Source organism: Papaver somniferum, chromosome 11 (genome assembly GCF_003573695.1).
Source record: "Papaver somniferum cultivar HN1 chromosome 11, ASM357369v1, whole genome shotgun sequence".
Classification (NCBI taxonomy): domain Eukaryota; kingdom Viridiplantae; phylum Streptophyta; class Magnoliopsida; order Ranunculales; family Papaveraceae; genus Papaver; species Papaver somniferum.
In genome coordinates this window covers 18,181,990-18,254,078 of record NC_039368.1, presented here as the reverse complement: position 1 = coordinate 18,254,078, position 72,089 = coordinate 18,181,990, and the positions used below count along the sequence as shown (strand labels likewise).

At 36.9% G+C, this 72,089-nt stretch overlaps 3 protein-coding genes, 1 long non-coding RNA gene and 3 pseudogenes across 5 annotated transcripts; 5 read left to right on the top strand and 2 right to left on the bottom strand.

Annotated features, from left to right (window-relative positions):
* The first annotated feature begins 15,744 nt into the window (after window positions 1-15,744).
* Window positions 15,745-17,019, top strand: LOC113324190 (uncharacterized mitochondrial protein AtMg00810-like). The gene has a single exon (XM_026572513.1). It carries the CDS (start codon window positions 15,745-15,747, stop codon window positions 17,017-17,019), a length of 1,275 nt encoding a protein of 424 aa, XP_026428298.1.
* Window positions 17,020-18,720: 1,701 nt separating this feature from the next.
* LOC113320529 lies at window positions 18,721-20,960 on the top strand (annotated as a pseudogene).
* Window positions 20,961-21,970: 1,010 nt separating this feature from the next.
* LOC113324189 lies at window positions 21,971-23,835 on the top strand (annotated as a pseudogene).
* A 424-nt stretch (window positions 23,836-24,259) lies between these two features.
* Window positions 24,260-26,205, top strand: LOC113321283 (polyphenol oxidase, chloroplastic-like). Its single transcript, XM_026569180.1, has 2 exons — window positions 24,260-25,525; window positions 25,638-26,205. Exons 1-2 carry the CDS (start codon window positions 24,323-24,325, stop codon window positions 26,184-26,186), a joined length of 1,752 nt encoding a protein of 583 aa, XP_026424965.1. The 5' UTR covers window positions 24,260-24,322; the 3' UTR covers window positions 26,187-26,205.
* A 56-nt stretch (window positions 26,206-26,261) lies between these two features.
* Window positions 26,262-28,418, top strand: LOC113321284 (annotated as a pseudogene).
* A 231-nt stretch (window positions 28,419-28,649) lies between these two features.
* Window positions 28,650-32,072, bottom strand: LOC113321285 (protein FATTY ACID EXPORT 3, chloroplastic-like). Of its 2 annotated transcripts, none has more exons than XM_026569182.1 (6): window positions 31,136-32,072; window positions 30,347-30,740; window positions 30,048-30,215; window positions 29,570-29,616; window positions 29,438-29,475; window positions 28,650-29,137 (listed from the first exon to the last, which is right to left on the bottom strand). In XM_026569182.1, exons 1-6 carry the CDS (start codon window positions 31,331-31,333, stop codon window positions 29,044-29,046), a joined length of 939 nt encoding a protein of 312 aa, XP_026424967.1. In that variant the 5' UTR covers window positions 31,334-32,072; the 3' UTR covers window positions 28,650-29,043. The 2 variants fall into 2 exon arrangements, with proteins under 2 accessions (XP_026424967.1, XP_026424968.1); XM_026569183.1 differs by having other exon boundaries at window positions 30,347-30,737.
* Window positions 32,073-47,236: 15,164 nt separating this feature from the next.
* Window positions 47,237-48,379, bottom strand: LOC113320169. The gene is made up of 2 exons (XR_003345940.1): window positions 47,960-48,379; window positions 47,237-47,862 (listed from the first exon to the last, which is right to left on the bottom strand). It is a non-coding gene; the product is annotated as an uncharacterized LOC113320169 (long non-coding RNA).
* Window positions 48,380-72,089: the final 23,710 nt, after the last annotated feature.

The window sequence follows — 72,089 nt, the reverse complement described above, 5'->3', positions numbered from 1 at the left end:
GTAATTTTTGGACTTTTTATTTGGACTTTATTCTGGACTTTTGGACATTTTTTTTATTTTTATTTTTTTAACCCTACGGAAGGGTCTTATTATTAATAAAAAAAATATATTATTAAATTGTGTGCAGAGAAGGATGGTGATTACAATATCACCTCGGCCCCTCGGGTTCGCACACGGCATATGAGTCGTGGCCCGAGTCGACGACAACGGTTCATCCCCCGTCTGGTACGGGAGGTAAGTCCAATCGAAACACTCGTGAATCCCCTGCAAGCGAGTTACTGTACTCCTTAAGGTGCTAATTGTTTGAGGACGAACCAGACTGTCTTTATTTTCCTAGTAAAGGGCAAGGCCTGGCCTAAACAAGATAAGGGTTCGGATTTCATCACCATTCCCTTCTTGCCCATTTTAGGAAAACAAAACCTAACGCGAACCCAAGCTTTAAAATCTGATTAGAAAGAGACCTATAGGGTATCGAGCTTGTTAGGAAACTTTTTCGAAGGATATTGGTTACCTTTTAAGCAATTTCAAAGTTCATGATGACTTCTGGGAGTTGAAACAAGCCGCCTTGTAACGCCGGTGAGTCCTTGGGTATCAAAGCTCCATTGAGCTTCCCTCGCCTCAGTTTCATCTCACATTAGCTCGGATTGATCTAGAGGGGTTGCTCAAACTGTAACGAATTCCCCTTCGAGAGATAGAAGCTAGTCTAGAAACAATCTAAGGGAGTCATCATGATTTTTGTTTGGTCGATTCAGCCTTCTTTGTGCTTGTTTAGAATTCCCTTGCAGTTAAAATGTCCAACTGGTATTATAATAGCCATCAGAATGAATATAATTATCCAACTGAACAATATGGACATTATTATGACCATAGTGTGAATAGTGGTTGGGAACGCCAACCTTTTGAAGGTTATGGGTCATACCATGGTGAGCCCAATTACTATCCACACGTGCATCAGTCATACGAGCAAGAAGATTATAGTACTAGTTCTTCGTCTCTAGAGGATACAATCAAACTATTGAAAAGTAGTCCTTATTATGATCCTTCAGTTCCTATTCCTTTTCTAGAAGAGACTCTCAGGAATTTAGCTGAGTCATCACGTCAGTTAGCTGAATCGACGTATAAATTAGATGAGGTGAATAACGTAGTTATGGACGAAAGAACTGCAACAACAACTGAATCTGTAGAAGATATCCTCAATAGATTAACTCAAAACTTAGATCCTACACTAAGGGAACTTTCTTTGGAAGAGACCCTTGAGAGGATAGCTGAGTCGACACGTAGACTTGAGTTAGAGACGAACGAAAGTATTGCTCAAAATAACTTGAATTGCCAATATAGTGTATCCAATAATACCCTTGAGAATGAAGATAGTTTTTCACATAATCAAGATAACGAGGTTATAATTGGTAACACTACTTATTTAGATAAGTTTCAATCATCTTCGTACTATTATGATGATGAGGATAGTAGTGATGAAGAATCTGAAATATGTAGGCATAGTGATCAGGAATCTAGTAATCCAATTGAGCTTTATAGTAATTATATTATTTCTACTTCAAATCCAAATAATTTTTATTATTCACCTATTCAAGAGGACGAGGATTTGATTAGGAATACCACCGTTTTAGACGATGTAGTATTTCCTCTTGATTACGAAGCCGATAGTGGTTTAGAGGAACGAGTTTATTCCGAAAATGCTGTTTTAGAGTCTAGCGACTTAGAAACAATAGTATTAGATGAAGAAGATATACCCGTAGAGATGAGTAAAGATACACTACCTGATAATAAATTAGAAGAATCAATTGACCATTTTCAAGAATCTGATGATCTAGAAATTAGGGAGATTATGACTAGTCTATCTAGAGACACTGAAAACTCTAAGTTTGGGGGTGATTATCACCTTCCTAGTGCCTTACCTTTAACTCTCAGAAAGTCCCTTCACTTAGGACTTGATATCTCTTCCTCGACAATTTTACAAGATTACCTTCATACTCGTTTTCCCGAACCTAATGATGTCCAGGAAGAAGTTCAGTCGTTAGAAACCCATCCTCTGGTTGATGTGGTTTTCCCAGGCTATGATCCCCAGATTGACTTTGTTTTCCCACCAAATAGTTTTCTTCCAACTGTGGGAACATTTATATTCCAAATGTGTCGAATATTAAGTTGTGAGACTAAACCTAAATGCTTTAGGAAATTAGAATCGACACATTTGCTTAAGAATGACCACTACTCTCATTATGGTCAATTACGTAAGTAAAATCTTATTGACTTAGAGGATCCTCAGTTATTTAGGTTATTATTGTGCGCTTCTAAGATCATATTTGAGTTTTTCCAGACTCTAGGACCTAATGATTCGGATCCCACCTATGAAGAAACGCAGCCAATGAAAATTTTCTATGTAGACCCTTTCATAGAACCTGAACCTCAACAACAATTAGATATAAATTTCTTAATCAGGAAACTAGGTAAGGGCATGCTATTCTTGTTCATTTTCTTGGTTTACTGCGGTTTCCTTTGGTCAGCTCTATTTGGTTTTGAAGACCCACAGTTATTTTGGCTACTGTTATACGGTTCGAGTTGACTAATCCTTTCCAATGTCTGGCTGAGGACTTTAAACTTAGCACTTCTTGGGAGGTAACCCAATCTCATGCAACACGGTAATATCTTTCCTTAACTCTTTTGCTTCAAATGGTAACAGTTTCTCCTTGTTCATGCTTTTAATTTTATCTTTAGAACATTGAGGACAATGTTAGATTTAAGTTTGGGGGTATGGGAGAAACTTTTTAGTTGCAGTATGAATAAATAAACTCCAGAACCTAGAAATTTATGCCTATTGAGGATTGCACTAACTAATCTAAGTGGATGGAAGCATTTTGGTTGTAGGAGTTGAGGAACCAATCTGATTAGATGGCAACATCTAAAGAGTCTATTCATAAAAGCACAGAGCTCAGTTGTTAGGAATAACATGATAGTTTCACCATATCTCGTTGAGTCCTTTTCACTTCTTTTTTGATGTTGTTTTCTTTTTAAATATGTTTCTAAGTGATTTGGTGGGGCTCACGATTCAAGTTGTTACCAATGCTAGGGTGAATTAGAGTGATTGAGATACCATGAAAAAAAATTGAAAAAAAAAAAGAAAAGAAATTGAGACCAGACCATTTGACCAAAAGGAATAAATTCAATAAAGTCGACCACTGGTACCCTTGTATATGCCAGTTGTGTTGACCTAGAGTTAGGTTATCGACCACTGGTACCCTTGTATATGCCAGTGTGTTGATATTAGTCAGACTAGTACCTCAATCCATTAGGATAGGTTCATTTTGGCGGAGGCCTTCAGACAGATATGGGAAACACCGTTCACTTAGTAAACATCAAAACCATCTATGTTTTTCTATATCCATCTTCTCGATCTATCCATGTGATTAGTTTTGACTCCGAATATTGATGTCCATAGTGCGAGTATCTTAGTAGAGCTCTGTCACTTTATATGAATTTTAGTATGCTTGAGTGAAAACTCGTGTACAACAATTTGAATTTCGCATCAGGGTACTTCTTCCTGTAGTCAATAAGTATGCCAACCAAGGATATTCTTTAGTGCCTTCCAAGGTTCTGCGTAGATAGCTAAGGTCTGGAGTACAGGTTTTGTAGGTATATCTCTAGTAAGCCCTCCCGAGACTATAAATCGGCCACTAGGGACACCTAGGGGTTTAAAGGCTTATTGCATACGCTAAATGCAATCGACGATGACTGCGACAGTGAGTTAGGATTTTATTTTGTAGTTTTGATTTGCTCGGGACTAGCAAATAATAAGTTTGGGGGTATAGACGCATTTATGTGTCTAATATATCTTAATTGTATATATTGTTAGTGCTCGAATTATTACTTATTTGGTTATTTTATTTATTTGTAGGTGTTTTTGGAAAAATAAGGCTTTGCGGCAAAATTGGCTAAAAATACGGCATTTGGACCTCCGTAGATAACATCCCGAAAGCGCCCCAGAAGTGTACCGGAAGCACCCCAGAAATACCCCGGAGGAACCCCGAAAAAGTGTTGAAAACATCCCTGAGAAAGCGATTTTAGCACCCGTGTTTTGGATAAGGGCCATTCCAGGGCACCCAAGTCAGATGCTAAAGGCACCCATACTCTGGATAGGGGCGCCCCCTTTCTTCTTCACATTTCAAACTTAGAATTTTGGCGGGAAAAAATGAAGTTTCACTGGCAGATTTAGAGTTCGATTCTTTGGGGACTTTAGGGAGATTAAAACGCTGGAAACCATTGGGCTGGATTTCTCATGACTAAACAGGCCTAGTACAATCTATTGGACGCAAACAATTAGGCTGGAATGCCGGAAAAATTGAATCGAAGTTCAACAGGACACGTGCGCTGCCGATTGAGTTCAAATATTTTGTGAGGAATTTCTTGGAGATTTTCACGCTAACTATACTTGCACTTGGTCTTCTTCAAGTCATTGGAGAGTTTTGTGGCAAGGGAATAGCTTAGTAGACGCGTAAAAAGAAGAAAGAGAGGAAATATACGTAACTTTCTGTGGAGAGAAAAGGAGAATTTTGGGGAAGATTTAGTGGACCTGTTTAAGTATATATAGATTGTTTCGAGTCATATAGGGGTTATCAAGAGTTTGGGGAAGGTTTGGGACGCAGAGGAGCGAAGAAGAAGGATTAACAGCAATTCCCACCTGCTGCTGCTGCCATTAGAGGACCTTGAAGAACACGAAGAACAGACTGCGCACAACAGTCTTATTTTTCGCAGCGTCAACAGCAGCAGCGGAGTGTCGTTACTTTACTGCAGTTCCCTGGTATCGTTTCTTTCTGGACGTATTTTGTGGGTCACAGAACCACTGTTTTATAACTTTTGACTCTTTTGATCACACTTTGATCTTTGAATTAATATTTTGAGTGTATGATTAATATGAATAGCTAAACCCCAATACTGGGATGATGGAAGAAACCATTCTTTATGCATGAGTAATTTTTATTTAATTCTTTTATGACTATTTGCACTACTATGAATGGAATTATGATTTTTATTGATTATTTGTGATTTTGTCTGATGATATATGCTTAATCCATGAGATTCTTGATGCATCATGCTTATGATTTACATATAATACTTTACAAAATCTATTTTTGGAAAAGTAAGAGTCGATATTTGTTATCAATATAAGCTTTAATTGTCTAGAATTAATAGTTGATTCGCATGAGTATAAAGAATTGGTGGAACCCTGAGTCATAATATCTCTTGATCCTGTGACAAATTTTGTATATATTTTTGTTTTAAAAATCTTTTCAAGTCCGAGCAACGAATCCTTATTTACCGCAATAGAAATACTACAACACCTAGGCAATAAGTGGCTTGAGTTTTAAGTAATTAGCAGTGGTCATTCACTATAAAAGAGGTTTCATGCAACTACACAAACCATCCCTTGGAAAATTGTGTGTGTGTTACATAAGGTTGTTTTCCACATAATTGTTCTTCCCGAACAAGAGTGGCTTTTGAATACTTTACTTGGGTATCGTAAAGCAATGATTAAATTTTTTCTTTGTTGGTAGATACGAAACTTGTATCTAGGTGATTACAATAATTCTTTCATCCTCTTCTGCTATAAGGCCATTCCAGGATTATATATCATAAACCCTAGATTTGATAGATCAAGATATCTCTAGCTTATTTCTAGTTAATCGTGTAAGGTAAAATCAATTAGGGTATAGTACGTGTAAATCCTTATTGTTAAGGAGCATCTTTTGAAGAAAATTGACGTTCTGCTAGAAGATTTAGGCGAGCATATTCTAAAGAGAACTAGCATTCCGCTAGAAGATTTACAAGAGCAATTCATAAAGAGAATCGGTATTCTTCTAGGAGTTTTACAGGTGCATGTATACAACTAAAGAAGGTATTACATCTAGTACAAAATATGGTAGTAGGTAATTGGTATAACAACTTAAAATATTGTGTGTTCAATCTGTTTTAGGTCTGAGAGATTTTCTAGAAAATTGTAGTTTCCTCGTTAACAAAAATATAATGTATCTGTTATTTATTTTCGCATTATATTGTTAATCGAAATATCACAAGTAGTATGTTATTCAACTTAAATAGTCTTATCTCAATTGCAAAGAACCTACAAAGTTTATTCTTGTGACTTTGTATCTTGAAAAATAGATTACAATACTAGTTTTTGTTGGATTCCAGTTCTTGTATAGTTTAGGTACATACTAGGCCGAAGTTGATATACCAAGGATCTTATTTTAGAGATCAATGCGTATGGGTTGTACAAAGAATTGTTCATATAGGTTGATGACTGAAAAAGTTGGTGGTGCACTAGGTACCCTCTCATTTTCAATAAGTAATTGTCATAAGAAGCAAAACCAATCCAAACCACAGTATAGTTTTTAAAAGTCAGGCTCGCCGGGTTGCTCAAATGGTTGATAATCATATATTTTTAGAGTGTGCATAAAAGGATTATTAGAACCTGATATTTCTGGTGAAAGGTTAAATTAAAAGATCATGGGGAAACTATTTGCTATTATGTTATGACTCTTATGAGGAACTATTGAAACGGTTTATTGAGGAATTGAATATTCAGTAGAATTGAAATACAACGTTAAAAAGAAATAAGAGATCCCGTTAGGTTTCCAGCAGTTGGTTCGCAATAGGTCACACCATTACATTTCTCTCTCTAAAACCAGAGAAAAAACCCTTAGTGAAAAATCCGAGAAAATCTTCCGCCGCTCCCTCACCTTACTCATATTTAGTCCATTACGGACTAGGTCTGAGTAGGGATCCATTCATAGCGTTTATTTCCTACATTTATAGCTTAAAATTTTTAGTTTACTCTGGATTTTGGTGATTTCCCCTTTCCGTAAAACCCCAAACCTAATTCAAATAATCATGATCCTTCTTGGCTAGATCTCCGTCTCCACCGGCCCCTCGGATGCAATTAGGATTTGTTTGACAGATTGTTGTGATACCCAACCTTTATTGATGGGATTTCTGCTCTAATAATCGATGGTTCCTGCTGTTGTGTTTGTTTTTCAATGGAGGATGTTTCAGCAATATGCTTCGCCTTGAATAATTCTGGCCCTTGTTCACGCACATCTCCGATCATTTCACCAATACGTCCAGTAACTATTCCTTTCCCTGCTTGTTTTTCTTTCAAGCACCTCATCCATGGGTTTAATTCTTAAATTGTTGTTGTTTGAATTCTGGTTGTATGCGTCTATTCCTATTCGGTTGCGTATGTTGACCTTATTTATCTCAAGTCTGAACCTATATCAAAGCAGATTTTACCCGCAATTGTCTTCTATTGAACCTTTCATCCCCTGTTTATTGTGCAATCCCCTTCAAATTTCATGATCAATACCTCAAGCATATTTTGTTTTATCTCTTTAAATGCCTTTTCCTAGTTATATGATTCCTCATTTTTTTTCAGTTCTTGTGTCTTCCAAATCCTTTTCGTTCGTTATTGCTCTGGGTACGAACAATTTGTCTTTCTACATAGTTTGCTTTCTCCGTATCCATTGGTTGGTCAGTTTTATACCACAACGTTTGGTGTTTGATTTTTGTTCGTCTTTGTTTTGCTGGCGATGGTTTTTGGTTCAAAAATCATGTGATTTGGTACTTAGTGTTTTGGTTCGGGTTGGTTTTTTTGTCAGCCTTGTTAGTTTCTCTTCTGTTATGAAGGCTGGTTTTCTTCCTAGTTTGGGTTTGAAGGAAAAGACTTGTGTGTCTTTGGAGTTGTGTTTTTGTTAAAACATTTTACTTTGGGGTTGTGTTTTTGTTAAAAATTTAAGAGCAATATGGGGATTTGTATTTCAGTTAAAAGCAATATGAGGATTTGTATAACTATATTTACCCTTGGCAAGCTTGAGATGAAAATTCAGGGACCATTCAGTTTCATTCATAGAGACGTAACGATGAGGGATTCAATCTGATGATGATACCGGGGCAATTTCCTCAACAAAGCTAAGATTTATGTCATCTCACATAGAATATAAGCTCCCCTGAGGCTACAACCATGTTTTGAAGGTTTATCAACTTCAAATCCAGGATTGTTTGCTGGTTTCTTCCATGACTCAGCGACTAACCTAAAGAAGCAACAATTTTATTTTTTCCTCCTCACCTTTGGTTTTGTTCGGGCCTTTTGGATCCATCTATCAAGATTAAAATCATGACCAAGATAACTCACAGCCGGCAACAAATATTTTAGCTTCCCGTTTATCACAAGAACTGAAGGAATCAATGGAGCTGCATAAGACTCTTCTGAAGTTCTCAATATTACAACATAATGCATCAAGTTCTAAATGTTTTCTATCTGGGTCGGTGGAGCATCCACTCTCATCTACCTATTTTCCTAGAAAACATTAGCTTCAAGTTTGGTGTCTAATAGTTTCGCAGTAGTTTTCTTGTTTTAGAAAATTTATTTTCTTTTAATTAGGTTAGCTTAATCAAGTTTGCGTCTGTAATTTTTTTTTTGGTTCTCTATTTCAGTCCCTAGTATCATATTAGTAACATTAGTAGTAGTAATAATCTCTAGTAGTGACATTATTAGTATTATTCTTGAGTTGTATTTTGCTTGCACCAAAACCTTCGAGGACATTGATCGGACATCAGAGACTTCTTCGAGCAACAATCGGAGCTACAACCACATTTAGAAGATATGGATGAAGCCGAAAAAACAAGAGATAGATATCATTCGGGCAGTACTCAGCATATGGATGCAAATGCCAGATTAGCGCCTTTATTCAATTGCCTCGAACCCTTCTACCATCAACTGAGTTCCTATGAACTCTGTCTTTCCATCAAAAATACAGCTTTTCTTTTGGAAAGCATTAACCGAAGACCTTTCGACTTCGACTCCAACATCCTCCCCCGATGCAACTCCGATACGAAGACTGCTATTTACATTTTGCTCCAACATGATGTTGTACTTGATGAATCTCGGGGTATTTTTTACCCTTATGTAATAGGCCTGTAGTAGTTTAATATATTTTATTCTTCAAAAATAAAACACAAGATAAATCTACTTCAAGGAAATTATATAGAATCCCTCATGTGCTTCCTCTTAGTGAGAATTAATTAGATTTTTTATGCTCAACCTCTTGTAGATAAATTTAGATTGCGACTCCAACTGACAAAATATATATATCCAAACATTATTAAAGTTGGGGCTGATAGATTGATTCTATATGTGAACCTTCATGTTGAAGGTGACGGTGACCAGAATCATTAAGGGGATAAATGGCTACATTATTAAGGAAATAAGGAAAATCATGATTACTAGTGAGAGCAAGAAAAGAAAAGAAACAACTAGTTGAAAGAGGAGATGGTGATAACACAACTAAAGAGAGAATTGTTGAAAGAAAAGATAATTTTTATGAATTTATTATTCGGGAGTTTCTAATTAACAATTAAAAAGAAAAATGAACTGAAAAAACATCTTTGGTACCATTGTTAAGAAAAAAAAGTTCTTGATTTCAATTTAAAACATGGTAAAAAAAAAATCTCAAACCAATAAAAATTAGAATCACCGTGTTTTGCCTTTTTGGTTTCTCCGGTACTTCATAGGATCATGTTAGTTTGTATAGGCATCTGGCTTGTCCAATTTTTTTTTTGTGTGGTTGAGGCCTTGGTTCTTTCCCTACTCATTTGTTGCAGAAGTTCGTGTTCCAATTTCCTTTTTTATGTTCCTCTTTTTTGTGTTCCCTAATCATCTTTGAACAAAATCTTAACTTTGAGCCTTCAAAAAAAAAAAAAAAAACCTTATAAGGAAACAAATGACCTAACAATCTACAATGATAACCCAAACTTACAAATTTAAACTAAAATCACTCTTGACATAAAAAAAAATTCGGTGATCAAAAATTTATTGTGAGATATAAAATTTGCATAATAATTAGTTGATAGTTGTTACGTAGTCTAGTAACCGCATTTTTATTTGTAACCCGAAATTTATTGCATGATTGAAGATATATATTATGACCTAAAATATGCTTTTATACATGATGTGATATCACAGGCACAACAAATAAAATCACTTATTCTACTCCGCTAATAAGCAGTACAATAGTAGTATGGATCGTTCCCACGAGGAGTAAGGAGTTTTCAGTTGTCAAATATCAAATAGGGGAGTTTTGTTTAAAGCAAAATAAATAATTAAGAAAGTAAAGATGTAATCCAGGTTGATAATTATGATCGAGAAATCTTCCTCACCGTTAAACAATCATCGGAGTAATGTATTTATCAATTACAAAGTACTACCAACCTTAGGATAGCATCTAGTGCAGTGTCATCACAAAAATTTCCTAAGTTTTTGTATACCGAAGCGCTCGAATACCATATTTTATTTGTAAATTATCTAGAAATAGCGGACTCTAAATGTAACTTGTTCTAATGCTTTTAATTTTATGAATTCAGGTCAATCCTAGTAGTTGAACTCTTAGCGCAAGGTTCACTTTTTGGTGTTATCTCTACAAGATATTGCAGCACAAAATCCTTCTGCAAAGTCATATAATTTATACTTGTATAACGAGTTATTCAACAATTACAGGTATCCTAATTCTTTAATATCAGATTTTATCAAGAATCCTATTTAGTTTTCCACCTAAAATAATCAATCAGTTAATCATAGACATCCACCTCAGTAAAAACATTCGATAATCATGTGGGGACCTCAAAATAGATTCATATATTGAATCAAATCATGTTTCAAACGATAATCATGTAAATATTTTCGAAATTCATCATGCATGTGACCCAAAATATAAAACGTGAACTATATGCTCCGTAATTTAAATTTAGCTCGTGACTCAAGATCTACACTTTGTGGACTAAATTATATTGTTATAACTGAAATTTTATCTCATGGCCTAAATTTATTTAGTAACAGAAACTCTACATCATGGTCTACCACCTGTAATTGCGGACCAATATTTTTCCGAAGGAATCAATTATATTGGTGGCCTAAACTTTACTTCGTCGCCAAATTTCTTTTCTTATTTTGCATGTGTCCCAATTCTAACTGAGACCATAATTGTTTCACAAAAGATTACCTCATATTCCAAGAACTTTGTATTTATAATAAAATCTATACTGCAACCAAATTTTCGCTTTAGTTTTGAAGTTTCTTGATGACCAAAACTTATCTTCTGACCAAAAATATGACATCGTAACATGAACACAAATGGTAATTAAGCACCACCTTAAGTGCACTATAATTATCTCATGATCTAATTTGACCTGTTAGAATCTGTCATTGTCACCCGAAATCTGTTTTGTTACCCAAAATAAATCTCCACTATGTATATCCCAAAATGTGCCACATGAATAACATCAGGCCGGGCCTGATAGGGAAGCTGACAAAGCCCCACTTGCAGGCAACAAAGGACCAGGAACAACAAAAATCCTTGTTTTCAAGGGGGTTTTCATTAAATAAAATAGAAAAATGGACTGGATTATTATTATGTAAAATTGAAGAGATGGAAAAGACTTATACAAGTAGTTTGACTTTAATAAAAATGTTTTTTGTTTTTTTCTCCGTCTTTTTTTTTTCCTCTTCTCCCATCCCGGCTCCTCCATTTCTTCCCCATCTCGGACCACCATATGCTAATTTACTAATTACAACGCCAGTAAACTATTTAAAACAAATAAAAGCAAAAGAAATTTTCTTATTCCTACGATTATCTTCCATACAAATTATAAAAATTTATTGATCACTTTTGATTATCGATTTCTTTTAATTTTAATATTTAGTTGTCTATTTTTCTTTTAGCAGTATTCTATTTGTGAATCAGAATTACACATTAATTGTGCGATTTGTTCGAAAAAATTCGTCGCAGCCTCCGACCGCCTCGCATATTAGTGTTATTCTATCCCTATCAAAGAAAAAAAAAACATCTTTGGTATCTCTGCACAGGAGCAAAGATTTTAGTTCATTTCGGGACAAATTCTTTTCAGGAACGGCCCTGAATAACATGGCTCAAAATTTATCTCATATGCATCGTGCTTAAATAATTTTTAGTTACAAGACAACTACAATGACTAAGAAACCTTATGCTCATGCAAAATCTTGCTAAAGTCATCTTGACCGAATCAACTAATGTGACCTAGGATATGCCTTTCGACTCATGTTAATCTAATGATATAAAATTTGTTTAACCTAAAATATGCCATATTGACCCAAAATTTGCTAAGTGACTTCAAATTATGTGACTTAAAATTTTAACATTTTCTAAATGCTCAAAATATCCATTATACCCCAAAAAATCTATATCGTGGCCCGAAATCTTCCAACTCGATTTACCATTTGCTTCAAGCTGCAATACACCCCATATATTAAGTATAGCATTCAGTCAAGTCAAATCTTGTCAAGTCAAAATTGTGTTGACCTTACAGACAAGTCAGTCATGTAATGATAAAACAAATAAATACTCTCAGACAGCCTGTATTGTTTTTAATTTTTCATTCAATAACAAAAATACTTTTTCTGCTTCTTATCTTCTCTGATATTTCTCATGGTATCAGATGGGTTGAGATCCAAACCCTAAATTTTTTACAAACCAGCTCAATATCTTTTACAATAATCTTTTACAGCTGATTAAGATCTAAATCTTTCACAGATTAATCATTCATATACAGTTTTTCATAACAAGTTTTACATCAAGATCTTCAATATTCTAATTCTTTAATCAGGGAGTTGTAATTTTATGGTTAGAAGAAGCAATCGTATCAATCCAGTACCAGAAGTTTCAATTGTATCAATGTCTTCCGCTGCATCAACGTCTGATAATGGTAATTTTACACTTCCTTTCACCAACATCACTAACTTTGTTTCTCTTAAGTTAGATAACACAAATTTTATTCTATGTCGCGACCAATTTGAGTCTATCTTGATTACAACTGATTTGTATGGTCATGTTAATGGAGAGATTCCAATGCCAGAGGAGAAAATTATGATTAATGGTGTTCTTAGTTTAAACCCAAAATGGGTTCAATGGAGAAAGATGGATCCATTTTTTTTTAGTTGTCTAAAAGATACATTCACATCTACAATTTTTGGGGATGTTCTTGGTCTAACTACATCAAGAGAAATATGGGAATTTCTTGAGTCCTGTTTTCAAACTCAATATAGAGCAAGAAATAATATGTTGAGAGCACAACTGTTTGGAATCAGAAGAGGAAATTTAAACACTCTAGTGTATTTACAGAAAATTAAGTCCATAACAGATTCCCTAGCTGTCATTGGAGAGAAAGTTAGTGATTCTGATCTTATAATGCATGTTTTGAATGGTTTGGGTAGGGAGTATGATACTTTTGTTATCTCAGCTCAAAATAGAGATAATCCTTATACTTTTAGTGAGTTGAAAGCAAGACTACTTACCTTGAGCAATGGTTATTTGATCAAGACCGTGATACTACTGGAGTTTATGATAGTCAACATAATTCCGGCTTATATGCAAGAAATGGTAATTCTAATTCAGGGAGTAGTTATAATGCTAATGGTGGCAAGAATAAGAATGGTTCAAATTTTCCTTATGGAAGAGGTAATGGGAATATAAGTGGACAGTATGGAAGTAGTTCTTCTAATATTCAAGAAAATTATGATCCAGGAAGTAGTTCTACATCAACTGGTGGATCTAGGAGGTTTGATTTATCACAAGTTGATTGCCAAATTTGCAGAAAGAAAGGGCATTATGCAAGCAGGTGCCATTTTCGATATTATCCTCCATCAAATTCTGGTTTTGTTAGTGTTTTTGAGCCTTCACAATCAGCAATTGGGAATTCTACTTCTACTACACCACAAGATTTTTCAAGTCAACATACTAATTCAATTCATATTAATGATGATCCTTCAAGATCTAATTTATGGCTATCAGACTCTGGGGCTTCAGCTCACATGACAGGTGATGCTTCATTGTTGCATAATACTTCCTCCTACAAGGGAAAGGACTCAGTTAAAATTGGCAATGGTAAGTCATTACCTATTTCTCTGACTGGTAATTCTAGTTTTCATACTTCATGCTAGTTTTCAGTTACAGAATGTTCTCCGTGTTCCTGAGATGAAACATAACTTGTTGTCAGTGGGTCAGTTTACATCAGATAACAAGTGTTACTTTAGGCTAGACCCTACATGATATGAAATAAGAGACTTGTCCACTAATGCACTCTTAGCAAAAGGTAGAATGGTTAACAATTTATATCCTATTTCTTCTCAAAACTTTCATCATGCTTTGTCTGCATTACATGGTTCTCCAGAACTTTGGCATTGTAGATTAGGTCATCCTTCTGATAATATTGTTAAACAACTTCATTCATCTAAACACATTATTGTTAATTCTTCAAAATCCCCTCCATCTTTATGCCATTCTTGTCAAATTGCCAAAAGTAAAAGGTTACCTTTTCATTTATATCATTCTCATGCTCTTACTCCTTTATCATTGATTCATTGTGATGAATGGGGACCCTCACCAGTTCCTTCTTTACAAGGTTTTAAATACTACATATCATTCATTGATGATTATAGTAGGTTTCATTGGATATATCCAATGGAACTGAAAACTGATGTTTTAAAGTGTTTTATCCATTTCAAAAACTTAACTGAAAATTTGTTTTCTACAAAGATACAATCTTTTCAAACAGATGGTGCTAGTGAACTTGTAAAAGGTGCTTTGGGTACTTTTCTTACTTAAAAGGGCATTAACATCAGAATTTCTTGTCCCAATACTCCTCAGCAAAATGGTCTTGCTGAGAGAAAGCATCGACATATAACTGAAATGGGCAATATTTTACTTTTTAATTCTTTCTGTCCTAAACATTTTTGGTATGATGCTTTCTTAACTGCAACATATCTAATTAACAGAACACCAACTCCAATTCTTCACAATAAATCTCCTTTTGAAGTTCTTCATTCTGTTTTACCTGATTATAGTTTTCTTAAGGTTTTTGGCACTGTATGTTATCCTTTTTTGGGTCATTCAAGATCAGATAAACTTTCTCCTAAGTCAGTCAAATGTGTGTTTATAGGTTACAATCCCTTACACAAAGGGTATAAGTATTATGATCCAATTTCAAGAAAACTGCATATTTCAACAAATGTAATCTTTTTCAGAACAAGAATTTTATTATTCATCTGATTCTTGTCATTCTAGTTCTTCTTCATCTACAATTCCTGAAATTTCTGATTTGTCTTCATCTCCTATTATTACTGATTTACCTTCTCCTTCTGCTCCTTCTAGTTCCATTGTCACAAGATCTATGAGAGGTGTTGTAAAACTAAAAACTTTTCCAGATCATGTCATGCATTGTACTGTTAAACATCCTCTTCCAGTTGCTTTTTCATCTTTGTTAGATATTCCATCTAAACCAAAAACCTTTAAGAGTGCAATCAAGATTCCTCAGGGGCAAGTCTCAATGAAAGAGGAGCATACTGCTTTAAAGGATAATGACACTTGAGAATTAGTTAAACCAGAACCTCACATGAACATTTTAGGTTGCAAATGGGTCTATAGGATTAAGCTTAAAGCAGATGGCAAAGTTGATAGATTCAAACCCAGATTCGTGGATTTATGTTATAATCAACAAGATGGTGTTGATTATGGAGAAACCTTTAGTCTTGTAGTTAAATCTACTACAGTGAGAATTGTATTGGTTTTAGCTGTTTCACAAAACTGAAAAATAAAACAGTTAGATGTATCAAATGCGTTTTTGCATGGATACTTAAATGAAGATGTTTACATGGATCAACCACAAGGTTTTGTGGATCCTGAATTTCCAGATTTTGTTTGTCACTTAAAGAAAAGTTTATATGGTCTCAAACAAGCACCAAGAGCTTGGTTTGAGAGGTTTAGTAGTTTTTTGGTTAAATTTGGTTTTACAAGATCAGTGTGTGATTATTCAATGTTCATCTATACTTCTTCCTCTGAAATGATGATACTTCTTTTATATGTTGATGACATTATTCTTACTGGGAATTCTGATGTTGCTATGGATAAGCTAGTTCAAGCTTTAAGTGTTGAGTTTGCTATGAGACAATTAGGGGATCTGAGTTATTTTTTGGGTATTGAAGCTCACAGAAATGAAAATTCTTTGGCTCTTACACAAAAGAAATATAATTTAGAATTACTTAAAAAGACAAATATGCTTGACTGCAAACCTTGTTCTACACCTGTAGTTAAAGAATCCAGAGCTTCTATCCATGATGGTGTTTTGTTGGAAAATGCAGCTGAATATAGGACAATAGTAGGTAGTCTTCAGTATTTAACAAATACTATACCAGATATTTCTTTTGGAGTTAACTATGTGTCACAATTCATGCATGCACCAACTGATGTTCATTATCATTTAGTTAAAAGAATTTTGAGATATTTGAAGGGTACTGTTGGAGTTGGAATTACTCTACACAAAGGGGATATCTCCACAGTAAGAGCTTATACAGATTCTGATTGGGATGGATGCCCAGATACAAGAAGGTCTACATCTGGTTATGCTATATTTCTGGGAAGTTCTCTCATTTCATGGTCTAGTAAGAAACAACCCACTGTTTCCAGGTCTTCTGCTGAAGCAGAATATAAATGTTTATCCGTTATTGCATCTGAGTTAGAATGGCTATCTAATGTGTTTAAGGAATTGCAAATCTCAGTTCAACTTCCAATGCAAATGTTATGTGATAACACTTCAGCTATTTTCTTGGCTTCTAATCCTGTTTTTCATTCCAGGGCCAAGCATATAGAAGTTCAGTATCATGTAGTAAGGGATTTGGTTGATAAAGGTTTTGTGAAGATTCAACATGTTCCTTATGAAAGTCAGATTGCAGACTTATTCACAAAAGGGTTGTGCTCACCTACTTTTACTTCTTTACTTCAACAACTGTTGGGAGATACTTCAAGTGCTGCTGTTGATGTATCTGAGTGTCAAAACTCTTCATGTACTGCTGATGAAGAAGAACTCTCCTCTGACAATGAAGCTGCTTTGTTTTCTGGACTTGCTCTTCATTCTTTTGTTATGTTTTAAATTTTCAGTTGTTGTTATTTTTTGATTGAGTCTGTCAAGTTGAATTCTGTGGATGCCAGTATCAACTTGAGGGGGCTGTTAAGTACAACATTCAGTCAAGTCAAATCTTATCAAGTCAAAGTTATGTTGACCTTACAGACAAGTCAGTCCTGTAATGATAAAACAAATACATACTCTCAGACAGTCTGTATTGTTTTTAATTTTTCATTCAATAACAAAAATACTTTTTCTGCTTCTTATCTTCTCTGATATTTCTCACCATAGCATAAAATGTGCATCGTGAAACCGAAGTCTATCTTTGTAATCAAAATATGCCATGTGACCCAATATTTATGATGTACTAAAATTTGTCACGTAAATTTATCTAGTAAAGATAGTAATAAGTCGACGACCTCAGTTCCATAACAAGTGAAAGTAAAAAGCCAAAGCAAAAGTAACAGTGACGGGTTATCGGCTAACATACGCCTCTACATGATCCACTAATGACTAAATTAGCTAACCACACTACTCTTAACAAACCTCAACGATTTGTCAATATCAAATCAAATTAAGCAGGAGAATGTACATACGCTATTACTTTGAATCTATTCATTGGAAAGTAGTTCTATTGAAATCCATCCATAAGTTGTTGTCTAAATAATAAGTAATCACTTAATTAGTTAAAAGCGGTTGCAATTTATATTATAGTCCACCAAAAGAAGGAACTGGCAACAATTTCGAGTGAATTGCAACCGTCCACCAAAAGAAGGAACTGGCAACAACCATTGGGGTTCACATTCATGTTGCCAATCTAGTTAATAAATAATTTCAGAAGGTCATTTTAATCGGTCGTTGTAGTTTAACTAAAAGCATGCAAAAATAATCTGCAGACTCCACCGTTGGCTTGAACCTATAACTAGAACAAGATATGTAAAGTGAATTTGCCTTAATTTGCTTGGTAGGTACCATGTACCAACCGTGGCACTATTAGGTGGTTAAGGCTTGGGAAGAGACGGAAAAATATAGATTAATAGGGTGTTTGGATGTACACTAACAAGTTGCTTTTCAATTTTTGGAAATCGAAAAGTCAGAAATGTTTGTCAATGATTTTTCAAAACGATTTTTGGAAGCAGAAAAGTTGAATTTTTGTGAAGCAATATAATTTCTGTTTCTGGCTTCTACTTCTGGGAAGATGAAATCGGTAAAAAGTAAATCAAAAGTCAGTAAAAAGTAAAACAAAAGGCCGAAAAAAGTAATCCACCGCTCCAATATCAGAGGTTAATTCAAAGGAAAAGTAAACAAATTGGCATATATCGCCTATTTGGCTACAAGTGTTGAAAAGGTGAAGAGCCCAAAAATGAAAAGCTGGGCAAAATATAGATAAAAAAAAAACAAATTTAGGGGGTCTGTGTGCAGCCGTAGGAGTCTGCATGGAAATGTGCATAAGTTACTCTAGGCTAGTTATTCTTCTTTGCGTCAACATGTATTTACGTACACTTTGGCCCGCTCCCATTGTTATACCAACTGATTGATGTGAATGAGGATATACCATAACTATGCCAAGTATCAAGTTTACTATAAATTAATGCAGGATAAGACCACACTGTAGAAAACAAGTTTTTATTTTTGTAGAGTACCATGAAAATAAAGTATTACCTGCGAGAAAATAAAGTATTACCTACGAATTAAAGTTCGTTGTACCGGCACGCAACGTGAATAAATGGTAGCTAGAGTCATAGAAACTTTTTGGAATTAAAAGGAAAAGAAAATAGAAAAATTCCTACCAAGTCCCGCTTATAATTTTATCTATAAAATGCTTCAAAGATCATAAACTTTGTTCAATATCCAAACCACAGCAAAGCCATGGCTTCTCTTTCTTCCCTTCACTCCATTTCCACTACTTCTTCAAAGTCCCTCTCTGCATGCCCTAGCTCATCTCAAAAGCCGTCACAGATTTCTGCAATTAGGAAACAAAAATATAACCATCATAAGATTATCCAGTGCAGAACTAACAAAAACCATAATGAAGATGACCGTGTAAACGAAACTAGCAGCAGTTCCATTGATAGAAGAAACATGCTTCTTGGTCTAGGAGGTTTATATGGTGCAACATCAGCTCGGTTTGGTGCAGACGGCCGTATGGCTGTTGCAGCTCCCATACCTCCACCTGATTTATCAGATTGTGGTCCAGCAAATCTTCCGCCTGGTGCGCCATCAATAAATTGTTGTCCACCAAACACAAACATCATCGATTTTGAGCCACCATCTCGTCATTCTCCTCTAAGGGTTCGTCCAGCTGCTCATTTAGTTGACAAGGCTTATGTCGCTAAAATTAACAAAGCCTATGAACTTATGAGAGCTCTGCCCGATGATGATCCACGTAGTTTTTACCAGCAAGCTAATGTCCACTGCGCTTACTGTGATGCTGCTTACAGTCAAATTTTAGCTGGTTACCCAAATTTGGAAATACAAGTTCACAGATGCTGGCTTTTCTTTCCGTTCCATAGATATTATCTCTACTTCCATGAGAAAATCTTGGGTAGTTTAATTGGTGATCCAACTTTTGCTTTACCATACTGGAACTGGGATTCTCCTGCTGGTATGCAAATGCCTTCTTTCTATACAAATCCGCGTTCTGCTCTTTACGATCCACTTCGTGACCCTCGACATCAACCACCAGCTTTACTTGATCTTAATTATAACGGCGTCGACGAAACTAATCTCCCTCCAGAACAACTGATTTATAACAACCTTACTACTATGTACCGGCAAGTGGTGTCTGGTGGAAAGACACCCACACTTTTCTTAGGATCTCCATATCGAGCCGGTGATCCTCCAGCTCCTGGTGCAGGAACGATTGACAATGTCCCCCATGGTCCGGTTCACCGTTGGACTGGAGATCCAAGACAACCTAACAGGGAAGATATGGGTAACTTCTATTCTGCAGCGAGAGATCCAATCTTTTTTCGCTCACCATTCGAATGTTGACCGTCTGTGGACTATATGGAAGAGTTTAGGAGGAAGACGACGGGATTTCACCGATCCTGATTTCTTGAATTCAAGTTTTATTTTCTTTGATGAGAATAAACAAGCCGTGAGAGTGACGGTACGTTAAACTCTCTAGTTCCATCTCTGCTCGACTTGTTAATCGTTCTACGAGAACTATAATCATGTTCCAGGACATTGCGCTTAAATATATACAACAAACAGCTATATTGCTAATAATGAATCTATCGATCATTTGCAGGTTAGAGATTCCTTGGAGCAAGAGAATTTAAGGTACAAGTATCAGGACGTGAAAATTCCATGGCTTCAAACAAAGCCCAGAGCTCCTACAACAAACAAGGTCGACAAAAATGCTGTGCGCCCGACAACATTCCCTGTAACAGTCGACAGGACGGTGCAAGTTTTGGTTAAGAGGCCAATTACAAAGAAACGAAGTAAGAAAGAAAAAGAAGAGAAAGAGGAAATGTTGGTTCTAAACGGTGTTGAGTTTTACAGAGGTGCTCCAGTTAAGTTTGATGTATTCATCAATTACGATGGTGATGCTGGTATGGATTCAACTGCATGCGCAGGTAGTTTGGCTAATGTACCACATGCACATGGAGAAGAGGTCAATTATGAGGTAATCAAGACTCCTTTGAAGTTAGCATTGAACGATGTGCTTGAAGATTTAGAGGCTGAAGATGATGAGGATATTGTTGTTACTATGGTACCAAGAGAGTCAGAAAATGGGATGGAGGTTTGTACAATTGATGGTATGGAAATCCAGTTCGATTAATTAATATATCGAGAGTAAATCATCTTAAAATGATTGAATTATCTATCTTCATTAGTACTTAATCTTTCCTTGATGTATGTGTGGGTTTGTAATAAGATTCATGGTCAAGGTGTATATGTTCCTTGACCCGTGCTTATGCTATTAACATCTTTAATGTATGGTTTATTGTGTGTTATGACTACATGAAATGCGAATCCCAGTTACATATGTATCCAAAACTCTTAAGGATATCTCATTTTTGGATGAAAAATTTTGAACGATGCAAAGATCAAGCAAGACCTTAAAACTAACAGCCATCAGATGATGATTTTGGGACTTGCGATTGAAAGCTCATCAATTCAGGAGGTATGAATTTCGACCACGACCAGCCATCACCTTTGGAATAATATCTAGCCAAATAAAGCGCAAAGGTATGTATTCAATATGCCTCTGGAGATCAGAGTATCGAAAATACCAAGCTTGTCTAGGAGAAATAACTTTTCTCTGGAGATCAAGTACATCTGCACATTTAGCACTTTATTGATCAACATGGATCTACTACGATAATGGAGTTTCTCAGATTCAGAAACCTGGTTGACTTTTCAAAGCTATGTCAGATGACTCGCCTCTTTTCCATGATCTTGGGACTTCATATACTTAATATACAACCACACTGAACATACTGCCGGAAATGTTTAATTCCGGTACCATGAACCAAAGTAAACCACATACAGTGAGGAGGACTGCACCTAGGAAGACAAGAATTGAAAGTAAAATTAAAAGTAAGAGCCAAGGAGTATCCTGTTCTACGGCTGCTATACAACCAAGTATATTTACTCTTGACTAACCACAGCAATTGTCAATTTCAAAAATCTAACTAAGCGGGAGATATACATACGTAATTACTTTTCTTTTTTTGATTAGAGGGTAACTATATTTAAATACATGCAAAAGTTGCTGCATGATACATACAGAATTCTTTGATCAGTTGGAAGCGCTTGCAATTTAATTTGGAATGAATTGCAACCATTAATCAAAAGAACTAACATCAACATCAATTGAGTTTCACATTCATGTTGCCAAATCAAATTAAGATCAATTTCAGTAAAATATTGAATTTAAAAGGTAACGAAAATATAATAATTCCTTCCCAATCCCGTTCCATTTCCTCTATAAAAAGCGCTTGTTCAATACTCAGACAACAGTAGAGACATGGCTTCTCTTTCAAGCCTGCACTCCATTTCTACCGCTTCCTCAAAATCTCAATCTCCATGTCCTAGTTTATCTCGAAAGATGACGCAGATTTCTGTGATTAGGAAACTCAACTATAACCATCTTAGAGTTATCCAGTGTAGAGCTAATAAAGACCGTGAAAATGAAACTACCAGCTGCAGTTTCATTGATAGAAGAAATATGCTTGTTGGTCTAGGAGGTTTATATGGCGCAACAACATCAACTGGATTTGGTGTAAGACCGTATAGCTGTTGCGGCTCCCATACCTCCACCTGATATATCAACCTGTGGTCCAGCAAACATTCCTGCTGGTGCTGCACCAGTGGATTGTTGTCCACCGCAAGTAGAAAAATTATCGATTTTAAAAAACCATCTTCTTCAACTCCTCTTAGGATTCGTCCGGCTGCTCATTTAGTTGATGAGGCTTATATCGCTAAATATAACAAAGTTTATGAACTAACGGGAGCTTTACCCGACGATGATCCACGTAGTTTTTACCAGCAAGCTAATGTCCACTGTGCTTACTGTTCTGATGCTTTCGATCAGTCTTTAGCTGGTTTCCCTGGTTTGGAAATTCAAGTACATAGTTGCTGGCTTTTCTTGCCATTCCATAGATTCTATCTTTACTTCCACGAGAAAATATTAGGTAGTTTAATTGGTGATCCGACATTTGCTTTACCGTTTTGGAACTGGGATTCTCCTCCTGGTATGAAGATGCCTCCAATGTATCTAAACCCAGGTTCCGCTCTTTACGATCCATTTCGTGACCCTCGACATCTACCACCAACTATAATTGATCTTAATTACAATTTCGTGGAGCCTAATCTCCCTGCACGACAACTGATTACCAGAAACCTTACTACGATGTATCGTCAGATGGTGTCTGGTGGGAAGACACCCACACTTTTCCTAGGATCTCCATATCGAGCCGGTGATCCACCGAATCCTGGTGCAGGGACAATTGAGCTTGTTCCCCATAACACAGTTCATATTTGGACTGGAGATCCAAGACAACCAAACAGGGAAGACATGGGTGACTTCTATTCTGCAGTGATGGATCCAATCTTTTTCGCTCATCATTCAAACATTGACCGAATGTGGACTATATGGAAGAGATTAGGAGGAAACCGAAAGGATTTCACCGATCCTGATTTCTTAAATGCTGCTTTTCTTTTCTATGATGAGAAAAAACAGCTCGTCAAAGTGCGGGTATATGTTACATTCACCAAAAACCACAATGTCTACAGCTTACAGCCTATTTAGTATGTTGCTAATAATCTAAAGATAATTTGCAGGTTAAAGATTGTTTGGAGCCAGAGAATCTAAGGTTCAAGTATCAAGAAGTGCAAATTCCATGGCTGCAAATGAAACCCAGAACTTCTCTAGCAAGAACGCTCCGGAATAAAATAGCAAAGAAGAAAGCAGTGTGCGAAACGGAATACCCTATAACACTCGATAAGACAGTACAGGTACTGGTTAAAAGGCCAATTACAAAGAAACGAAGCAAGAAAGAAAAAGAAGATAAGGAAGAAATGTTGATTATAAGCGGTATTGGGCTCGATAGAGGTGATCCTATAAAATTTGATGTCTATATCAATGATGATGGCACGGTTGGTCCCGAATCAAGTGAATATGCAGGTAGTTTCACAAATGTACCACATGTACATGAAGACCATGAAAGCAAGAAAACCAAGACTTGTTTGAAGTTGGGAATAACTGGTATTCTTGAAGATATTGATGCTGAAGATGATGATGACATTCTTGTTACGATGGTACCAAGAGATTCAGGAAGAGCAAATAAGGATGTTCTTACCATCGACGGAATGGAAATCCAGTTTGATTAATCAATATATATATCCGGACTAGCTAAGTTGTCTTGAAATGTTTGGATTTTCTATCTTAAGACGTATGTGTGGTATTGTAGTATAAATTTCACATGGTCAAGGTGTATATGTTCCTTGACCCATGCTACTGCACTCCAATTTACTTTTTCAAGGGCTGCTATATCCTCTACCTGATCCACTATCGACTGAATTTGCGAACCACGTACATTATTAATTACTCTCAACTAACCAAAACAAAGTTGTCAGTTTCAAAGTTACCTAAGCATTAAGCAGGCTGCAGTAGACATACATACGTAATTCCTTTTCTTGTTTTGGTTAAAAAGTATCACATTCATGTTACCAAATCTAGTTAATAGAAATTAAAATAAAAGAATCTGAATTTAAAAGGTGAAGAAAATATAAAAATTCCTACCAAATTCCATTTCATTTCATTTCATCTGTAAAACTGACTCATCGCTCATAGATTTGTTCAATATTCAGCAAATTCATGGCTTCTCTTTCTTCCCTTCCCTCCATTTCTACTGCTTCCTCAACGACTCTATCTACATGTCCTAGTTTATCTCAAAAGATGACACAGATTTCTGTGATTAGGAAACAAAAACACAATCATCTTAGAGTTATCCAATGTAGAGCAAACAATAAAGACCATGATCAAGATGGATCCAGTAGCATTTTCATTGGTAGAAGAAATATACTTATTGGTCTAGGAGGTTTATATGGTGCAACAACATCTAGATTCGGTGCAGACGGTATGGCTATTGCGGCTCCTATACCTCCACCAGCGTCAAACTGTGGTCAAGCAGAAACACCAGTGGATTGTTGTCCACCACTAAATACACAAATTGTTGATTTTAAGAAACCATCTTCTTCTACTCCTCTTAGGATTCGCCCGGCAGCTCAGTTAGTTGATGAGGCTTATATTGCTAAATATAACAAAGCCTATGAACTAATGAAAGCTTTGCCCGACGATGATCCCCGTAGCTTTTACCAACAAGGTAATGTCCACTGTGCTTATTGTGGTGATGCTTTCAATCAATCTTTAGCTGGTTACCCTGGATTAGAAATTCAAGTCCATAGAGGCTGGCTTTTCTTTCCATTTCATAGATACTATCTTTACTTCCATGAGAAGATATTGGGTAGTCTAATTGGTGATCCAACTTTTGCTTTACCATACTGGAACTGGGATTCTCCTGCTGGTATGCAAATGCCATCTATGTATATGAACCCCGCTTCTGCTCTTTACAATCCACTTCGTGACGCTCAACATCAACCACCAACTACAGTTGATCTTAATTACAGTTTTGTTGATTCTGCACAACAACAAATTAATGAAAATCTTGCTACTATGTACCGACAAGTGGTGTCTGGAGGAACGACACCCACACTTTTCTTAGGATCTCCATATCGAGCCGGTGATCCACCAAATCCTGGTGCAGGAACAATTGAGCTTGCTCCCCATAATACAATTCATCTTTGGACTGGAGATAGAACACAACCTAACAGGGAAGACATGGGTAACTTCTATTCTGCAGCAAGGGATCCAATCTTTTTCACTCATCATGCAAACATTGACAGAATGTGGACTGTATGGAAGAGTTTAGGAGGAAAACGGAAGGACTACACTGATCCTGATTTCTTAAATGCTGCTTTTCTTTTCTATGATGAGAAAAAACAGCTCGTCAGAGTGACGGTATGTATTTAAATTCTCTATTCCAACACCTGCTTGAATTTTCACCTATGGAATATTTGCAGACTACAGCCTACTTAAAATGTACTGCTAATAATCTATAGATAATTTGCAGGTTAAAGATTGTCTGGAACCAGAAAATCTAAGGTTCAAGTATCAGGATGTGGAAATTCCGTGGCTGCAAACAAAGCCCAAAGTTCCTAAAGCAAGGATGCTCCGGAATAAAATAGAACAGAAGAGAGCAGTGGGCACGACACAGTTCCCTATAATACTCGATAAGACAGTACGAGTTTTGGTTAAAAGGCTAAACACAAAATCAAGAAGCAAGAAAGAAAAAGAAAATAAAGAAGAGATTTTGATTATAAGCGGAATTGAGATCGACAGAGGTGCTCCTGTAAAATTTGATGTCTATATCAATGAAGACGACAAGGTTGGTCCCGAATCAAGTGAATATGCAGGTTGTTTCACTAATGTACCACATGCACATGGAGATTATCATAAAGGCAAGAAAATCAAGACTAGTTTGAAGTTAGGATTAAATAACATTCTTGAAGATTTAGATGCTGAAGATGATAAAGAAATTCTTGTTACTCTAGTACCAAAATATTCAGGAACATTAGCAAAGTTTGTTACAATTGATGGTATGGAAATCCAGTATGATTAATCAATATACCGACACTAGTCAATCAATCTTAAAATGTTTGGATTCTGTATCTTCATATGTATGTGTGGCATTGTAATAAAATCCATGGTCAAGGTATATATGTTCCTTGACCCATGCTTATGTTTACATCTTCAGTGTATTTCCTATGTAGCAGCCTGGACTAGTTGAATAATTCCAATGGTAGTTTAAACAAAATATTTTACCAATGGGTCTCTCTCAAAAGTTAAAACGCGGTCATGGACGGCATTGAATTAATTAATTAAAAAATATGTAAGATCATTGTGTGATTTGTCTTATTAAGGATGAATTATTCAAAGAGAAGACATTCCACAAATTTTAAAAATGAAACAAGGGATCTTTCACTTAAATACTTAATTTTCCAGCTCCCATTTATCTTACCCCTTGACTGAAATACTTACATTCAAAGGAGAAAGTTCAGATTTACCTTCTTTAATCTTGTTTTTGTTCTTTGGGGTTCCAAACAATGAAAGGAAAATTAGCTGCTTTCATTTTGGTGTTCTTTCTCGTGACCAGTTCTTGTATGGGTAACAAGAAATGCTTAACAATCACTTCACCAAAATCACTCAAACATGACTATGATTGTGCCATCTTAAATTTTGGGAGTTCTCAAGAAGAAGAAGCTACGGTTATAGGTAATGTCATTTATCCAAAAATGAATACAAAGGGATGCAAAGATTTCAGTAAATTCAACGTATCTTTGAATTCGAAACCAGGAGAATTGCCTACTTTACTGTTAGTTGATAGAGGAGGTAAAACTTTTCCAAGTTGTATGTCAAGAAAAAAATCTTTTGAGATTTTTATTGAAATTTAATTACTTGATGTTTAATTTGATTCCAGATTGTTACTTCAAATTGAAAGCATGGTATGCGCAGAATGCAGGAGCATCCGCAGTTCTCGTAGCAGATTACGCTGTCGAACCTCTTCCAACAATTGTTCTCATAGAAGACCATCTAAGAAATGTATCAATACCATCTATTCTAACAACTAAAACTCTTGGAGACAGCATCAAGGAAGCTCTATTCAGTGGCGAGATGGTTAATGTTAAACTAAACTGGAGAAAATCGCCAGTTGACGCTACTGAGAGAGTTGAGTATGAATTGTGGACTGACATAAACAGCGGATGCGGGACTAAATGCGATAAACAGATTGAATTTGTTAACAACTTCAAAAGAGCAGCAAAGTTACTTGAACAGAAAGGTTATACCAAGTTCACTCCACACTATCCGATTTGGTACTGTCCTGCAGTTTTTACCTTATCAAAACAATGCAAATCTCAGTGTATTAATAAAGGGCGGTACTGCGCTCCTGATCCTAATCAAGATTTTAGTAAAGGATATGATGGGAAAGATGTTGTCATTGAAAACTTAAGACAGCTTTGTTTGTTTAAAGTTGCTAATGAAAGTGGTATGCCATGGGTTTGGTGGGATTATGTTACTGAATTTGGAAACAGATGTTCCATGAAGGAACAGAAATTTAACAAGGAATGTGCAGATCAAGTCATTCAATCTTTAGGTGCCATATCTTATTCTTGAGACTAACACAGAAGGTGGCATTAACTAAAAATTCTACGCGATTCTTTTTAATGCTCGGTTTCCATTTTATATGTTTTCTTGACAGGCCTTGATATTGTGAAGATAGACGAATGTACGGGAGATGATCTAAATGCAGATGTGGAGAATCCAATACTCTCAGTGCTGAACAGGATGCACAGGTTAAAGCCCTTGATACGTATTTGCGTTGATATCTATGTTTGTGTTTGTTTGTTCAGCTTGAGACAGTTTGGGTTATTGCTAACCAGAATCATATTGATTTTATAGCTGAACAAAGGTACGTGTGGGAATGGAATTATCATACCGACGCTTGTAATCAACAACAAAATATACAGAGGTAAGCAGGTTACCTGGACTGTCTGTGTAAAGGGGCCGAACTTTTGTTCTTCTGTGGTTATGGCTGGATTTGATTAACGTATAGATTTTGTACTTTAATTTTCAGGTAAGTTGGAGAAAGGAGGCGTTCTGAAAGCCATATGCAAGGTTTTACCTGTGAACAAGAAGCCAGATATATGTTCAAATCACGAGAAAGGTCAAGAAAGCGATTAATTTGAACATATCCGCACTACATGTAACTGAATAAACAAGACGCCTTCTCTATTTGAAGTGTCATAGTACTGTAAATCCTTCAATGATTGTCAAAATAAATTGTGCTACACTACATAGTAAGATGGCTTTTCAAACTGACGGATCAAACTCAGTCCAAGCTAACTGACAGAAAAGCTGGATAGATAATTTGATTGTTTTCCTCACTTTTTTGTCATTTCTTAAAATGACAACTACAGATGACATTTTTATCAATGAGTAGTTCCTTTGAAACTTCATTTGCTTCTAAGAAGTGAAAATTGTTGGAGAGTAGCCATGTATTCGGTGTTCAGATGGCATGAATTAGCTTAACATAAGAACTTTCTTATTAAAGAACAATATCACTTCCCTATTGTTTACAAGTTCTGGTGATGCAAGTATGTTTAACCAAAACGGAAAACCACAATGTCGAATTGAAACACAAAACTTGATAACAATCAATGCAGCTGAAGGGTCCTGAATCACCAAAGCAACCTTGCTAAGAATAGTATAACTTGAAACAGAAATATTCTTACAACTTTTGAGCCAAACATGAACTACAAAAGACTGACGTAACAAAAATAAGATGAAGAAAAAGTCACGACTGAGCAAACAAAAGTAATATGACCGGACATCCTCCATTAACTATTATCAGCCTTGCATTGTATGGCTTCTCGTTTAATGTACGAACTGTCATCGAGTACCTAAACAATGATCTCTATCTACTGATTAGAGATGTCGGGCTCTGAGTCTGGAGCCTTCTTCTGATCTCTATCTACTATGATCCTATATAGATAGAAAACTACCATGGAACCACTGCAAAAGTAATATTGTGTCAGGAAAGAAAGAACTTAATAATTATTAGGAGACTAATAACTATGCCATATACATATTTTTCATAAACTTCTGACTAAGTTCATAAGAAATGTTTGAAACATGAAGGGCCCATTAAATATTTAAGGATGTCCAATACATCCTGCTATTGTTACACTTGGAATCATGTTTGGGGCAAGAAAACCTCGAGCAGAATCAGCTGAATCGCTATACTTTTATCTAATTAAGCTAAAATGCAATGAAAAAGAGAGTATTCATATATGGATGAAGATAGAAAAAGACCTGATGAAAGTCGTAAGAGAACATGGAAGTGAAGGCCTCTGCAAGAAAAAGAAAAAAAAATGTATCAGAAACTGATAACGGTGTTCAGGTATGCCAACACTATAATTACTCCTTGATAAAGAGAACACTTACCTGAGAAAGCAATCGCATGTCCCTCAGGAAGATTATAGCAGCAATAGCTGAAACAATATAAGTTAAGACAATTATCACAGAAAGTTAGAAAGAAACAGGGTCAATATAGTTTTAAGACAATTTCCATTGCTGTTAATAGTCGAGAATATCTGTAAGAAAGATTCACAACCACCAAAAGCATCATTCGGGCAGTCAAATACGTTTAGCAACAGCACCTTATTCATCTTTTAAAGTATCAAAACCCTCGGTAAAGAATGATTAATTCTTCCCGAGATAAAATAAATCACGTAAAAAATCCAATTCATAGACTTCACCATCATCTTCCTACTAATTCTTGTCTAGCTATTTTCAAAAAACATATAACCTAAACTGCATAACTAGCACCAGCATTTAACACTTGATTGAACACCATGAATTTACTGATGGAAGTTATAAAGCAAAAACAAATACAACAACTGAGTTTCTCAGATTCACTAACCTGCTTGGCCTTTCAAAGCCATGTCAGATGACTCGCCTCTTTTCCATGATCTTAGACTTGATATACTTAAAGCCAAAAGAGAACCACCTAGGATAACACCAAACCTAATGCCGGAAAGGTTTCCTGTAACCATGAATGAAAGGAAACCGCATACAGAAAGGAGAGCACCTACAAAAACAAGAGTAAGAAGAACGTTAATACATTATAAATGGGAAAAAAAATGAAACCTCAAACAAAAGCATTAGTAGAAAAACAGATGACATTAGTGATTGAAAAAGCAAACAGAAAGGTAAACCGACCATAAGGAATTCCAACATAGAAATCACGAACTTTGGAGGCCTCTTTCAGGTCATCTTTTGAAGAAGCAAAAGTTTCCACAATGTCTTTCACCTCCTCGGGAGAATTTTCTGCAGCCGTTGAAAGATATTCTTTACCCTCCTCCCTAATCTCCTTGGCTATTACACTCAAATCCTGACTCGCTTTCTCCGCTTGAATTTTTAACTGTTCTGAAGTCTCCTTCAAGATCACCACAGCTTTCTTATAGTACACCTCATAGGCTTCTTGAGACATCTCTTGCATTTTCATTGTCTGTTCTTTGAATGATTCCAACGCCTTTTTCCATGCTTCTTGTGATTCTTCAGCTCCTGCTTCAAGCTCACTTTCTGTCTTTTCAACTTCAATTTCTGAGGGCTTCTAAATAACGAAAAGAGATGCACTTAATGTTTAAAGAGTAAAAAACGTTCTCTCAATCTAGAAATGGATACTGTGAACCATTATCCCTCAGTAAGATTAACTGCTACATTTACCTATTTCACAAATCCCCGTTACAATTGGGCACCCAATGCCACTATGAGTCCCCAGTCCACATAAACCCTAAATTCTCAATTTTCCTATAGAAGCCAAAAATAAAATAAAATAGCAGTTTCTACTTCAATGTAGCCAACCAACCAAACAAAGAAACCTAATTTTTCTTTATCAAATGACACAATTCTGTCAAACCCAATTTTATAAACCAAAAAAACTAAAACCTAATGAATTTATGTGACCATTATGATTTCTAAGTACTTGAATTGAGGAATCAATCTTACCGAATCTTCATGAGAAGCAGCAAATGACACAACCAACGGAGTTCTTCTGGTACTTCTTTGATGTTTTAGTGATAGAAAATGAGCTCCAAATCCTCTTGTAGAAACACATCGAGTGAAAGCAGAGACTCGTGGACTGTGAGGACGAAGAGGAAGTTCTAGTCGAAGGGATGAAAAGGAAGGAGATTGTGATAAAGCCATGAAATCTTTCTGTAAAAACAAAGGGTTTATTACAGAAGAAACACGGAGGAGATTTAAGGGTTTTACTGAAAGACGTAAGGGTTCTAGGATGAGAATTAGGGTTCAAAAGTTTTAAGAAACAGTCTATGGAAGAAGTCTTAGAAGAATTCAACAGAAAAATGAGAGAAATGAGAATAGAGAATCCAGAGAGATGCGAGAAAAGGGCGAACTTTTCTAGGTGGGTAGATATCATTTTCAGTAGTACTTTTAGCAAAGATTTTAGTGTTGATAAAAAGACATCATACTATCGATGCACCAAACTCATACAACAGTAAAGCCCATGTCGACCAAACTCAGTGACATGGTGCACTACTACTGCATTCTCACCAAATCATATGGAGAGTATCAAATCGGAGTGACTGAATCGAGTAGAAAAATCGGGAAACACTGAGTTAACTCAGTGATCAGACTTTTTCACATCAAAAGTCTTCTCCGACTCTCATGAATCTTTACTACCAGTCTTGGTTTCTTGGTTTCTTTTGATTCTTTGCATTAAAAATGTTCTTAATCTCATAAAATGGCTGAGCCTCTCTCTATTCTTTAATTTGGTTCGCAGCAGCTATCCGTGCAGCCTATATATTTATCCGTGCAGCTTATATATTTATATAGAGATAGCAACTATATAGTACGATTATGAAAGACGAATTAAGCACTAACTAACTGGACAAGGGACGTAATGAAAATATGCCATTGCTTTTTCTTTTTTTCCGAAGTACATTACAAAGTGGAGATCAAAGGCTATTTATAGCCAGAGAAGAAATGAGTCGGCTGTACAAAGGAGCAACGTGTCAAGATTTGAGATATTCAAAATCTTAATGGCTAAGTAATGTCCGGTGGTGCTTATCCCTCGATCAGTTAAGGAGGTGGATGAATTCTCTAGATTTTGCTAGAGTAATAATGGTGGGCCATCCAAGTGATGACGTGTCATACAACACTCCCCTTGGACCACCATTCTAATATGTTTACTTGTCGGAGATTTGCTGGTAAACCCCTATTGGACAAAAACCGAACACTTCAAATTCCAAGTGAGGTTGGTCTCTTCAATGAATCTCCTTCTTTGTGAAACTGCGTCAGAAAAACCATTAGGGAGAAATCTGAACTTCAAGGAGCACATGGCGATGTTGATGATGCTGCAAAACCGTGTGTGGTATAAACCTGAAGCAGAAATATAATGTGATTCTGCTAGGAAAACCTATGGATATACATCTCTTAGATGATCACCGTTTTAAGTTGTTATCTCATTAAAAAACCTCGTCAAGAAAAACCCAGAGGGACAAAACCTGAACGTAGGAAAACATGAGTTCTCAGGACTATGATAAACCCGCAGATGTTTCCTCGTTAAAACCTTTCCCGGAAAAACCCAGAGGGATAAGAAAAACAGGACGAAGGAAAAAGAGTACAACATTTTGAGCTGCGGATTACGGTGGACTCGTACTCGCATGCCTCATTAAAACCTTGACAAGGAAAACCCAATAGGACAAAACCTTGACTAAGGAAAAAGAGTACACGACGTAATGTCCAATATGCCCAATATCCATAGTCTTCTATAGCTTTACTCCCCTGCTGAGTAGACGTATTAGTTGATCATTTTGTTCGATAATATTGCAGAGAGATCATGAGCCATCTTCTAATGACTTTATTAGATTTTGCTTCCTTTAGTCGCAAAACTTGGTTTGATCTACCTTTATGCAATTTCTTAATGATCATCTTGTTGTGCCAGCCTTTTATTCTCCACTAGCTTTGCCTAAACAATCAGAACAGATTGGAGGAAAACAAGTATCCTCTATTACCAGACAATTAGCTAGGAAAATGTTTAGCTGCTTTAACAAACCTGTCAAAAATCAAAACTTAAACAGTCTGATTATCTTTTCTCTGTGGAAGACATATAGCGATCTTTTATGCAAAATATCAAGCTTAATGGTTCCACAAAAATGAGAAAGTTTTCTTTGGACCGATGTCTCGATATTGGCGCTGGCAGAGCCAGACTTATGTGTTTATTACGAACCCAATATCAGGTATCTATAGCATATTTCATCTAATGTACCAATTACACATTTTTGTGTAATGTAAACCACAGAGTAACACATCCCTCTTATTGAGATGTAAATTGATCAATCTTAAAGATAAGAGATCGAATGACTGAAATCGCATTAGCTTGCCCATTTAAACATGTCCAAACCCTTAAGGTTGACGAAATTAATGGTCTTCAAGCTACAATGCCTAATAAACAGGTTGAGATCTTGTTTTATCGAGAATTTCATCTCGAACTCCTGCTTTAAACATTTTTGTGCTCTGGAGACCTCTTCAGGAGTTCCAATCAAGTAGATGTTGCATTAATCAAAACTAGTCAATGCAAAGTTTATGAGCATATAAGATGGTTCACATATCCCTAGATAATATAAGCATTCACTTAGACGATTGACCATTTTCGTCATCATTGAGCGAATGTATATGACATGGTAATTCTCCTGATAGGTGCAAACCTTCAGGAATTTGTATGCAGTTTTTCTATATCTAGTCTTTCATATAGATCTGCAGTAACCACATCTTATGGATGCACGTCGAGTACTTAAAGACTGCCATACAAATACCAAAGAGGTAGCTGCATCCATAACAGGGAGTATGTTACAAAGAAATCCATCTCATGTTTATGTGGAAGACTTTGTGCCATTAGTTTACTTTGTTGTTCTCACCATGCATAAACATCCACCTGTAGCCACTAGGGTTACATCATCGGACGTCGGTACTAGAAACACCCACTTATGTCTAAGAGTAGCTCACGTTACCGATTGTTCTGGTTGCAGTACTGAAACCATGCATTTTATGAGAAACTATTATTCTGCCTGAATTTCTCCTTTCCCGTTTAACCAATCATTCCTTTGATGACATTCTCATATAGAGAGTGGTTCAACACCAGCATCATCCATGGAAGTATCATTAGATACTTTAACTGTGTCACCAACAATCATTGTATTAAGATATAAGATTTCTCTATTGCGTGCATGTCTTAAGGAAATCTTCTCATTTTGAGGTTCCACAGCCTTTGCAGAGACATTCTCTTATTAAGAGAACTATACTTAGAGAAACTAGATCTTCCACTGATAATCCTTTTGAGAGCACTATCTTTCAATGATTGTGACTGGATCTTCCTTTCAGGAGGTGCAGAATATTTTAAATCAACTAGTCATCCACATTGTGGTGTGCTTTAAATGACACACTTACTACTACATATATAGCTTCTCATGGAGAAACTTGATTTGGAATTTCCGAAGATATCAAATCTTCTGCATGTTTTCATTGCTGAAAACATTAAGATGAGATACATCCTGGTTTATCTTTGTACAAACCAGGATACTTCACGTCGTTTTTCAGGCGATATCCCTTCTTCCCCCAAACGGTGGGAAGATTTTCTCATCGAATTCGCAAATCTTGTAGTAGAACAGTAACAACAGTGGAATGTAGCACGTCTCAAACAAAAAACATGACTATGGTTTAATGAGTAATAAGTTCAAATGCAAAATCATTCAATGAATGCAAAAGAACAATAAAAATGCTCACCATCAATGCCCATAGCATCACTAGGATGATACAACATCAACGATTGAATGCAACAGTTTCCTTTTAAAATCTATATGAGTATAGATACACAGTTATCATCCAGGTGATATGTCGAGTTATTTATGACTGTCAGACCATACTTTCACCAACCTGGTTAGTATCTGTGGAAACTCGTTGTCAAGGTGGTGTTGAATAACAAGCGACCTTAGTTTTCCTCACTGTGCTCTTTTATTAGCATCAAAGTTGTAACCGATGCTGAGACTAATGTCTCAAGAGCGTATACAAGGTGGACAACACATTAATATGGACTGAGGTCCATACTTGCCAATCATATAAATTTTGTCGATAATTCCTTTGCAAAGGGGAATATCTATCCACAAAAATTTCAGTAGCTACTCTGAACATTATCGAAAAATAATTCGTAATCAGCTACTTAACGATCTTACATCATTCTCAAGAGCATGAGGATACTTTAACTCATTCGTACCAGATTTTGCGGATATTCTTCACCACGAGATATCAACGCAACTTTTATGGATGTGCTCCTCGTTAGGAGATATATCAACTCACCACTCAAAGAGAATATGGATGTTATCTGATTAGATTGGCATACCTCATACAAGAGGCTTTCGTCTATGCTTCTAAGCATATTTCCAGACGAAACAATCGATGTGATTCCATGGAAAGCCTTGCAAGGACTTTAATATATGCCGAATCAAGCAAGCGTACTCTTGCTAAATTTAGCAACAGAGTAATCTCCAACAGCTCAAGCATTTCTCGGTGTGAGACCAATATCGTTGACGATTCTCCTCCTGATTCATAGGAGGGAATGTCTCATCAACAGAACATCCAGTTCCGCATTACTCTACCTATCAAGGGAGTAACTAGGTGCAGAAAACAACAATAACACGCAGACCAGGAGAAGTAACTGATCAGGTTTCCTCTCTCGTTCACTGTCCAGCTGGAATAATTTTAAGAATTTACATTGTCATGTAAAATTAACAGTAAACTGTAAACGAATTTTGTGACCATAGACACTATCTCAATATCAGTACCAGTCCTGCCAAGAAGACCGATAGAGATCAACAATAATGAACAACATTTCAAATGCACGTACCGTGTCTTTTATGTCACAATGATAGCTGAGCTCTTCCAGGCTCAAAAATGGCTCATTCAAACCAATCACTATGCTACCGTCCCGCATTATTCTACTTATAGTGGTACGGTGCTCATCAGGTTCTTAAACCCGAGAACTATTGTGGTTCCCATATTCAAATATGCCTACCACAATTGTATTTTCCTTCTTTGCCAAAGGTGATAGACACATTTTTGTGTCCGATTTGTCTTGATTCTATATATTGTTAGGGCTCATTTTTGTACTTATTATGGTGTTTTATTTATTTGTAGGTATTTTTGGCTAATAAACATTTTTGGAAAAAATTGGCTCGAAAAGTTGACGGAAAGCACCCGGAGGACACTTGCTATTCGGACCCCTGGCTTGGATAAGGGGCAACCCCAGGACACCCCTTAAGGAAGTTGTTAAAGGCACCCCTACTCTGGATAGGGGGCGTCCTTTCTTCTTCACGGTTTCAAATTCAGAAAATTGACGGGAAAAATTTGGCAGTTTTGGCAATCGTGATTTGGAGGAGTTTGAGGTCGATTAAACCTCTGATTTTCATAGGATAGACTCCTTATGGGTCTAGGAATCTGATATGGGTGTTTAAATCGATTAGACTGGGCTCAATCGACGGATTTTGTCACAACAGAAATATATGGAAAGTCACGTGTGTGGCCTGTTTTAGGGAATTTTAGAGAGAGTAAAGTGTTGTAAACCTTCCCAAAGATTTGTATATATCTAAGGAAGAGTTTAGAATAAAAAGGAAAGCTCAGAAATGCGTAGAAATTCTAAAACAATAAATTGCCGCAACTTTGCCGTGAAGAGAAGGAAAGAGATTTTGGAAGATTTGGGAGAGATTTAGTCGGTATTTTTGATATAAATAGATGTCTTGGGTCATATAAAAGGGGTGTCGAGAGTTTGGGAACTTAAGGAGAGCCAGAGAAGAAGAAATCAGAGCTTTACCAAACTCTGTTTCTGCTGCTGAAGAGGAAGAACGCGACATTGACGCACGGGAAACAGTCGCAGAACAGTGTCGTTGTTTAACAGCTGAAGAACATTAAGTTGTGCAGGAAAGTCGTATTCTAGGGTCTTAAAATCAGCGACAAAGCAAAAGTATTTACAACAGTTTTCTGTAACAGTTCCATTGTAACAGCTGTTTTGCAACACCAATGCACTGTTGCAAACAGTCTGTGTTATTACTTTTCACTCTTTTAATCATCTTTTGAGCAACAAACACATATTTTGAGATCATGATTAATAAGAGGAGCTAAACCCCATTGCTGAGGCGATAGAGGAAGCTATTTTTCCAACAAAAAGTGGTATATTCTATTTTATCTTTTTATTTGCAATAATTATATGATTATTTTCCTTGAACTATTATTGAATATGATTTTTATTTGAGTGATTGTGATCTATTTCGATGGAGTATGCTTAGTTTTAAGACTTTTGATGCTTCATACTTGGTATCTACAATTACTACTTTTGAAAATCTACTTGTTGCAATATTTTAGAATCAAATTAAACGAGAAAATTGCATAAATATAAGTATTGGTTTAATCACTTTGAACTTGGAAAATAGTGAAATCTTAGCCTCAGTGTTTCTTTTAATATTGATATCATCTTTGATTGAGTTTGCTAAAAATTTTAGTTAGTTTTCTATTTTAATATTAAAATTTAAGTCTAATTAATATCCTTCACAAGTCTGAGAATCGAACCACTTTTACCACTATCTACAAATCACATCAATTTTTGGCGCCGCTGCCGGGGACTTGTTTTTAGGGGTTATTATTATTTTTGTCATTTTTTTATGTTTTTGGGTATTTATCTTGTGTCTACAGGTTCTGGATCATAAAGAAAATTGAGCCAAGGAGTTTGGTGATTTCATAAAGACTTGGAGCTAAAGATTAAAGCAAAAAGAACAGAAAAGAAGACAATTTTATTTTAGGGTTTGTTTATTTTATTTAAAAAAAAAATTGTATTAGGGTTTATTATTTTTGTAATTTTTCTTTATTTTTTTGGACTTTTGGACTTTCGGACTTTGGGACATTATTTTTTTTATTACCCTACAGAAGGGTACTTTAAATATAAAATGTTTGCATAGAAGGAGGACAATTACGATATTGTCTCTGCACCTTGGGTTCGTACACTAGACATCGGAGTCAGTGGCCCGAGTCGACTACAACCGATTCATCCCCCGTCTGGAACGGGAGTAAGATTCTAAACACTCGCGAATCCCCTGTCAGCGAGTTACTGGACTCCTTCGTATGCATATATGTTGAGGACTGAATACGGACATTTATTTTTCTAGTAAAGGGCAAGGCCTGGCCATACAAGATAAGGGTTCGGATTTCATCACCGTTCTCTTCTTGCCCTCTTTAGGAACACGTAACCTACGTGAACCTAAGCCTAAAATTTTGACTAGAACGAGACCGATAGGGTAACGAGCTTAACAGGAAAGTCATTCGAAAAATATTGGTTACTCTTTTAAGGTTCAGGGTTCAGGGTTCAAAGTTCTTGACGGTTTCTGTAAGTTGAATGCGTGACTGCGCCGCCTTGTAATACCGGTGAGGACTTGGGTATCAAATCTCCATCGAGCTTCCCTCGCCTCTATTCAACTTACGTTAACTCGGATTGATTCCAGAGGGGTTTGCTTAAATTGTAACGAATTCCCGTTCGAAGGATTAGAAGCTGGTCTATAAACAATCTAAGTGGAGCCATCATGCTTTTTGTTTGCTAGAAATCAATAGGTTTGATTTGGTTGAGTCGGCATTGATCTCTATTTGCTTATCCTTCCAATTTAAAAAATTATGTTGTATGCATGAACGTAAAAGAGACGCACTAGGTAGATTTGTAAAGACAAACCTAGTAGTTCGAAGCGTCTCGATTACCTTAATCTAGAAAGTCCGACTTTTGAAGAGTCTGTTTTTGAACGTCCTTTGACTGAGGAGAGAATCCCTGTTACTCCGATAGCGCCAGGAATGTCAACTTTGAAAGCTTTGTTGAATCCAACTAGGACTACTCTTCCTTCATGTATTAAGTTAGCTGAAACGGAGGCACCTTATGAACTGAAACCTGGGACCTTACAGATGCTCCCAACCTTTTTAGGGAAAGAAATTGAAAACCCTTATTACCATGTTAGGGATTTTGAGGAAATTTGTAGTACTCTAAGAATTAGAGGCTTAGATGATGATGCTTTGAAACTTAGGTTATTCCCATTTTCCCTGAAAGATAAGGCCAAGTCGTGGCTGTATAGTTTGGACTCCGAGTCAATTGAGATATATGAACAACTTACATCTGCCTTTTTCAATAAGTTTTTCCCTAGGCACAAAACATCGTCTATTAGGACGCAAATATGCACATTTTCACAACAAGAGGGAGAATCTTTATATAGGTATTTGGAAAGGTTCAATGATTTATTATCCCAGTGTCTTCATCATGGTTTAGAAAAGGTTAGGCTAGTTCAGATCCTTTATGAGGGTTTAGATTACTACACTACGACCATGGTTGAGTCTCTATGCACTGGTGGATTTGAAAACCAAACTGTTGATGCGGCGATGGATTTTTTTAATGAAATCGCCGAAAAAAACCAGCAATGGGAAAATAGTAGGGCACCCCAGAAAAAAATTCTTTTAAGTAGAGGAAACGTTAATAGGGTAGAAGGAGGCTATGAATCAGATGCCAAAATTGTTGTTATAGCAAAAAGGTTAGAAGCCTTAGAAGTGGGCCAGACTAGTGGTATAGTGGAGCCTTTTTGGGAAGGCCAGAATATTGAAGAGCATGCCAATGCTCTTTATAATAACACTAGATTTGATAACCGTCAAAAGATTGACCCATATTCAGAAACCTATAATCCTGGTTGGAGAAACCATCCGAACCTTTCGTGGTCCAAGGGCCAAAGTCAAGGTCAGTTTAGTAATTCTAATGCTCCCCCAGGTTTTGGATATACTAAGAATCCTTCAGGACTAGCTCAGTTTCAGAATCAGTCAGATAAGAAAATCCTAAGTTTAGAGAAATCTCTCGCCTTGTTAACTCAGCAAACTGCAAAATTTCAGTTATCCGTAGAACAAAGTCTAGAAGCTAGTAATAGGATAGGACAAGAAAATAGTCAGGCTATTTCCGAGTTAAAAACCCAGGTTGGTATGATAAGTGATTCTTTGAGAGAAAAAGGTAAGTTTCCTAGTCAAACACAACCCAACCCTAGAGGAGTTCATGAATTAGGTGCAAAACCATCGAATCAATTGAATGCTGTTAGAACCCTTAGAAGTGGTAGAGTTATAGACAATAAGGTAACCATGCCCGATAGTGAACATACTGTAGTTCACCCCTCAGGATCTCACCTCTCAGGACCAGTAGCTGAAGAGACTGATAAAGTTTCTGATGATGTCGGTTCCTGAAAGGTTTGATTTTAGGCCTAGAGCCCCGTTTCCTCAGCTATTAGTACCAACAAAGAAGCAATCGAACTTTAATGATATAGTGGAGGTTTTTAAGCAAGTTACCATAAACCTTCCCTTATTAGATGCAATTAGGCAAATTCCTGCTTGTGCCAAGTTCCTTAAGGATATGTGTACGCGAAAGCGAAAACTTAGCGTCCATAAGAAAGCCTTTTTAGCTAGTCACGTAAGTTCAATCATTCAGAACACCACAACTCCAAAGTACAAAGACCCAGGTTCTCCTACCATTGCTTGCACAATAGGTAACTTCCGGGTAGAAAAAGCTTTACTTGACTTAGGATCCAGTGTGAACTTACTGCCATTCCATGTATACTTACAGCTAGGACTTGGTGAAATGAAACCTACTCAGATGACACTACAGTTAGCTGATAGGTCTGTTGAAATCCCTCGAGGTGTTATCGAGGATGTTCTTATTGAGGTCGACAAGTTTATTTATCCAGTGGATTTCGTGGTCCTAGATACCCAACCTGTCCCTGACCCAGAGAACCAGATACCTGTGATTTTAGGTCGCCCATTTTTAGCTACGTCTAATGCGATCATTAACTGTCGAAATGGTGTGATGAGTTTATATTTTGGTAATATGACTATGAAGATGAACATTTTTAATGTCAGTAAGAAACCTCATGAGCTAGATGACACATGTGTTGAGGAGGTGAACATGATAGAAGCCTTAGTTCAGGAGTCATTACCAAACATCTTGTCTGAAGACCCATTAGAAAGTTGTCTATCCCATTTTGGTTTAGATTTTGACGACGATAACACTATTGAACATGTGAATGCTCTATTAGATTCTACCCGTGTGTTAGATACTGATAGGTGGAAAGATAGGTTCGAACCATTACCAGTTTCTGAGACTACCCTAATTCCTTCTTTAGAAGATCCCCCAAAGTTGGAACTTAAACCACTACCCGATACTCTAAAGTATGTGTTTTTAGGCCCATCTGAGACTTTACCTGTGATTGTAGCTTCCGATTTGGATAGTGATCAGGAAAGTAGGCTAGTAAATGTACTTCAAGACAATAAGGAAGCTTTAGGGTGGACTATAGAAGACATTAAGGGTATAAGTCCTACTGTGTGTATGCATCAGATTCATTTAGAGGAAGACTCCAAACCTTATAGGGAGATGCAACGTCGACTGAACCCTAACATGAAAGAGGTAGTTCGAAAAGAGGTGCTTAAGCTGTTAGATGTGGGTATTATTTACCCAATTTCAGACAGTAAGTGGGTCAGCCCTGTTCAGTTTGTCCCCAAGAAATCAGGTATCACTGTATTCCAGAATGATAATAATGAATTAATCCCAACCGTGGAGGCGTGTGTGTATTGACTATAGGAAATTGAACAAGGTCACAAGGAAGGATCACTTTCCCCTTCCTTTTATCGACCAAATGCTAGAGCTATTAGCTGGACATAGTCACTATTGCTTCTTAGATGGCTACTCCGGTTATAATCAGATCGTTATTTCCCTAGAAGACCAAGAGAAAACCACTTCCCTTTGGTACCTTTGCTTATATACGCATGCCTTTCGGGCTATGTAATGCACCTGCAACTTTTCAGCGTTGTATGATGAGCATATTTTCTGATATGGTAGAACGGTTCTTAGAGGTCTTTATGGATGATTTTTCAGTGTTTGGTTCATCTTTCGATGAGTGCTTGCATCATTTGACATTAGTGTTGACTAGGTGTAAGGAAAAAAATTTAGTGCTTAATTGGGAAAAATGTCATTTCATGGTTAAATCAGGAATTGTGTTAGGGCACATCGTCTCTTCAAAGGGTATAGAGGTAGACAAAGCCAAAGTTGACCTTATTAAGACTTTACAGGTCCCAAAAACCATAAAAGATATTAGGTCATTCCTAGGGCATGCAGGTTTTTACCGAAGATTCATTAAGGATTTTAGCTTGATTTCTAGACCTCTTTACAATTTGCTTGCAAAAGATGTTAAGTTTGTCTTTGATGATGCTTGTTTAGAGGCTTTTGATAAGCTTAAAACTTTACTCACTACTGCCCCGATAGTCCAGGCACCTAACTGGAACCTACCCTTTGAGATTATGTGTGATTCTTCAGATTATGCTATAGGCGTCGTTTTAGGACAACGAGAAAACAAATTACTTCATGTGATTTATTATGCTAGAAAAACTCTGAATGATGCCCAAATGAACTACACAACTACCGAGAAGTAACTTTTAGCCATTGTGTTTGCCTTGGATAAGTTTAGGTCCTACCTATTAGGTTCTAAGATCATAATCTATACAGATCATGCTGCTTTGAAATACCTTTTATCTAAGAAGGATACCAAACCTAGATTGATTAGATGGATCCTATTGTTACAGGAATTTTCCCCAGACATTAGAGACAAAAAGGGTGCAGAAAATGTAGTAGCAGACCACTTGTCTAGGCTAGTTGTTAGTTCCCCTAGTGATTCCCTTCCTATAAGGGATAGCTTTCCTGATGAACAATTGTTCTATGTTTCCCAATCACCTTGGTATGCAAATATAGTGAACTATCTTGTTACTAGTCAAACCCCTCAACATTGGGGTAAGCAAGATCGTTCTAGGTTTTTAGCCGAGGTTAAGCATTTCTTTTGGGACGATCCTTATCTGCTTAAGTATTGTCCGGACCAGATTATTAGGAGATGTGTATCTGAGAGTGACCAGTCTAGTATCATCTCCTTTTGTCATGAACATGCATGTGGGGGTCATTTTAGTGCTAAGAAGACTGCTGCTAAGATTTTGCAGTGTGGATTTTACTGGCCTTCGTTGTTTAAAGATTCCCATAGTCATTGTGTTTCTTGTGAGCGTTGCCAGAAGTTAGGAACCACTTCCCGTAGAAATATGATGCCTTTGAACCCTATTTTAGTTATTGAGGTCTTTGATGTGTGGGGCATTGATTTTATGGGTCCATTTCCTATTTCGTTTGGTTATCTTTACATACTTGTCGCTGTAGACTATGTGTCTAAGTGGGTTGAGGCGGTTCCGTGTAGAATGAATGACCACAGGGTCGTAGTCCAGTTTTTGAAAGAGAATATACTTACAAGTTTTGGTACGCCGCGAGCTATAATTAGTGATGGAGGTTCACACTTTTGTAATAGACTGTTTGCTCTTTTAATGAAACAATACGGTATTATCCATAAAGTAGAAACCCCATATCACCCTCAGACTAGTGGACAGGTAGAGGTTTCCAATAGAGAAATTAAACGTATTCTAGAGAAAACAGTTAATCCAAATAGGAAAGACTGGTCGTCGAGGCTTACTGATGCCTTATGGGCTTACCGTACCGCGTTTAAGACACCCATTGGAATGTCACCTTATCGTTTAGTGTTTGGAAAGGCATGTCACCTGCCTGTTGAGTTAGAGCATCGAGCCTATTGGGCTATTAAGAACTTAAACTTTTCACTTGACAAGGCAGGAGCTCAAAGAAATCTCCAGCTCAATGAGTTGGACGAGATTCGTAGAGATGCATACGATAGTGCTAAGGAGTATAAGAACAAAATGAAACTTGTGCATGATAGGAATATTTTACGAAAGTCATTTTCTCCAGGTTAAAAAGTTCTTCTGTATGACACTCGTTTGCATCTATTCCCCGGGAAGTTGCGCTCTCGATGGACCGGTCCTTTTGTGGTCCGTACTGTTTTTCCTCATGGCGCTGTTGAGATTGAGACACCAGATGGTAGTAGTTCTTTGAAGGTTAACGGTCAGCGATTGAAGCCCTTTTTAGAGCCTTTTCCTACAGGTGATGTTGAGGAGGTCCCTCTGGAGGACCCTGTTTACCTTGATTGACCATCGAGGCGATTTTGTATGTTGTATAATATTTTTGTAGGATTTTGGTTACTCTTCACCCAGGTACTATTTTTCCGACTTCTCTTTTTAATATTTCCTCATGTTACTTATATTTTTGGTATTGTTATTTCATTAGAAACATTGAGGACATTGTTATATTTAAGTTTAGGGGTGGGGTAGAACTTTTTGTTACCTTTTCGTTGCAATAAATAAACTCCAGAGCCTAGAAAATTATCCCTATTAAGGATGGCACTAACCAATCTAAGTGGATGGAAGCATTTTGGTTGCAGGAGCTGAGGAACCAATCTGACTAGATGGCAACATCTAAAGAGTCTATTCATAAAAGCACAGAGCTCAGGTGTTAGAAATAACATGATAGTTTCACCATATCTCGTTGAGTCCTTTTCACTTCTGTTTTATTTTGTTTTGTTGTTAAACTATGTTTCTCTAAGTGATTAGGTGGGGCTCACGATTTAAGTTGTTACCAATGCTAGGGTGAATTAGAGTGATTGAGATAAAAAAAAAGTAGAAAAATAAAAAAGTTGAAAAAATAAAAAATAAAAAATAAAGGAAAAGAAAAAGAAAAAGGAAGAAAGAAACTGCGACCAGACCATCAGACCAACTGGAATGAATTCAATAAAGTCGACCACTGGAACCCTTGTATATGCCAGTTGTGTTGACCTAGAGTTAGGATTATCGACCACTGGTACCTTTGTATATGCCAGTGTGTTGATATTAGTCAGACTAGTATCTCAGTCCATTAGGATAGGTTCATTTTGGCGGAGGCCTTCAGACAAATATGGGAAACACCGTTCACTTAGTAAACATCAAAACCATCTATGTTTTTCTATATCCATCTTCTCGATCTATCCATGTGATTAGTTTTGACTCCGAATATTGATGTCCATAGTGCGAGTATCTTAGTAGAGCTCTGTCACTTTATATGAATTTTAGTATGCTTGAGTGCAAACTCGTATACAACAATTGGAATTTCGCATCAGGGTACTTCCTCCTGTAGTCAATAAGTATGCCAACCAAGGAGATTCTTTAGTGCCTTCCAAGGTTCTGTGTAGATAGCTAGGGTCTGGAGTATAAAGGTTTTGTGGGTATACCTCTGGTAAGCCCTCCGGAGACAACACTCCGCCACTAGGGACACCTAGGGGTTTAAAGGCTTATTGCATACGCTAAATGCAATCGACGATGCCTGCGACAGTGAGTTGGGATTTTATTTCTATTTTATTTTTGCTCGAGGACTAGCAAATAATAGGTTTGGGGGTATTTGATAGACACATTTTTGTGTCCGATTTGTCTCGATTCTATATATTGTTAGGGCTCATTTTTGTACTTATTATGGTGTTTTATTTATTTGTAGGTATTTTTGGCTAATAAACATTTTTGGAAAAAATTGGCTCGAAAAGTTGACGGAAAGCACCCGGAGGACACTTGCTATTCGGACCCCTGGCTTGGATAAGGGGAAACCCCAGGACACCCCTTAAGGAAGTTGTTAAAGGCACCCCTACTCTGGATAGGGGGCGTCCTTTCTTCTTCACGGTTCCAAATTCAGAAAATTGACGGGAAAAATTTGGCAGTTTTGGCAATCGTGATTTGGAGGAGTTTGAGGTCGATTAAACATCTGATTTTCATAGGATAGACTCCTTATGGGTCTAGGAATCTGATATGGGTGTTTAAATCGATTAGACTGGGCTCAATCGACGGATTTTTATCACAACAGAAATATATGGAAAGTCACGTGTGTGACCTGTTTTAGGGAATTTTAGAGAGATTAAAGTGCTGTAAACCTTCCCAAAGATTTGTATCTATCTAAGGAAGAGTTTAGAATAAAAAGGAAAGCTCAGAAACGCGTAGAAATTCTAAAACAAGAAATTGCCGCAACTTTGCCGTGAAGAGAAGGAAAGAGATTTTGGAAGATTTGGGAGAGATTTAATCGGTATTTTTGATATAAATAGATGTCTTGGGTCATATAGAAGGGGTGTAGAGAGTTTGGGAACCTAAGGAGAGACAGAAAAGAAGAAATCAGAGCTTTACCAAACTCTGTTTCTGCTGTTGCTGCTGCTGCTGAAGAGGAAGAACGCGAAGAACATTGACGCACGGAAAACAGTCGCAGAACAGTGTCGTTGTTTAACAGCTGAAGAACATTAATCTGTGCAGGACAGTCGTATTCTAGGGTCTTAAAATCAGCGACAAAACAACAGTATTTACAACAGTTTTCTGTAACAGTTCCATTGTAACAGCTGTTTTGCAACACCATTACACTGTTGCAAACAGTCCGTGTTATTACTTTTCACTCTTTTAATCATCTTTTGAGCAACAAACACATATTTTGAGATCATGATTAATAAGAGGAGCTAAACCCCATTGCTGAGGCGATAGAGGAAGCTATTTTTCCAACAAAAAGTAGTGTATTCTATTTTATCTTTTTATTTGCAATAATTATATGATTATTTGCCTTGAACTATTATTGAATATGATTTTTATTTGAGTGATTGTGATCTATATTGATGGAGTATGCTTAGTTTTAAGACTTTTGATGCTTCATACTTGGTATTTACAGTTACTACTTTTGAAAATCTACTTGTTGCAATACTTTAGAATCAAATTAAACGAGAAAATTGCATAAATATAAGTATTGGTTTAATCACTTTGAACTTGGAAAATAGTGGAATCTGAGCCTCAGTGTTTCTTTTAATATTGATATCATCTTTGATTGAGTTTGCTAAATTTTTTAGTGAGTTTTCTATTTTAATATTAGAATTTAAGTCTAATTAATATCCTTCACAAGTCTGAGAATCGAACCACTTTTACCACTATCTACAAATCACATCAATAGGCATGATATTAACTCTAAATATCATTTAAAGAAATGTGACACTCATTATTGCTCGACGTTTGTATATCTACGAGGCGCATTTAAAATATGCAGCTCTCGTTGTTGCTATAACATCATATACAAAGTGCAAATTAAGCACTAGCTCTTTAAATCTCGTCGATACATATAATTGGCACATATAATGCACGCTGTAAAACTAGCGGGAACATATAAGGGCGCAAAATATGCAGCTCTCCTTATTGCTCACCGCAGCATTTTATACGATGCATATATCTTCTCCAGAAATTAAGCCAAACTATTAACCACAAAAATCAATGGTGAAAACAAGGAAGAAAACATTCAAAAATGTAATATACACGGTGCTCACAAAACACCGACAAATCTCCAATTTCGTCTATCAGGGTCGACGAAATATTAATTGATCAAAGTTGAAATATGGACATGTTCTTTGTATCTTAAAAGAAATTGTCTTGATATCAATTGCAGCTCACTTCATGACCGCTGATAGAGACTGAATAACCTTGTTAACCCGGTGTCCATTTTTCATCGTGTGGAACAACTTTGAATTCTTGAGATTACTATAGCGAAGGAATAAAATTTTGCTATCCCTCTTGATGCAACAATTCCTCGCTCAGTCGATATTAAAACCGTTAACACCACAAAAATCATTGGTGTACCAACAAAGGAAATTTTTATTCTCTATGCTATCCGAGCGGACGGGGAAAAACGTTTCGTTGGTTGGCTAAAGCGGAAAATACCAAATTGCTATAAAACTCAAATATTTGGCTAAATTCGGAAATCGAATAAGCATCACAAATATGAGTATTCTTAATACGTACCTTTTTTGAATATCTCTTCGTATATCGTACAATTGTATGTGCTCCAAATAGCACATACAAGGAACGACGAGATGCCTAATTTTCTTTTTAACAAGTCCTAATCAAAATAGGAAACAAAATTAGACACTACAAAAATTTATGTATAAAACTACTCAACAATAAATAAATAAAATATGCAAAGGTTGAAGAGAATTCTCCATTTCGTATTGTCCGTCCCTCGTCGATTCCACAGAGCAACTCATGCTGATAACGTCTCCTAAAATGGTTGAGCCTCTCTCTATTCTTTAATTTGGTTCGCAGCAGCTATCCGTGCAGCTTATATATTTATGTAGAGATAGAAACTATACAGTACGACCATGAAAGACAAATTAAGCACTAACTAACTAGACAAGGGACGTAATGAATATGCCATTGCTTTTTTTCTTTTTCCGAAGTACATTACAAAGTGGAGATCAGAGGCTGTTTATAGCCAGAGAAGAAATGAGTCGGCTGTACAAAGGAGCAACGTGTCAAGATTTGAGATATTCAAAATCTTAATGGCTAAGTAATGCCCGATGGTGCTTATCCCTTGATCAGTTAAGGAGGTGGACGAATTCTCTAGATTTTGCCAGAGTAATAATGTGGCCATCCAAGTGATGACGTGTCATACAACACTTAATCTTTTAAAAGTTAGCTTTTCTACTTATATTTTCTATTCCTTTTAGATTACTTTCCCATATCTATTACTTTTAAGAACTTATTTGGTTTAGTGTTAATCGTATTTTTACTTTTTCCTTCTTACTACTTATTTATCATCTTTATTTGTATCTCATCTCTGATGAAATCTTACATTTTCTTTGGAGGGCCTTCTTTCACCTTACATGAAAGGCATTCAGTATTAGAATTTTGTTATCAACTATTCCTTTTATCAACATTATTGTTGTAATTTCAAGTAGTTTTGACGTCACCTCCTTCGGAAGTTCTGCAAACCATCAAACTCAAGATGGATTTCAATAGCATGTTTTAGCATTACACTCTTAATCATGTGTATATGGCCTCATGGATACTTGCGAGTACTTTCACCAGGACTCGGTTCGTCCGATTCATGTTATTCATTTTAAAATTTTGAATTTTCAAATTTTAAACTTTTCTCGTTTCTCTGTGCATAACCGGTGGATTTACAGTTTTCTTCTGATAACGCCTCAGTCGACTCTTAACCAATTCAATGCTGAAAATCGTCTACCATATTTTCTGGATATTTTCTTACATAATCTCACTTATAATAGTTGTCATAGGACAACCAATTATGGTTATTTCTTTAAATAATTCTATCTTTATAAATTGTCGAAATTGTTCTTAAGAAAGGACATTGGAATATTAAAAAATGTCATCTAAATCTCAAAAAGTATGATGCTTCTGTAGCCTTGAAAGATCATGCTTTTGCTCATTAAAAGTGGAGTATTCAACTCAAAAATCTTCTTCTTAAACATCACTCTGAACAACTAATTGATGAAGCTTTTGAGGAGTTGGGTCCAAAAGTTTGGACTGATCGGAAGATTTGCAGAACAGATTTTGGAGGTATGACCAACTCAAGAGTGAAAATTGAGTATGAAGAAACTCCTTTTTCATAAGAGGATGGTGGAATACAGCTGCAGGGGGTGTTACTTGGGTTCAATACCATTGAGAGAAAAAACCTCATACTCTTTGTCATGATTTTTTCACAATTGATTATGATGATGAAGAGTGTATCAATGTTGCTGATGATTTACCCATATGAAGATTCACAAACGATGAGTACATTAATTATTATCATGAACTTGCAAAATCTTATGGAATGGAGACCACTGAGGATCTTGACCTAATGCTACAAAAAACATGTGAAGCTAGTCAGAATAAAATTAATGAGTAGATTGAAGACCAAGAAGAGATCAGGAAAACTAAAAGGTCTAGAAACATTGAGCATGAGATCATGGAAAACAATATAATTTTTCCCAAACATGTCCTTCAAATTAATGATTTGCATAAAAGTATTATTGACCATAATACTGGAAAAAGTCGTTTCTCTACAGAGTTTGATAGCTTGGAGCATGACTTGATTGAAGAAGGGGATTCTAGTGCAAAGGAGTACTTTCATAAGATGGATGAGGCTACCGTTGTTTTGGTAATCATTTTCTCACTCTCTGAAACTCATAAGTTTATTGGTCAAATTTCTTTCTTAAATCTTTTAAATACTAGATTAATTTATAACTTTGTCTATTATATTTTTCAGTGTCATTTTATAATACGAAGGTCTTAAGTTGGAACTATCACGGTTTCCTAGAAAAAGATACTAAAGATCATATTCATCATCTTAATTCTTTACATACTCCAGAAGTCATTTTTATATCAGAACCAAAAATTAATGATGATAGAATTCTAAGACTCACAATTTTTTGTGCATACCTAATAGAGATTATCTGCACTCAATGTGTGATGTCGGTGGTCTCATTCTCTTATTGAAAGATGGATTCTCTCTATATATTATAGGAAGCTCTGATAAAATGATACATGTAATAGTTTCTAATGATCTTAGTAAAGGGGAGTGGTTTCTCTCATGGTTTATGGCACTCCTTATAGAACTGAACAAGCTAGTCAGCAGACATACATTAAAGATCTTAGCAAGTCAGTTAAAGTCCCACGGGTTTTAATACGAGATCTTAACATTACCATTGGTCCTAATGAATAAAGACTCAATCTTCTAATTCTACCTCTTTTGAAGTATTGGCCCTTATTAGAGAATAAACTATCATTTTCTTCATTGTATTCCTACATGCATTATAGAGGAGGACAATCAAGAGTTGGAAGCAATTTCACCTGAATAAGAAATTTATAATGCACTTATGACTATCGATCCTTGGACTCCTCTAGAGACGGATGGTTCTGAAAAAGCGGGGGTCTAACAACCACACCCAATATTTCACTTAGCAATCTGTATGTACTAACTCCTGTACTAACTCCAATATACTTTCAAGAGTATCAACTAGACAGTCAGACTCAATCTTAAGAAAAGTATATCAAAGAGTTATATCTCAATTTCTCAATTCAATCTGCAATCAAACAAATAGGAATTTGTGAGCCCGATTGAATATAAGAAATAACTTGGACGGTATCAAAAACCAATATCCAAGTATCATTCAATTTAATAAACAACCAAAGATTGGATTCACAATTGATTGAAATTACGACAACCTGTGATATTTCAATTACATAAATAAATATAATGCGGAAAAGAAATAACACATACACCAGATGTCTTGTTAACGAGGAAAACGCAAATGCAGAAAATCCTGGGACCTATTCCATATTTGAACACCACACTGTATTAAGCCGCTACAGACACTAGCCTAATCCAAGTTAACTTCGGACTGGAATCTAGTTGAGCCCTAACCAATCTCACACTGATCAAGGCACAGTTGCGCTCTTTACGTCTCTGAATCCCAACAGGACTCTACGCACTTGACTCCCTTAGCTGATCTCACCCACAACTAAGAGTTGTTGCGACCCAAAGTCGAAGACTTGATAAACAAATCTGTCTCACACGGAAAAGTCTATTGATATAGATAAATCTGTCTCCCACAGAAATACCTATAAGTTTTGTTCCGTATTTTGATAAATCAAGGTACACAGGAACCAATTATTAAACCGGACTTATATTCCCGAAGAACGTCTTAGTATTATCAATCACCTCACAATAATATTAATCGTATGGAAACGAAACAAGATATTGTGGAATCACAAACGATGAGACGAATATGTTTGTCACTACTTTTTATCTTGCCTATCAGAGATTAAATCTTAGAGAATATAATACTCAATACGATAGAAACGGGAAAGATCAGAACACGCAACTACAGAGAAAATAGTTGGGTCTAGCTTCACAATTCCAATGAAGTCTTCAAGTCGCTAACCTACAGGGTTTTGGAAAAACCTAAGGTTAAAGGAGAATCGACTCTAGTCGCAACTAGTATCACACAGGAGGTGTGGGGATTAGGTTTCCCAGTTACTAGAGTTCTCCCTTATATAGTCTTCAAATAAGGGTTTGCAATCAATGTTACCTTGGTAACAAAGCATTCAATATTCACCGTTAGATGAAAACCTGATTAGACTCGAGCTAATATCTTTCAACTGTTAGATCGAACTTAGCTTGTTACACACAAATAAAAAGTGGCTTCATTTAGATATGAGTAACCGTACCTAAACGTGTACACCTTTAGTGGCTCAATAATAGTTAACCGAAGTTATCCATATGAACACTTTCATATCAACCTTATTCATCTTAACCATAACTAGTTCAAATGACTCAAATGAAACTAGTTCTATAGTTGTTCAATTGTTTATATTGTCATAGAAGTATACAAGTCACAATTGAAGCAAAATCGATTTTGATTCACTCGAATTAAGTCATGAACATTAGAGCCACAGTTTGCAAAATATTGCATTCCTTATTATATAAATGTATTAGTTCATGAAAAACATCGATTTTAGAACATCACCCACTCAAGTATGTAAACGGGTACGCATACCTTAGTGGCCGGACTAAGTTTGGGTTCGCCAGTATGCGAATGGGTACGCATACCACCAAACTCAGTAAAGTCACAGCACTTGAACCTCACGCCAGTATGCGTACTTAGTTCCCGGACTTCTACTGGACCAATCAGTACGCATACGGGTATGCATACCATGTTCCCGGAATTGGATTACACATATGCAAGTGTGCATACTGTGCTTAAATACAATTGTTTTAAACTCTCATTTCAACCATTGAAACATTCTCGGAAGACGTCAATAGATGTCTCACACAAACTATTAGCTTCAAAGAAATTTTCAAGTGATTGTATGATCAATACGAAACATTCTGAGTCTACACAAAATGACTGTCTCACACAAATCATGTAAGATGTTACCAGGCGATTTTCACATGATCATCTTTTGACTTTCGTCAAGAATATAAGGTGAACTTGGTTAAAGCGAAAGCTTACCAACACATATTTCAAGAAATATGTAAGCGAGTTAAACTCAGCTCGAAATATCAAATGTCCATAATTGAAGTCTATGTAGGTATACGAATTTTGTCTCAAATAGAAGATAGAGTAGATAGACTTTTGAGTGATAAATGAGTTCAAGTCTCCACATACCTTTTGTTGATGAAGTTCCACAAGCTCCCCTTAGTAGTTCTTCGTCTTCAATCGATGAACGTCGTGAATTCTAATGCTCAACTACACTTTCTATCCTAATCCAAGACTTAGTTATAAGTAGACTATAAATCAAGACTTATAGTTTTGGCAACTAAACTTGACAATAAGCTTGAGATAGAAACGCTTGCGAGTTCGACCGAGCAGTGCTCTAACAAAATCATCTCTAAAATAACTGCTCTAAGAATGATGAAACATATAGTCAATATCATCTAGCTCTTTTTGCTCTAAAATAACACAAGCTGCTTATGTAACATGAAGATTAATATCTAATAATGTCTGCATAGTACAAGAAATTGTCCAAGGTATAAATAAAAAAGAAGGTAAATGTGGTCATCTAGCTCTTAAAATGGATATGTCGAAAGCTTTCGACAGAGTAGAGTGGTGTTTCTTAATTGATATACTGAAGAAGTTTGGATTTAGTAAAATTTTTGTCAACTCATCTCTCAATGCATATGCACAACACGAATTGAAATATTACTAAATGGTCTCCTATAAAAGCTTTTCATCCTACTCATGGAATACGTAAAGGTGATCCACTATCACCTTATTTATTCATTTTCTCCATGGAATCCTTTTCTAGAATTTTATCTCATTGTGAAGCTACAGGACAACTAACATGTATGAAAATTTCAATATCAATGCCAAAAATAAACCAATTGCTCTTTGCAGATGACTACCTTTTGTAAATCTAATATTTCCCAAACAAACAAGCTGCTTTAGGTTATTTATCAGTTCACCTCTTGTTCAGGTTAGTTAATAAATTTTAGTAAGTCAACAGTCTTGTTTAGTTCTAATATGGATCCAACTGATTTTCAAGATATAAATGCTATTCAAGTAAGGAAACTCAATTTTAAGGATGAGAAATATTTGGGTCTTCCATTCTTTGTTGGCAGAAACAAGAATATTCCTTTTGTTGTGCTCATTGGCAAGATGGATTATTAGTATACTAGATGGGATGCTAGCAACATGTCAGAAGTTGCTAGATCTGTTATGATCAAAAATGTTATTAATGCCATCCCAGTTCATCACATGTCTAGCTTCAAACTGCCAGATGTTACTATCAACAAAATGAAATCTGTTCAATAAGATTTTTTGAGAAACAAGAGATCAAACAAGGGCATTCAAACATATTTTTAAATGAAAAAAATCATGTCATCATAAATTCAAAGGTAGCCTAGGATTTCGATATATGCACATCTTCAATTGAGATTTACTTTCCAAGTCTGCACGGAAACTTTGCACCGATACGACTTCCGTAATGGCTTAGTGTCTATACGCAAAATATTTCCCAGATGCAGCTATTTTTGATTTAAAAAAGAAAACTGATTCTACTTGGTCATTGAGAAGTATCAATTCAGAATTACATTTTGTTCAGAGATACGACTATTGGAATTTGGGTAATGGTCAAAATATTCTTATCTGGAAGCACCTTGGGATACTGGAGATTCAGTCACTTCCCCAACCAAAATAGGGATGTGTTATCCATCATAACTACACCAATTTTAGCCAATTACTCATCCTCGATTCTTCTTCTTTGAATATAACTCTTATTCATAAATTATTTGATTCAAATGCAGTCAATCATATTTTTCATATCACTCACCACACCAAATTAAGGATATGGAACTCAAATTAGCAACAAGTCTAAAGCAGTTTCCAATTAGCAACTAAAAAAAGTTTTTGCTAAATTTTAGCAACAGTAAATATCTGTTGCTAAATTCGTAACTGCTTTGATCCTGTTGCAATTTGCAACAACTTTCATCTCAAGCGTGCCACTCGCCTGTGTGGTCGGTGACACTTTGACCTATCTTTCACCCATTTTTTCTAGTGTTTTACAAGCATCAAACTTCACTTCAACCCCTTGACCCTATAGAGCGGAAATCATCCCCTCAAAAATCAAGTACCATTGTACCCGACTCTTCTCGGTCACAAGTTCTCCCTTATCTACTTTACTCTCTTATATTCTCTCTTTCTATCATTTCATTTTGATTTTTAAAATTCTTTAAGAAAAACTTTGCTCCCATCAAAGGATAGAGAAAGAGAAGAGAAAAATAAACTGGTGTAAGCCAATTAATTTCAATATACCTTTTGTGCATTATGTTAGATTGATAGTTATGTTTGGTTTTATCTCTGATAATTAATGTCTTTCACTTTTGTTACTACATCTAGAAGTACAATACCAGATCTGAGATTCATTGTTAAGACTAATATACCTAGGTATGGCTTTATCTATTTGTTATACTTTAATTTTATATTTAATTTTAGGTCAACTGAGTATGTCAAATTCGGGTGTTAATTGGGTTTAATTTTAGGTCAACCGAGTATGTGACATTTGAATGTTTATTTATTCTGATTTTGTATGATTTGGGTGTTTTATATTCTTGATTTTAAATGATTTTCAGTAGTATATGAGTACAAAAACTTCGGTTCTCGGTTTGCTTTGTGTATTTATAATTTTCTTAGATTAGCTCTCTCAAAATTAGAAATGGTATATGAAAAAGCGGGGGTCTAACAACCACACCCAATATTTCACTTAGTAATTTGTATGGATAAACTCCAATATACTTTCTAGAGAATCAAGTAGACATTCAGACTCAATCTAGATAAAAAGTATATCAAAGAGTTTATATCTCAATCTCTCAATTTGATATATACTTAAGCAAATAGAAATCTGCTAGTCTTTATCAAATACTAGATACATAACTTGGATGGTACCAAAGACCAATATCTAAGTGTCAATCAATTTAAATCAACAACCAAAAGGTCGGATATTCTAATTGATTGAACAACGCACAACTTGTGATATTTCAATTATATAAAAAAATATAATGCGGAAAAGAAATAACACAGACACCAGAATTTTGTTAACGAAGAAACCGCAAATGCAGAAAAACCCCAGGACCTAGTTTAGATTGAACACACACTGTATTAATCCGCTACAGACACTATCTTACTCCAAACTAACTTCGGTCTGGATTGTATTTGAACCCCATCCAATCTCACACTGATCCAAGGTACAATTATGAACTTATGATCCTACGTCTCTGATCCCAGCAAGATACTACGTACTTGATTCCCTTAGCTGATCTCACCCACAACTAAGAGTTGCTACGACCCAAAGTCGAAGACTTTAATAAACAAATCTGTATCACACAGAAAAGTCTATGGTAATAGATAAATCCGTCTCCCACGAATGTACCTACGAGTTTTGTTCCGTCTTTTGATAAATCAAGGTGAACAGGAACCAATTGATAATCCGGACTTATATTCCCGAAGAACAACCTAGTATTATCAATCACCTCACAATAGTCTTAATCGAATCAACGAAAAAAGATATTGTGGAATCACAAACGATGAGACGAAGATGTTTGTGATTACTTTTTATCTTGCCTATCGGAGATAGAAATCTCAAGCCGATTATTACAATTGTACTCGTACGATAGAAACAGCAAGGTCAGATCACACAACTACGATAAAGTAGTATCGGTCTGGCTTCACAGTCCCAATGAAGTCTTTAAGTCGTTAACCTGGTTTAGAAGAAGAAACCAAAGGTTAAAGGAGAATCGACTCTAGCTTAGCACAACTAGTATCACACATAATATGTGGGGATTAGGTTTTCCAGTTTCTAGAGTTCTCCCTTATATAGTCTTTCAAATCAGGGTTTGCAATCAATCTTAGCTTGGTAACAAAGCATTCAATATTCACCGTTAAATGAAAACATGATTAGATTCAAGCTAATATTTATCAACCGTTAGATCGAAAACATAGCTTGTTATACACAAATGAAATGCACGTTTCTAGGCTTGTATAAACGTACCCAAACTTGTACATTAGTTGGTTCAACGATAGTTAACCAAATGGTTAGCCATATGATCACTTTCATATCAACCATATTATTCTTCACCATAACTAGTTCAAATGACTCAAATGAACTAGTTAGAGAGTTGTTCAATTTCAAGGAAATCTCATGTACTACACAAGACACAATTGAAGCAAAAACGATTTGATTCACTTGAATCGGTTCATGAACTATATATCCACGGTTTGCAGTTGCATTCCTTAGTTAATATGAATAAGTTCACAATCATCCTTTTTAGATATAACCTACTCAAGTTCGCGGACTGGGTTCGTGGACTTAAGTTCCCGGATGGAGTTCACAAACTCCAGCAGAAATTCTCGGGTTTGAGAACTTCGCCAGTTCACGGACTGGGTTCGCGGACTAAGTTCGCGGACTTAGCTCACGCACTACTCCGGTTCACTTGATCAACAAAGTTCTCAAACTTTAGTTCAAGGAATAAGGACTTATACATATATGTGTTTCCGCAACAATGCTTATATCCTCCAATGGTTATATAATCTAAACTCTCATTTCAATCATTGAAACATTCTCAGAGGACGTTATATAGTTGTTATTCACAAACCATTTTTCGTCAGAAAATTTTTCAAGTGATTGAAACATAACATGACTTTCGTCACTAGGTAAAGATGAACTTGGCTAAAGCGAAAGCTTACCAACACATATTTTCGAGAAATAGATAGGCGAGATAAACTCGGCTCGAAATACCAAATGTGTATAATCTAAGTCTATATAGCAAAACGACTTTTATCTCAAGATAGGAGATAAATAGACTTTTGAGTGATAGATAAGTTCAAGTCTCCACATACCTTTTAGTCGATGAAGATCTACTAGTTCCTCGAGTAGTCCTTCGTCTTGAATGATGATTGCCATGGAGTTCTTGAGCTCAACTACACTTTTTATCCTAGTCCGAGACCTTATCTATAGTAGACTAGAAATCAAGACTTATAGTTTTGATCACTAACATTGACAAACATGCTTGAGATAACAACGCATGCGAGTTCGACTGATCAATGCTCTAACAATCTCCCCCTTTGTCAATTTTAGTGACAAAACTATTAATACATATGGAATATAAAAAAAATATAAATAAACTTTTGTAGCTCCTATTCCACATGCCTAATCTTCAAAATTACTCGAAATCTTCGTCACTTCCAAGTACTCCAATGATCCCAAAGGTTGTAAGTTTAGCATCATCGTTGTTGAAAATCCGTAGCTATAACAACGAGAAAACAAGAGTTCTCAATCAGTGTTATACAGTGTCATAGTATCATTACACAAAGTTCAATTGTATCACAACTTTAACAACAATATTATGATGATATGTTACTCCCCCTTAGTCAATACTCCATCTCTCATGGAAACCATTCCCCTTTGCATAATGATCCGAAAACTATATGTATTTGTAGTGTGAACTACATATTAATTCCCCCACCACCCCCCCCTTTTTTCAATAAAATTGGCAAAGGTACAAGAACGGGATCCTAATGAAATTTTCGAAAGAGATATTTCATCTCTACGGTTTCCATGCTGGTAAGTTCGTCGCTATGTCTTACAACCCTGATCGTGCGGCTCGGAAAGTTGGGCTCGACCAAGGGGTTTCCCATAGGTTTCCTCCTTCGGAAAGCTTTGACATTGGGTATGTTGTTCCTAGCTTCAACCGTTATGTTTTCAAAGGGGCGACCCGTCTGTCCGATCGAGGAATCAATTTTTCATTTAAACACCCTATCCTTGTTCGTCCCTTAGCGGTTACTGAAAGGGCCCACAAGTACCATGATTTCTTGCGGCACCGAGGTCTGAATTTTCTTTTGCGCGAATCATCTCCTCCTCGTGATTTGTCATTTCAGGACCTACGAGCGCTTCATGCATCTGGGCGGATTAAATTTGATGATGTTGTGGCTGTTGAGCATCGTCTTGTTCCATACAATAAAGGCCGCCCCTTGGAGCCCTTAGTGACTTCTTGGGCTCCTCCTGAGGGTCATGAGCCTGCGAAGCCGAATAAATGGAAATTTTCCAATCGTAAGCCTCCGCGAATAGATGTGATACCATCTGCTAGCCCTTTAGCGCCACAGGTACTTGTTGTCTCTTTTGCTTTGCATTTTTAACAACAATTTTTTTTACGCCTCCCCCCACCCACCACCCCCACCCCTTATTTTGATGAAATGAGTGGTGGGAACTACCTTCTCAGAGAGCTCCTCCTTCCAATCGCTTTGGGTGGAATCCCCCTTCTTACGTGATGGAAGAGTATCTGAACATTCCCGAATGTGATTGGACTGATAGGATTCTAAGGAAGAAATCTAAGCGAGAGGCATCCCAGTCATCTGTTCCGCGCCCTTGCTCTTCTGCTAATACCTCGTCCTTGCAACCTCGGCAGAGCCATCGGAGGAGCGCGTCATAGCCTTCCGTGGGTGCAAGTAGCAGCCCAACCCCTTCATTTGTAGACCAGTTGAGGAGTCTGGGGGTTAGTCTTCCCAAAGGAGCCGATTGGTTATCTCCGCGCCTTCATGTATCGTCAGTTCATCCCATTCGGGCGGAAACCGTCCGCGGTCGGTGTGAACCTCTGGTGTCTCCCAGTGCCGTTCTGCAATCAATGAGTCCATCTGGGTCCAACCAGTCATTTTTTGGTGGGTCTTCGTCCCACGTGGCATTAACTGTTAATGATCCTGCAGGTGACTTCCTATTTAATACGTGTATTCGTTCTTATTATTCTCCCTCTTTTTTTTTTTTTTAATAAATCTGAGTTGTTTTTGCAATGGTACTCATTTCTCATTTGTCAGACTCCTCTAGTGGGTCTGAGTCGTCTTCTAGTTCCTCTGCTTCTCGCTCTAAAGCCGCTGATACTCTGCCAGATTCGTCAATTGTTGAGGTTAGTCTCTCTTTTTTTTTACGTTTACTTATCACTACTTTGTTATGTTGACATATTGTCAATGGCACCAGGATATGGGTAAGAAGCGCAAGGAAACTGTTAAGCGTGACATGGATGGTGTGCGGCGCGTAGTCCCCAGCAGCGATTGGCCTACTAAACGCGCTAAGATGGATGGTGGTAGCTTGTCTGCCCCTTCAGAGAAGCAAACTGATGCTCCTTCTTTTGACATACCAACCATCCCCGTTGTGTCGGAAGACTCTGAAGACGCACGATTTCGTTTCCCTTTGGTGGTGAGTGCCGTCGATGTTGGGGTAGACCCTGCTACCCACACCCTTGTCCATGGCTTCTGGGTTCCGACTGATTATGCTGCCACTTATAGGGACATTGTTGAGCGTGGTGGTGGTCATATGGCAAAGGAGGGTCTTTTGGACATCCGCATTTTGTGCTACATGACTAGAAATCTTTTGGAAGTCGCGGACCGTCTTATGCGCGTGGGGGATGATCATGTTGATGCAACAACGTTACGTAGTTGGGAAACTACTGCAGTCCGCGCTTAATGTTTAGTTTCCGATAGCATGGTTGGAGGAGATGTTGGCACAGGTGAAGGGCCGAAATGACCCTCGTGGTCGTCTTACGAGTCAAATTTCCCAGTTAGAGGGGAGGATGAAGAAGTGCTCGGAGACAACTTCTAGAAAGAAGGAGGTGCTGGATCTGTTACTTGCTGATGTTGGTGTGGCCACTGATGAGGTGTTACGGGCTGAGACTGCGGAAGCAACAGTTCGCGCTGAGCTTGAAAAGAAGCGGCAAGAGTTGGATAAGCTCTAATTTATTTTAAGCGCTTCTGCCTTGGTTTTTCCTTTATTTTTCTTTGTTGAACTTGTCTTTCGAGTGTTGTACTTGCTTGTTTGTTTTCGGATTGTAGGATATTGTGGTGTTTGATTAAATTTTTTTTTTGTTGTTGGTATTTTAATATCCTTGGTTAATTCTTCTTTCTTACTATTGGGTGGTATGAGATGTTGGTACAAACACGCCTACCCTTCTTTTTATTTATTGAGGTGTTGGGGTGGGCGGTCACTGGTGAAACGCGCCTATTCCCCCACCTTTTATTGTATAGGTATCAGGTGGGATGGGCGTCAGTCAAGGGCGCTTGTTCTTCCTTTCTTCTGGATTACCCTTAGCACTTCTTGGATGTCAGTCAGTCAGGCACTTTTGGTTAACTTGATACCTTTTGCAGTTTTATCAATCAATCAGGCGTCTTCGTCTAGCCTGAGACCCTTTTGTGGATTCATCAGTCGATTAGGCGCCTTTGGCTGTCTTGAGACCTTTTGTAGATTTGTCAGTCAATCAGGCGCCCTTGGCTGACCTGAGGCCTTTTATAGATTTTTCAGTCAATCAGGCGCCCTTGGATAACCTGAGACCTTTTGTAAACTTATCATTCAATCAGGCGCCTTTGGCTGACTTGACACCTTTTGTAGATTTTTCAGTCAATCAGGCGCCCTTGGCTAACCTGAGACTTTTTGTACATTTGTCAGTCAATCAGGCGCCCTTGGCTAACCCGAGACCTTTTGCAGATTTGTCAGTCAATTTGGCGCCTTTAGCTGACCTGAGACCTTTTGTAGATTTGTCCATAAATCGCGCGCTATTAGAGCATTGCTCGGTCGAACTCGCATGCGTTGCTATCTCAAGAATGTTTGTCAATGTTAGTGATCAAAACTATAAGTCTTGATTTCTAGTCCATTATAGCTAAGTCTTGGACCAGGATAGAAAGTGTAGTTGAGTTCAAGGACTTCATGGCGATTCATCATACAAGAAAAAGAACTACTCAAGGAACTGGTGGAACTTCTCGATAAAAAGGTGTGTGAAAAGTCTATCTACTCCATCTCCTACTCTTTGAGACAAGAAGTCGTATGCTATATATATAGATTTGTATTATACACATTTGGTATTTCGAGCCGAGTATACCTCGCCTATCTATATCTCGAAATATGTGTTGGTAAGCTTTTCGCTTCGATCAAGTTTATCTTTACCTAGTGACGAAAGTCATGATATGTCAATCACTTTGAAAATTGCTTTGACGAGAAATGGTGTAACAACTATATAACGTCCTCTAAGAATGTTTCAATGATTGAAATGAGAGTTTAGATTACAAAGCCAATGTGGACATAAGCATTGTTGTGGAAACACATTTATGTATAAGTACTATTCCTTGAACCAAAGTTTGCGAACTTTGTTGATCAAGAGAACCGGAAGAATGGCGTGAGCCAAGTCCGCGAACTCAGTCTATGAACTACCGAAGTTCTCAAACCCGAGAATTTCTGCTGGAGTTGACAAACTACTTGCGTGAAGCTAAGTCCGCGAACTCAGTCCACTAACCCAGTCCGCTGATGTGTTTTCAAGTTGTTGTAGTAATAAGATTCGTTCAAGACTTGTGAAAGCAGATTTTAGACTTAATTTTAAATAAAAATATAGGAAACTTAAATAAAAGTGATATGAAAAATATGGAGAAGACTGGGGCTATGGATTCCACTAATTACCAATATCAAAGTGATTTTATATTCTCTAATTATAATTATGCAAATCCTTCATTCAAATTGATTCTAAATATTGCAAAAGTTGATTTTTTTAGAAATAACAATTGTAAATCGAAAGTATGGGACATCAAAACCCTAGGCTAGCATGCTCCATCAATTGAAATAACAATTGTTTAACAAAAACCATTTTTTTTCTATTTATTTATCAAGGCAAATAATCATATAATAATTGCATAAATTAAATAAAATAGAGATTACCACATTTTATTGGCGAAATAGCTTCCTCCGTCGCCCCAGAGGATGGGTTTAGCTCATCATTGTATAAACTTGCTCAAAGTATTGATTCATGCTCAAAATTTGTTTACAAAGATGAAATGGAGAGAAAATAATGATAAATCGGGTGTTTGCAACGTTTATAATTGTTGCAAAACACTGTTACAAAGAACGATAGAAAAGAACTGTTGTTGTCGTATCTCTGCGACCCTCGTGTGTCTGTCGTTGTCACTGTTGATAAACGACTGCCTCTGGTGGTCTTTTGTTCTTCGTGTTCTTCCTAGCAGCAACAGAAAAGTTTTCTCTGCAACACGATCAATCTCCTCTGTTGTTACTCTAAACTCTCCCAAACTCTTCAGACCGCTTCTATGTGATCCTAGGAACCTATTTATACCCAGTAGCACCAAGAAATCTCGCTATAACTCAAGATAATTCTCTCTTAACTCGGCCTTGATGAAAAATATTCTGGGAATATTTTCTTTCCTGATTTAGCTTCTCACGCTGTTTCCCCACGCCAAATTACTCTCAACGCATCCAGTCATTGTCCAGAAGTGTTCCAACAAGTAGTATCCACGCGAAAATCTCTTGGTCACTCAATCAGGACTCGGAATGGAAAGCCAACCCGTGATGCTCTGATTTCATATCTTGGGTTATCAAGCCAAATTTGATCGAAACAAACACCCATACCAGCTCTGTTAGGACATATCACAACTACCCATGAAGTTTCAGCGATTGAATCGCACAAAAACTCCTCCAAAATCCGATCGAAAAATCTGCAGTGAAGTGAATATTTTTCCCGCCATTTTTTATTTTTGAAATGTTGAAGATGAAGTTCCCTATCCTTTTCTGGCGTGTGATTTTATTTTTGAATGATGTTGTAGTAATGAGGTTCAAACTCTGGGACTTGTGAAGATTAAATTTAAAGATTTGATAAAATTATATATACAAAAATATTAACAATGGGTGCGAGAGGTAACCAAGACACTAGATTCCACTATTATGAAAAATTGAATGATAAATATTTCAAAACTCTATTCAATTCTTAAGTCCTCTTTTATCTTTAATTCACTATCAATCATACAGATTCTGAAACATTATTTGTAAACCTTAAGCATAGATTATCAAGAGATTAAACCAAGCATAACCTATCAAACTGAATAACAAATAATTAAGACAATCATTCAAATAATTTAAAACTCTGCAAAAGCAGCGATTATGTGAATTATATAATTAAATGAAATAGTTACCCATTTATGTTGCATGAATAGCTTCCTCCATTGCCTTGGTTACGAGGGAATTAGCCGCTCATCATGTTGGAAACCTCTCAAAATATTTCATTTATGCTCAAAAATGGTTTACAAATGATGAGAATATGAGAAATACAATAAAACCGGGTTTGTAACAATTATATTTGTTACAAACCAGAGAACTACGACCCTCGGTGACAAAATAAGACTGCTGCAGCTGTGTCGCAAACGCTGTAGCAAATAAGTGTGCCTGATGTACGACCCACAGGTGTGAGTCGTTATTACTGTAGAAAAACGACTGCTGGTGCAGGTCCGTTCTTCGTGTTCTTCATGTTCATCAGCAGCAGCAGCAGAAACCGAGTTTGGGAAAACTCGAATTTCTTCTTCTCTGGCTCTCCTCAGCCCCCCAGAATCTCGACACCCTTTCTACTCAACCCCATCAACCTATTTATATCCAACATACCCATCGAATCTCGCTCATTTACTCCATATAATTCTATTTAACTCGGCAGTAAAGAAAATATTTCTGGAAATATTTTCTTTCCTGTTTCATCTTCTCACGCGTTTTCAAGCCTCCAAATTACCATATTTAACTCCTTCACGCTCCAACAGGCTGTGTGGGTCTTCCATGCACGCACAAAACACGTTGAATCTTCTCCAAATCACGTGAAACCCGTGATATACAAGAACTGCCCTGTTTTCAACCCGTGAATTGTTTAGCTGATTCTAGCCAATTCTGGTCGAACCAAACGCCCACAGTGTGTTTAGTAGGCCATATCACAACTATCTACCAAAAATCAGCCATTGAATCTCCCTAGAACACGTTAACCAATTCTATCAAAAATCTGCAGAAGTGTTCTCCATTTTCCCGCCAAAAACAAAATTCAAATGGAGAAGATGACCCCCCAATCCTGTACTGGGGTGCGAATAGAAGATGCCTTTTGGGGTGACCTAGGGTGCCCCTTAGTAATTGAGGTTCCCCTTATCCAACGGTGAGAGTCCGAATAACACGTGTCCTCCGACGCTTTTACCAACTTTTCGAGCCGAATTTTCCAAAAAATGTTTATTTTCCAAATGTGCCTACAAACACATAAAACACCAAAATTAGTACAAACTCGAGTGCCAACAATATATAGTATTGAGATCAAATTAAGCACAAAAATGTGTCTATCAAATGCCCCCAAACTTATTATTTGCTAGTCCTCGAGCAAAATTTATTTTTGAAAAGACAAAAAGACTACACTTAGCACGTGCAGCAGGCCGTTAAACCGCTAGATGGCCCTAGCGGCGGAGTGTTGTCTCCGGAGGGTTTACCAGAGGTGTACCCACAAAACCTTTACTCCTAATTGGTCACAAGTATCCAAAGAGCTATGAGGACATACATATTCTCAACCTATCTCCAAGTAAGTAGAATGCCAGTGAAATTAAAGGTTTCAGCTCTAAAGCTGACTGAAGAAAAGGGGAGATACATCCGCACCACTGCTAGATAAAGAGATATCCGCTACACAACTAGATAAACATTGTAAGATGCGTCCGCTGCTTTACAGCTGGATAAGATTAGGAGAGAGATAAAAATGAGAGGGACATTTGCTACACAAATGGACTAATTACGTGTGATGAGTTAAACCAGTGCTAGAAAGATCTTGTGCCAGATTGAAAGCAGACTAACAAAGCAACCAAAATGCATCTTTCTTCGACTCTCTCACAGTGCTCAGTAGAAATAACGTCTTCTTCGGTCTTCAACTGTTGATGATAAACTCTCGAACCTCATAGAACCTTGACAATTAACTCTTCTCTTCGATTTCTTGCTTGACTTATAAATTTCTTTTTCACTAGGGCCTTATTGAACAAAAAGAACGTAATGATGTTTTTTTTTTTTTGATGAACAAAAAATTACAAGACAAAAATTTACATGTCCATGAGAGAAGGACTTTCAAAACTTGGATCTTCGCAACTTGTGATGTCTTGGTATCATGGATTCTAACAACTTATATCATTTGCTCTTATAACTTCAACTTTGATTTTTGAATTATTCTCTTATATTGTTGCTTCTAAACCTAAAACGTCTTCACTTTCTTCATAGATTTTGATGTCGCTCCGCTTGTTGATGATGATAAGTTTCTACTGAGAGAGATTCGCAATCCAGTAACTAAGACTACATTGTGAGGTTTCTTTGTCTTTCTGGCATTTCCCAGACCTACTTGCCTTTCGATCATGTATGGTTAGGTCCATCACGATTACCCTCTAAAAGGAACAAGTTCTCTCCTGAATTTCAAGGATCTCAATGTCTTTTTCTCTAATGTCTCAATAAGTTGTTATCCCTAGCATTCCAATTTCTATCTTTTCGGTGAGAAACAGTATGTAAACTTAGCTAACTGGATACCATGTGACGCTAGAAGTTTCAAAAATGCAACTAAAAAGTTTCTCCCATACCCCCAAACTTAAATCTAACATTGTCCTCAATGTTCTAAAGATAAAATTAAAAGCATATGAACAAGGAGAAACTGTTACCATTTGAAGCAAAAGGGTTAAGGAAAGATATTACCATGTTGCATGAGATTGGGTTACCTCCCAAGAAGTGCTAAGTTTAAAGTCTTCAGCCAGACATCAGAAGGAATTAGTCACCTCATAGAATCATATAGAAGTAGCCGGAATAATTGTGGGTCATCTGGATCAAAAATTGCTAACCACAAGAAGAGGAAACTGCAACAGACCAAGAAGATACCGAACATACCCTTATTTAACTTTTTGTTTAAGACAATTATGTCTAGTTGTGGCTCAGGTTCAGGCTCTATAAAAGGGTCTAAATAAAATGCTTTCATAGACTGGACTTCCTCAAAAGAAGGATTCTTAAGATCAGGTTGTAGAGTCTGGAAATACTCAAGTAGGAACTTAGAAGCACATAACAATAACCTGAACAACTGCGGATCCTTAAAGTCAATTAGACTTGACTCACAAAACTGACCACAATGAAAGAGTTGGTCTTCCATAAGAAAATGTGTCGACCCTATTCTCCTAAAGTAATTAGGTTTAGTCTCCAAACTTAATAACCGACACATCTTAAAATCAAATGTTCCCACAATTGGAAGAAAATTTGTTGGTGGGAGTACAAAGTCAATCTTGGTATCATAACCTGGGTCAACCACATAAACCATAGGATGGGTTTCTAACAACTGAGCTTCTCTTTGGACATCATTAGGTTCAGGAAAAAGTATACGAAGATAATCTTGTAAGATGGTTGAGGCACAAATGTCAAGTCCTACACGAGGGAATTTTTTAAGAGTTAAAGCACACGGAGAATGATAATCACCCCCAAACTTAGAGTTTTTTGTGTCTCTAGAAAGACTAGTCACAACTTCCCTAATTTCTAGGTCATTGGATTCCCGAAAATGGTCAATTGATTCTTCTAAGTCGGGTTCATCCTCACTCATCTCTACGGGTATATCTTCTTCATCTAATACTATTGTTTCTAAGTCGCTAGACTCTAAAACAGCATTTTCGGAATAAACCCGTTCCTCTAAACCACTATCGGCTTCGTAATCAAAAGGAAAAACTACATCGTCTAAAACGGTGGTATCCCTAATCAAATCCTCGTCCTTTTGAATAGGTGAATAATCATAAAATTTATTTGGATTTGAACTAGAAATAATATAATCATTATAAAGCTCAATTGGATTAATAGATTCTTGATTACTATGCCTACATATTTCAGATTCTTCATTACTACTATCCTCATCATCATAATAGTACAAAGATGATTGAACCTTATCTAAATAAGTAGTGTATTTTATTCTAGCCTCGTCCTCTAGGAAAGGTAACAACTTGAATCGTGTGCCCCACCAAATCACTTAAAAAAAACACAAAAAGATTAGGATTCAACGAGATATGGCGAAACTACCATTTTTTTTTAATTCTAACACCTGAGCTCTGTGCTTTTATGAATAGACTTTTTAGATGTTTCCATCTAATCAGATTGGTTCCTGAACTCCTATAACCAATATGTTCCCATCCACTTAGATTGGTTAGTGCCAACCTTAATAAGCATAAATTTCTAGGCTCTGGAGTTTATTTATTGCAACTAAAAGCTAACAAAAAGTTTCTTCCCCACCCCGAAACTTAAATCTAACATTGTCCTCAATGTTTATAATGAAAGAGCAATACCAAACAGTAAAGTAACATGAGGAATTAGTAAAGAGAGAAGTCGGAAAGATAGTACCTGGGTGAAGAGAGAAATCAAAAACTAATATACAACAACATACAATCGCCTCGATGGTCAATCAAGGGTAAACAGGGTCCTCCATAGGGACCTCCTCAATATCACCTGTAGGAAAGGGATCTAAAAAGGGTTTCAATCTCTGACCGTTAACCTTCTAAGAACTACTACCATCCGGTGTCTCGATCTCAACAGCTCCATGAGGAAAGACAGTGCGAGCAATAAAAGGACCCGTCCACCGAGAACGTAACTTCCCAGGGAAAAGATGCAAGCGGGTATCATACAGAATAACTTTTTGACCCGGAGAAAATGACTTTCTTAAGATATTTCTATCATGAACAAGTTTCATTTTGTTCTTATACTCCTTAGCACTATCGTATGCATCTCTACGAATCTCTTCCAACTCATTGAGCAGGAGTTTCCTATGGGCTCCTGCCTTGTCAAGTGAAAAATTTAGCTGCTTAACAGCCCAATAAGCTCTATGTTCTAACTCAACAGGTAAATGACATGCCTTTTCATATACAAGTTGATAAGGTGAAATTCCAATGGGGGTCTTAAACGCAGTATGGTAAGCCCATAAGGCATCAGTAAGCCTAGACGACCAGTCTTTCCGATTAGGATTAACTGTTTTCTCTAATATACGTTTTATCTCCCTATTGGAAACTTCTACCTGACCACTAGTTTGTGGATGATAAGGGGTAGCTACCTTATGTGTAATACCATATTTCTTCATCAAAAGCCTAAAAGGTCCATTATAAAAGTGCAACCCTCCATCACTAATTATAGCTCGCGGTGTACCAAAACGTGTAAGTATATTATTTTTCAAGAACTCAATCACAACCCTATGGTCATTGGTTTTACACGTATCCGCCTCAATCCACTTAGAGACATAGTCTACAGCGACAAGGATGTATAGGTTACCAAAAGAATTAGGAAACGGACCCATAAAGTCAATACCCCACACGTCAAAGACCTCCACAACTAAAATAGGGTTCAAGGGCATCATGTTCCTACGGGAAATGGTTCCTAATTTCTGGCAACGTTCACAAGTCACACAGTAACTGTGGAAGTCTTTAAACAACGAAGGCCAATAGAATCCACACTGCAATATCTTAGCAGCAGTTTTCCTAACACTAAAGTGACCCCCACAAGCATGATCATGACAAAAAGAAATAATACTGGACTGGTCACTCTCAGGTATACATCTCCTAAAAATCTGGTCTGGACAATACTTAAAAAAATAAGGATCATCCCAGAAGAAGTGCTTAACCTCAGCTAAAAACCTAGAATGATCTTGTTTACCCCAATGTTGGGGCATTCGACCAGTAATAATATAGTTCACTATATTCGCATACCAAGGTAATTGGGTAACAAAGAACAATTGTTCATCAGGAAAGCTATCCCTTATAGGAAGGGAATCATCAGGGGAACTAACAACTATCCTAGACAAGTGGTCTGCTACAACATTTTCGGCACCCTTTTTGTCTCTAATGTCTGGAGAAAACTCTTGCAACAAAAGGATCCACCTAATCAATCTAGGTTTTGTATCCTTCTTAGAAAAAAGATATTTCAAAGCAGCATGATCAGTATATATGATGATCTTAGAACCTAAGAGATAGGGTCTAAACTTGTCTAAGGCAAACACAATGGCTAACATTTCCTTCTCGGTAGTGGTATAGTTCAACTGGGCATCATTCAGAGTTTTGCTAGCATAGTAAATCACATGAAGTAATTTGTTTTCTCGCTGACCTAGCACAACACAAATAGCATAATCTGAAGCATCACACATGATCTCAAAGGGTAGGTTCCAGTTGGGTGCCTAGACTATGGGGGTGGTAGTGAGTAAATTATTAAGCTTCTCAAAAGTCTCTAAACAAGCATCATCAAAGACAAACTTAACATCTTTTGCAAGCAAATTGCAAAGAGGTTTAGAAATTATGCTAAAATCCTTAATGAATCGACGATAAAAACCTTCATGCCCTAAGAATGACTTAATATCTCTTACGGTTTTTGGGACCTGTAAAGTCTTAATAAGGTCAACTTTGGCTTTATCTACCTCTATACCCTTAGAAGATACGATATTCCCTAAAACAATTCCTGAACGAACCATGAAATGACATTTCTCCCAATTAAGCACTAAATTTTTTTCCTTACACCTAGTCAACACTAGTGACAAATGATGCAAGCACTCATCGAAAGACGAACCAAACACTGAAAAATCATCCATAAAGACCTTTAAGAACCGTTCTACCATGTTAGAAAATATGCTCATCATGCAACGCTGAAAAGTCGCAGGGGAATTACAAAGCCCAAAAGGCATGCGTCTATACGCAAAGGTACCAAAGGGACAGGTAAAAGTGGTTTTCTCCTGGTCTTATGGGGCAATAACGATCTGATTATATCCAGAATAGCCATATAAAAAGCAGTAGTGACTATGTCCAGCTAATCTCTCTAGCATCTGGTTGATGAAGGGAAAGGGAAAGTGGTCCTTCCTAGTGACCTTGTTCAATTTCCTATAGTCAATACAAACACGCCAACCCGTGGTCACTCGGGTCGGGATTAACTCATTATTATCATTCTGGACTACATTAATACCGGATTTCTTGGGTACAACCTGAACGGGGCTGACCCACTTACTGTCTGAAATGGGGTAGCTAATGCCTGCATCTAACAACTTTAGGACCTCTTTTCGAACTACCTCTTTCATATTAGGGTTTAGTCGACGTTGCATCTCCCTAGAAGGTTTGGTATCACTCTCTAAATAGATCCGATGCATACAAACAGTGGGACTTATACCCTTAATGTCAGCTATGGTCCACCCTAAAGCTTCCTTGTTTTTTTTGAAGGACGGTTACTAGCCTACTTTCCTGATCACTATCCAAGACGGAAGAAATAATCACAGGTAAAGTCTCAGATGGGCCTATAAACACATAATTCAGGGTATCTGGCAATGGTTTTAGGTCCAACTTAGGAGGCTCTTCTAACGAAGGAACTAGGGTAGACTTAGAAACTGGTAGTGGTTCGACTTTAGGTTTCCATCCATTACTAGTATCTAACAAAGGGGTTGAATCTAACAAAGCATTCACCTCATTAATCATATTATCATCATCAAAATCAATCCCAAAGTGAGCTAGGCATTTCTCTAATGGATCTTCTAACAAATTGTTTGGTAATGACTCCTCGGCTAATGTTCCTATCATGTTCGCCTCTTCTATGTTCGAGTAATCTAGTTCAGAGGGTAGCTTACTAATATTAAAAATGTTCAGCTCAATAGTCATATTACCAAAAGACAATTTCATAATACCATTTCGACAGTTAATGATCGCATTGGATGTAGCTAAAAACGGGCGACCTAAAATTACCGGTATCTGGTTCTCTGGGTCAGGGACAGGTTGGGTATCTAGGATAACAAAATCCACTGGATAAATAAACTTGTCAACCTCTATGAGAACATCCTCGATCACACCACGAGGAATTTTAACGGACCTATCAGCTAACTGAAGTGTCATCTGGGTAGGTTTCATCTCACCAAGTCCTAGCTTAAGGTACACATGATATGGTAGTAAGTTCACACTAGCTCCTAAGTCAAGCAACGCTTTCTCAACACGGTATTTACCTATTGTGCAAGAAATGGTAGGGGACCCTGGGTCTTTATACTTAGGAGTAGTGGTATTCTGAATAATAGAACTCACCTGACTAGCTAGAAAGGCTTTCTTCTGGACATTAAGCTTTCGCTTTCGCGTACACATATCCTTGAGAAACTTGGCATAAGAGGGAATCTGCTTAATTGCATCTAGTAGTGGAAGGTTGATAGTTACCTGCTTAAAAACCTCCAATATATCATTAAAATTGGACTCCCTCTTAGTTGGAACTAGCAGCTGTGGGAATGGGGCTCTAGGGACAAAGCGGGTCAATATGACCCTCATTGGTC

Coding starts and splice junctions, on each gene's coding strand:
- LOC113324190 (XM_026572513.1), top strand. CDS start 15,745: ATGGATCAACCACAAGGTTTTGTGGATCCTGAATTTCCAGATTTTGTT.
- LOC113321283 (XM_026569180.1), top strand. CDS start 24,323: ATGGCTTCTCTTTCTTCCCTTCCCTCCATTTCTACTGCTTCCTCAACG. Junction 25,526..25,637: donor AACAGCTCGTCAGAGTGACG/GTATGTATTTAA, acceptor GATAATTTGCAG/GTTAAAGATTGTCTGGAACC.
- LOC113321285 (XM_026569182.1), bottom strand. CDS start 31,333: ATGGCTTTATCACAATCTCCTTCCTTTTCATCCCTTCGACTAGAACTT. Junction 30,741..31,135: donor CTGCTTCTCATGAAGATTCG/GTAAGATTGATT, acceptor TTCGTTATTTAG/AAGCCCTCAGAAATTGAAGT. Junction 29,617..30,047: donor GGCTTTGAAAGGCCAAGCAG/GTTAGTGAATCT, acceptor ATATTGTTTCAG/CTATTGCTGCTATAATCTTC.